At 39.0% G+C, this 72,089-nt stretch overlaps 2 protein-coding genes and 1 pseudogene across 3 annotated transcripts in view; 2 read left to right on the top strand and 1 right to left on the bottom strand.

The window, feature by feature from the left end:
- LOC149011670 (putative mitochondrial-processing peptidase subunit beta, mitochondrial) overlaps positions 1-412 on the top strand; it is a 15,020-nt pseudogene extending 14,608 nt beyond the window's left edge. The window contains exon 11 of the transcript XR_016174420.1: positions 1-412. This exon is cut by the window's left edge and continues 527 nt beyond it. The product of XR_016174420.1 is annotated as a putative mitochondrial-processing peptidase subunit beta, mitochondrial (transcript).
- An 18,762-nt stretch (positions 413-19,174) lies between these two features.
- LOC149011669 (tRNA synthetase beta subunit family protein) lies at positions 19,175-55,468 on the top strand. Its single transcript, XM_089163508.1, has 20 exons — positions 19,175-19,404; positions 19,545-19,600; positions 19,691-19,788; positions 19,956-20,085; positions 20,170-20,285; positions 23,229-23,295; positions 25,840-25,881; positions 30,871-30,912; positions 31,118-31,194; positions 31,439-31,565; positions 31,678-31,845; positions 43,794-43,919; positions 43,994-44,095; positions 46,628-46,762; positions 47,879-47,953; positions 52,116-52,223; positions 53,057-53,152; positions 53,241-53,324; positions 53,952-54,041; positions 54,132-55,468. Exons 1-19 carry the CDS (start codon positions 19,347-19,349, stop codon positions 54,018-54,020), a joined length of 1,776 nt encoding a protein of 591 aa, XP_089019634.1. The 5' UTR covers positions 19,175-19,346; the 3' UTR covers positions 54,021-54,041; positions 54,132-55,468.
- Positions 55,469-59,853: 4,385 nt separating this feature from the next.
- Positions 59,854-61,418, bottom strand: LOC149011668 (NDR1/HIN1-like protein 13). The gene has a single exon (XM_089164128.1). It carries the CDS (start codon positions 60,940-60,942, stop codon positions 60,172-60,174), a length of 771 nt encoding a protein of 256 aa, XP_089020254.1. The 5' UTR covers positions 60,943-61,418; the 3' UTR covers positions 59,854-60,171.
- Positions 61,419-72,089: the final 10,671 nt, after the last annotated feature.

Below are 72,089 nucleotides of genomic sequence, written 5' to 3'. Positions count from 1 at the left end.
TCTCTCTCTCACACACACACACACACAAGTCTCACAAAGTGAAGGTCCTTTATTTAAGTCATTTGAATTACACATTTCCCTTCAAATACGCTTGTCAAGTGTATTTGTCTCACAAGGTGAAACTCTTTTATTTAATTTTGTGAATCACCTTTGCAAACTCCTGCGTAAGATAGTGTTCTTTTCTTGTGTCTTTTGTATCGGAACAAGGTAATAGAGGAAGAAGAGGGAGGATATGCCTCTAGAAATCTTCCCGGTTCAGTTGAACACAATTGACGTCCACGTTACTGAGTTTTCCACTGTTATCTTCATTGGATGATGTCCCCATATAAGGAAGGATGAGACTTCCGATCAAGGTTTAAAGTATCAGTATCGAGTATTGTATCGGTCATGTGATTTAAGAAACGTATCGTTCTGTATCGAGTATTGTATCGTACTATCTAATGTATTTTAGTGCAACTCAATAGAGAGACATATGGGCCGCGGGCAAGGCCGCGGCAGGGCAGTCCTCTATCATGGGAACAGATTGAATTTTGTCAATTCCCATATGACCCCATTCCAAGAATTCTGAGATGAAGACGCAACGATGCAGCTTTCGTGATTTCTTGGTATAACGCATGCTCCAGTACTTCAACATATTGTTAAGAAGCTGAGGGTCCATGATCTACAAAAAGGAGTTGTTGACAAAAGACCGCATGCTAGCCTCATGGGTGCAGTTTACGTATCCTCTAGGGCTCGGATGAAGACACCATGAATCTTAATTTGAACAGTCAATAGAGATATTATTGTTTATATGATGAACAAAATAGGTGGGCAATACAAACTCCAAAAGAAGAGTTCGGGAAAACTGTTCCAGATGTGGGATTCCCTCTTTTTCTGAATCGGTGGATTGAAAAAGAGAGCTGGAAAATATTTGCCTTCAGTAAGTCTCGCCCATAGGGAGTGAGGTTTCAAAAGTAAGGATTTTTAATCGCGCAGCTGCCTGCTTTTTTAAGAAGATTACGGCTTTGTTGTAGGCTGCAGCTGTTCTGGATGCTGAACCTTCTGCCTAATGGGTAAATAAACAGGCTTTGTCCCAACATATCAGGGAGGGATTCGAGGATTTTTCTAAATTGGCATTCCAGAACCGGCATGTAATAGAGTCAAACTTTTTACATACTTTGATTGGTAAATCAAAACATGGTTGTACATATCAAATGTTGGAATAGAGGCGACGATAAATTTAGAAAAAAAAATCCTCCATTGTGCACAACTGGTGCACTTTTATTCCAAACAGAAAACTGTGATTAAAGGTTCAATTTTGAATTAAAATATTTTTTCTGAACTGGGAGATTCTATTAGAATAAAAAATTATACAAAATACAAGAGATGACTACAACTGATAATATCACCTTCCCTTTGCGTTTTCCGTCTCCAAAGCAAGAAAAGCATCAGGGCTGCTACAATCAAGTTCAAATTCCCCTATAGGGGCCATGAAATAGCGCCAGAATTTAACTCCCTCAGTCGATGACCAAAAGTGCACTGATCAAACTCTCCAAACAACTCCCTGATGTCAGCAATAAGATTAATGACATATCACGGTGGATCCCAACCTCCAGCTATCATAGACACAGCAGCAAGGGAATCAGAGAAGACCTGAATTCACTTATATCCCTTACTCTTTGCAATCATGACACCATGCTTCACAGCAAGAAGCTCTAAGCTAAGGATATTATCCTCATCCACTCTGCCAGCAAGGGCAAAAATTGGGTTGCCATGTTCGTTCCTCCCCAAAGCACTGTATCCACCACGTTGCGACATCACAGAGCCATCACAGTGAATAGAAATCCACCCATCCGGAGGTCTCTCCCACCCAAATCTACTGAAAACCTAAAGTTGGAACGGAAACTTGAGATGCCAACGATGAAAAAATTTTTGATTAACATTGTCATGGGGCACCGGTTTCTCCAAGTTGGAGAACCTCCCTCGAACATCTATAAGAACCTGTTGGGTGACATTTTCCACCATGCGATGGTTGCAGCCAGCAAGGTGGTTACACCTCTCAACCCAAATACGATAAAAACTAAGGAGAAGCTGAACTTCTTTACGGCTGCCATAACCGAGTCACCTTGAAAGTGAGATTGCGCCAAAACGACTTCCTTATCCCAAGTGCTCTCCACGTCAAGCATGTACCCATTTAGAGAGAGAATTTCCTCCATACTCTAATTGAAAATGAGCAATGAAAAAAAGAGAGATGATTATGTGATTCCTCACTGTCTCCACATAAAAGGCAGTTGCTATCAATCCCATCCACCCATTTAGTCAATCTCATCTTCGTTGGCAACCTCTTATGGATAGCAACCCAAAGGATAAAGGGAAACATGTTTTGCTGAAATGGATGCCAAACCAGCCGCCACCACTGAACCTCTTCATTGGGACTACAAACTAAACTCATAGCCGTCTTGACAGAGTAGCAACCTGAAGAAGCCAATTTCCAGATAGGGGTACCCAGTTGCAAGTGATGATAAAGCTTAGTGTCAATAACTTCGCTCCATCTAGCTTGAATTTCGGAATCACGAGTGGGATTGTACCATTCAACGCCCTCCCTTAGCAAAATATTCACCTTACTGTGATGTTGTCTTCCCAAAGCTTCAGCATGAAGGATGCCATGGTGCTTGAGGGGGCCCAAAGGTAACCAAGGGTCTTGCCATAGGCGAGTACAGGAACCATCCTTTAAGAGATAGAGGAAACCTCTAAAAGCAAGAGGCCGAAGGCTAAGGATAGATTTAAAAGTCTTTGAGCACCTATTTGGCATAGCCATTGACCAAGTAGAGTCCAATTGTAACTAGCGGCACTTGATATACTGAACCCAACAAAAATCTTGATTCGTGGCGAAGCTCCAAATATGCCGAATGAGAGAAGTTGAATTCCAATCCACAAGTCTACGAAGCCCCAAACCACCTTCATTTTTTGGCTTACAAATTTGCTGCCAAGAAACTTTATGAGCACCTCTGTCACCACCACCCCTCCAAAGGAATCTTGCCATTAAACTCTCCATTTGATATAAAATAGATCGAGGGATTTCAAAGACATTTAACCAATAGGCCATTGTACCCATTATAATAGAACCAATAAGAGTGAGTCTCCCTGCAAAGGAAACGACTTGGTTCTTCCATGCAGAGAATTGTCTCTCAAGCTTATTGACTAACTTCGAAAAATCTCGAGAGTTCAAGGCCTTCGATGAGAGCGGAACCCGCAAATATTTGATTGGAAATGTACCAATAGAGAAACCCAAGGACCTATTAAACTCTTCCACAACCTCAGGAATGGGATTATGAAAAAAAATCTGAGATTTTTCTTGATTAATAGACAAGCTTGAATGGGAAGGGAAGGCGTCAAACAAATCCTTCATAACAACAACATTTTTTGATGTTTGAGCCCTAAAAATGAACAAATCATTCGCAAAGCAAACAAAGGATATCTTCGGTCCTTCACAATGAGCATGATAATCAAAATTACCATGAGATGCAGCCTTGGCTAGAGAATCCGTGAAAGTTTGCAGGACAATGTTGAAAAGCATTGGCGACATGGGGCACCCTTGGCACAACCCTCTATTAGCATAAAACCGAGGAGATTGAGCACCATTAATGAATACCATAAAGCTGGGATTGGTAACGCGCCTTGAAACCCAATTTATCAAAGTTGCAGGGAACCGTAATTTGTACAAGGCCATGAACAAATAACTCCATTGCACCGAATCATAAGCCTTCCTCAAATCAATCTTGGTTGCAAAGTCCGAGGGGCCACTGGAGATATGGTAATCATGCAAGACTTCTTGGCAGAGGAGGATATTATCAAAAACTTGTTTACCCTCACTAAAAGCAACTTGATTGACCCCCACCACTTTTGGTAACACCAACTTGAGCTTATTAGCGATGATTTTGGCAATGAATCGGTAGATCATACTACTCATTGTAATAGGCCAAAAATCCCCAAAAGTGTTTTGTACTGACCCCTTTAAGATAAGGGTTAACCTAAAAAGTTTGAGCTCATCCGGCAACCTCAGAGTAGTGAAGAAATCAACAACGGCTTGACAAACTGAATGACCAATAATTTCCCAAGTTTTTTTGAAGAAAGGGGTAGAAAAACCATCTATACCTGATGCGTCCAAAATCTGCTCAGCCCTTGGATCTCCACGTGATGTCCTGCAAAACGAAAGCGTCAGATGTGGCCCGACCGCTGGGGTTGGGAGTCCACCTCCGAAGGCTAAGTCAATTGATGAACTTAATCACAAACGGCTCTGCTAGAAGCACAGAGCTAATGAATGAAGAAACGGGAAAGGTGATCTAGATAGCAGAACGCTGATAGTTTAGGTCTATCAGTATGTATCTGAACCTGAGTCTCAGATAGTATTCTTATTGATCGATTGATCCCCCCTCACCTTGTATGGTAGTGAGGTTTATATAGAGTGTACCTTCGAATCTCCTTCGTTGGATGCACTGGAGCCTTCTTCGGGTAGTCGTTGGATCTCATCAGTTAGATCCGTTGAGCGATAGACTTCTACTAGTTTGTGCTAGTAGAGGACTCCTGAGATAACCGTTAGGTTATGCGATAGTTATCCATTTGATAATGATTATCCGCAGCCGTCAGTTTGAGTCTGCCATCATCAGGGTGATTACCCTAATCCATAAGTAAGATTAGGGCACGCTTGCAGCTGAATAAGCTTTCTTCTTCAGCAAGCCATCTTCCGGATCCGGTTCGCTCGGGAGCGATTCGGTTTTCTCCGTCTCGACCGGGGTCGAGGGTCGGACCAGGTATGAACCCGGTCTGGTCATAAACTCTCTATATCACTAGCCCCCCAGACCAAGCGTTCGGTCGATCCCGAGGGCTTGGTTTTTAACTGGGTTCGTCGTCAGGTGATGATCTCTGCGTGCTTCATTAAATGTCATATCACATTTAATGCGGTGGTCACTTTTCCTCGAGCGTTGTGAGTGTAAGGCCACATATCTAGTTGCGCTTGATCTCGTCGTGGCTCACGTCATCCAAGCGACGGTTTCCGAACGCCTATTTCGGATTCGTGAGTTCAAACTTTCAAAACGTCTTTCAATCTTGATCGTTGATTTTGAATCAATCTCGATCGTTCAGATTCCCGAACACTCGTGCGGGAGTTTTAAAAGCGGTTCGTTGTCTTCGTAGGTTTCATTCTTCCCGTCTGGAATTTGAACCTTTGTTGTTCGCTTCGCGCCTTCCTGCTCTCCAGCTTCCGTCTCACTGAATCAGTAAGTTTACTAGTCTTTTCTTTTGTAGTTTACTGAAACGAGTAATGGCGGACGATAGGGCTTCTTTAGTACCCCATGTTGGTGATAGCAGTGATGCTTTTGCTTCTTCTGCTCCCGAACAGTCGGATAGTGATAACAAAACCCTAACCGTCCTCTGGCAGGAGTTCGCTGAAGTTTCTCAAAAAGGTTTTGAAAGAAAAACCGAAACTTCTCCTCTCCTTCTCGAGTCTGGATCTTCCAAGATTGTCGAGTCTTCTAGGCAGGCTCAAACCTCTGGGTCCAATGGTGGACCTGGCTCTGTTCCTTCCATTTACAATGGAGAAACCCCTCTTTCAGCTATCCAAGATTTTGATCTTCCTTCCTCATATCAAGTTAGGGCTCCCCATCCTGATGAGAGGGTTGATTCATCCCTTTCGGGTGAATTTTCTCTGTATATAGATGCACTGGAAAGCGGGGGTGAATTTTCTCTGTATATCGATGCACTGGAAAGCGGGGTTCGCTTTCCCTTTTTTAATCCTTTGTTCTCCGCAATTTTGAATCACTGGAACATTTGTCCCGGAATGCTTCTCCCCAATAGCTGGCGTCTCATCGTCGACTTCTTGGGTTTGTGTTTTGAGCTTGGCATTACGCCATCTCTTTCTCTTTTTGTACATTTTCATGTTCTTTCTATCTCCCATCCTCCCGGATGGGTCTTTCTTTCCAAACGCAATAAGGCTGAACTTGATTGGAGGGGCAGCATCCTTGTCAAAGGAACTTGCCCTTCTAACCACAAAAGATGGCGCGAACGATATTTTTTCTGTCGAGCGCCTCCATCTGATTTTAACTTCCCAACCACCTAGAGGAGGTTTACTTCTTCGTCCGAGAGTAACCGGGGCCTTCCTTTATCCAGAGAAGACGAGGCGGCCATCAGGAAGATCAAATCCATTCCGTGGTATCAAGAGATACATGGATATGAAGTGGAGTATAACTCCATCCTTCAAGATCTTGGGGCTTGGCTCATTGTGAGCTTCTAACCATCATCCTTTGGTTTGATCGAAGTGATATGTTTTGAATTCTCGATTCTTGTCCTTCTTCTTTGCGGTGCCTCCCGTAACGAACCCCGAAAGCCTCGCGGGTGAAGGCCGCTAGGGCCGTTGTGACAGCCGAACAACGATCGCCTGGGGGTCTTGACCGTAGATCAAGAGGCTTCTCTTCCCTCTCCCGACCCCTCTTATAAGGGTATCAGGAATATCAGGCCTGTAGCTGATGCTTCGGGTAAAGGGAAGAAACCAATGGTGGAGAGGGCTAATGTCTCTTCCCCCGCCCGAACCAAGAGGAGGCATGACACAATTGATGCTCCCTCAAATAAAAAATCCAAAGCTTCGACGGATGGTGAGGAGGTCTTCATCCCCCAGTGGACCCTGAAGATGACCGACAGTGGTCACTCGGGATCCTGAGAAAGCTGCAGAATGGAGCTCCCTCATTCTTGCTCCTTCTGATCGCCAGGAGTTCGAAGCCCTGGATGATACCTCCCTTGTTAGTCAATCTACAAGGTACCGATCTTCTTAATTACTTACTTTTTCATAATTTCTTATGACTTCTTCTGATATCTTCCGTCTTCCCGGAGAATGCCGTGTTGAGCTTTTATCAACACATGGAAGCATTGAGCCGGGTTGGTCGCACCAGCTCCTTGCCGCAAACTTGTAAAGAGAAATTGGCCAAGGCCAATTCCGAAATAGACCAGTGACCGCAGCTACCGTGGAGCTGCAGAAAAAGCATGAGGAAGAAGTGATCTCCCTCAAGGAAGCCCTTGAAGCTTCGAGAATTCGTGTCTCTGCCGCCGAGCGCAAGGCCGGGAAGCAAAAGGCAGCTGCCACGTTGTTTGGTGACACCTTGAAATCAAAAGTAGGGAGCTCGAAGAACATCCGAAGTTGGCGATCCCTAGCAAGCCTGAGCATATAAAGCCAGAGCTTCGGAAGGAGTGCATTCGGAAATACCTGAACAACGTACCTTTCTCCGAGTTGCTAGGTTTCTACAACATTCAAGCTTATCGCATGGGGCAGAACGACGTTTGGGAGCAGATCCTTGGAACGATCCCCGACTTCGACATCTGCTCCTTTTCGTGAGGTATGCCACCAAGAGGTCTTCGGGAAAGTTGGTATGGATCTCCTGACCGGGCTTAGGGAGAAGATGATCCTTTTCCAGCTGACCCTCAATATGAGGCATATCTGAATGATGAGCCGGCACTTCCAGAGGAGAAATCACAAGCCGAGTCTCAAGTTGTTGCTGTAGAGGATTCAGCCGATGCCACACTTGAGGAAGGCTCTTCTCATGGTCCTGAGAAAAGTCCTCCCGACCAGGGTCCCTCGGGCAACAATGAAGAAAAGGCTTAGGGAGTTGTTCTTTTGTACAGATGTACCCTCAATTTAATGAATAGACATTTCTTTTGTTATGTTGGCCTCAAAATTTCCCCGTCTCTTGCCGAAATCTTGCCTTGAATATCAAAGTATGATAAAACTTATCACTTAACTTTTCATTCCTCGCCGATTAATAATCTTGTAGAAATATTGTGAAGATGCGTTTCGGGAAGATGCATTAATCTTCCCCACAACTTCATTTATTGCAAAGTCCGCACGTTTCCCTTCTGCGAAGTTCAAACGTTTTCCTGCTTTTGTATACCATTCATTGTTTCCAATGAATCGGAAATACATCCATTATTTTAATGGCAGGTGCGACGATTGGAGGTATCTCTGCATCAGGTGCTCGCTTCCACATGTTTCCATATGGCATCCCTTCGACCGTTGATCTTGCTTTTTGCGGATTTCGAAGCGTCCTTTCGATCTGGGTCGTCTGTTATTCTTAGCCTTCAACCGTCGTCTTATACCTTAGGCTATTTAAAGCCTTCGTGGGTACTCTCCATCTATCCTGACTTCTGCAAGATAGATTTGCTAAAGTGCCAAAGCAACCTTTCGTCCTTCGGCCTGCTTCCGTATTCCTCGTACTCCAACAACAGCTCTATCCAGTTCTGAACAAGTGAGTTTTTTTTTTTTTTTTGATTACTCATCTCTTTCCCCACACTGGTTTCAGCTAGTGAATCCTCCAAGCGTAAGGCAACTGCTGGCGGTGAATCTTCAAGTCAGATTCCTGCAGCATCTATTGATGCCGTCCCTGCGCCTCCTTTGCCCGAAGTGATCGCTCGTCTTTCCCAGGAAGATCTTGATCACTCCGTTGCCGATGGTGCTGCCGGCGCTCCTGCTGGTGAGCCTGTTGGTGAACCTGTTGGTGCACCCCGAAGGAGACTCTTCGGGCATCGGAGGCAACTATGTTGGCGTCTGATGAAGGTGTGGTCCCAGCAAGTGCTGCTCCTATTTCTAACTCTAGTGCTTGTTTGGCATCCTCCTCCTCTCCTTCTGAGTTGGAGGATTTTGCCACTAGGAAGCGCCGTCGAGTGACAAGTGATGAAGCTCATCCTTTGCTTGGTGTAGTTCATCCTTCTCATCCTTCGCCTGAATTAGTGTCAAACGAGTTTGATAGAGCGTTGGAATGGTGTCTCGCTGCTCGAATGACTTCGAGAGGGCAGTTCTTTCCAAACTTCCGGATGAAGTCTTTACGAAGTCACCGGTGATGTAAGTCTTTCTTCATTATCCTCTCGATTTTGAAAAATTACTTTTTCTCGCTCCTCGTTAACTCGGAAGTTGTTTGCGGGAGTCTTGCTGGTAACTTCCACAACCAAGTGGAAGAAGTTACTAGACTCGAGGGTCGAGCAATGAAGTTTCTAGGCTTCGGGAAATATCTGAAGCTAAAGATGTTGAGATTGCTCGCCTTCGGAATCTAGCTTGGGAGGTGGCAGGAGAAAAAAATTCGATGATTGGTCGTCTTCGGTCGGACTTGGATGATGCCAGGGAGAAGATCCGGCGATTGGAGCGAACAGTTGGAAAGTCAGGAGCCAAAGGATCTGAAACGTTACCCGAAAGGCAAGCTGTCGTTCCTTTGCCCGAATCCCTTTCAACTGATGTTCGCAGAGCCTGCGTCTTCAAGTATTTACACAGTAAGCCCTTTGTTGATATGCTGAATGCTTATAACTTGCGGGCGCGCATCGGGATGGTGAGAACGAAGTATGGGAATCAATATTAAGGAAAGATCCTCATTTTGATACGACTCCCTACAGGTCTTGTTTGCCATCCGGAAGTATTTACCGACCTGGGTATTCCTCTTCCCAACTGGACCAAGGATAAGATTGATCCTCCACCTTCCGATCCAGATATTATGCAATATCTGAAAGATTCTCCTGTTTATTCTCCGCTGGAAGAAGTCAATTATGACGAGCTTGTACTCAATGCGAGTTTGGTCGAGGACCATTCTTCGTCTGGACAAGCTGGGCAAAGAGTATGAAATTGCGGAGGATTTTATGTATACCGAAATATTTTTGTAATCCTCATTTCTTCTCTTCTTTTCCTTGTATCCCCACCAATGGTTGACTCATATGTTTGTTCTAGCAAAGTCGCGTCGATCTTGTGTAACTTGTTAACAGTCACCTATAATGACTTTCTTATTTTGATCGAAGATTGTATCCAGCTCTTGTAATTGTCTTGATACTGGCCCCTTTGGATCTTTTGAAGAAATAAGAAATTACTTTATCTTGAACTTTGCTAGCCACTTGAATCGCCGTTGTATTAGGTCTTAGTTGTCTGAAACAATGCCTTTACTTAAGGATTTCCGGAGAAATACAATAAGTCTGAGAAGGAACTCACTCGGGTTTTAAACCGATGCCTTATACTTAAGGATTTCCAGAGAAATACAATAAGTCTGAGAAGGAACTCACTCGGGTTTTAAACCGATGCCTTATACTTAAGGATTTCCGGAGAAATACAATAAGTCTGAGAAGGAACTCACTCGGGTTTTAAACCGATGCCTTATACTTAAGGATAATTCAAAAATTCAATAAGTCTCGAAGGAACTCACTCGGGTTTCAAACCGACACCTTGCAAAAGGAACTCACTCGGATTTTCATCCGATGCCCCGACTTAAGAAAGTTCGAAAAATTTCGGTAAGGGTTGAAGTGTTGAAGGACCCATTAGAATTTTCATCCGATGCCTTATAGTTGGATCTTGTTCTTGAATGTGGTGTATGATGCCCCCCAATCAAAAGATAGTTTGTTGAAAGCCAAAAATTGCATTGATTGAGTTGAAAATGATTACATCGCGAACAAAATTGAAATCATCCTCAAGGATAAAACTTTTTGAGATGTCTTGCATTCCACGAACGATCCAACTCTTTCTGGGAATCGATGTTCTTCAGCCTGTAAGCTCCTGAACCAACCGGTTTCACAACCATATAAGGTCCTTCCCAGGAAGGGTCCAACTTTCTTTGGTGACGCGGGTCGAAAGCTAGGGTGTTTCTCAACACCAGATCTCCGGCTAAGTACCGACGATTCTTCACTCGAGTATTATAATGAGACGCTATCCTTCTTTGATAATGTTGAGTTCGTGCTATTGCCTTTGCCCGAACTTCGTCCAACAAATCAAGACTATCAAACAGTCCTTGTTCATTTGCTTTTTCCTTGAACTCACGATCCCGTAATGTCCCTGCCATTATCTCCACTGGTGCCAATGCTTCGGATCCATATGCCAACCTGAATGGAGTTTCTCCTGTAGGTGTTTGAACCGTAGTTCTATAAGCCCACAGTACATTGTGTAGTTCTTCGACCCAAGAAGCTTTGTCGGCTTCGAGTCTTCTCTTTATTCCTTCCGAAGAGCGTTCGGTTAGTAACCTCTACCTGGCCATTGCTTTGGGGGTATGCCACCGAGGACATACGATGCTCGATCATATATGTTCCACAGAATTGTTCAAATTGTGGGAAATCGAACCGAGTTCCATGGTCAAGTGATAATAATCTTTGGAATCCCAAAGCGATATATGATTGATTCAAGCACAAATTTCTCCACTTTTTCTCGGTAATTGTCGCCGGTGCAATCGGCTTCTACCCATTTTGTGAAGTAATCAATTGCTACTATCGGATACTCCCGTCCGCTTTGATGCCTTGGTGAATTTGCCCATGATATCAATTCCCCACATTGCAAAGGGAATGGGATTTAGAATTGAAGTCATAGTTTCCGCCGAGCGCTTCGATACTATAGCATGAATTTGACAGTTACTACATCGACGAACGTAGTCCATAGCAGCTTCTTGGATCTTAGGCCAATATAACCCAAGTCTTAGAATTTTGTGGGCCAGGGCTCGGCCACCCATGTGAGCTCCACAAATTCCTTCATGAACTTCAGCCAAAGCTGATTTTGCTCCTTCGGGGCCTATACATCTCATAAGGGGTCCAGCATAAGATCTTTTGTATAGTCTCCCATTCGAATGACAAATCTAGCTGATCGAATCTTGATCAACCTTGCCTCTACCGGATCCTCGGGTAATTTGTCATCCCTTAGATATTCGATTATTGGATCCATCCAACAACGTTCTGCTTCAACATAAGAAATTTCTTTCTCATGATAACTTGGAAAAGTTATCTCTTCAATGTAGACCGAAGGGTCTAGATTCTTTTCCTTGGCATTGGCTAGTCGGGATAGCTCATCTGCCACTGAATTTTCATTCCTCGAAATCTGAGATATCTTCAAATTCCGAAATTGGTTTTGAAATGCCCGCACTATCTCCCGATATTTTTGCAAGCGTGGTTCTTTAATGCCATACTCCCCCGGACTTGGTTGACTATAAGCCGAGAGTCACTATAAATAGTAACATCTGCAATAGCTAATGCTTTTGACAACCGAAGTCCCGCTATCGGGGCCTCATATTCCGCTTCGTTATTACTTGCATCAAATGCGAATCTCAAAGCATATCGAATAATAAATCCTGCTGGACTTTTTAATAGAATTCCAGCGCTGCTCCATCTTTATTACTCGAACCATCCACATATACCTCCCAAGTGGTTGGTATAATGGGATCCTCAATGGTGGGCTCTACTTGGTGCAGTAGTTTCTACTACAAAGTCGGCTAATGCCCGAGCCTTGATTGCGATTCGGGCTTAAAGCTCACTTGGAACTCACCGAGCTCAACCGACCAGGATACCATCCTTCCGGACAAATCAGGTTTGTTAAGAACTTTACTAAGAGGAAAAGTTGTAAATACCTCGATTGGATGAGCCCGAAAATATGGCCTTAGCTTCCTGGCGGCCATCATGAGAGCCGAGCACTGCTTCTCAATCTGCGAATATCTCGTCTCCGCATCTAGCAACACGTGGCTTACATAGTAAATCGGCCATTGTTTCTTATCTTTTTCCCGAACAAGTACTGCGCTGACCGCCGAAAGGATTGTCGCTAGATATAGCTGTAATATTTTCCCCTTCTCTGGTCTGGACAGGATCGGTGGTTGTCCAAGTGCTTCTTTTAATTCCTCAAAAGCTTTCTTGCACTCTTCAGTCCACTTTGCTTCGTTACTGCCCTTCAGGTCTTTAAGTGCCTTGAAAAAAGGCAAACATTTTTCTCCAGACTTGGAGATAAATCTATTTAAAGCAGCAACTCTCCCTGTCAAACATTGTACATCCCGAACGGTTTTGGGAGCCTCCATATCAATCAGAGCTTGTATTTTGGCAGGATTAGCCTCAATTCCCCTCTGTGATACCATGAAACCCAAAAATTTGCCCAAGGAGACTCCAAAGGCACATTTTTCGGGGTTTAACTTCATTTGATGCTTCCTCAATACTGAGAAAACCTCAGTCAAATCTGCAATGTGATTTGCTTTTGTAAAGCTTTTCACTAGCATATCGTCAACATACGCTTCAACATTTTTTCCTATCAGTTCTTTGAAAATCTTGTTGACGGCCCTCTGATATGTTGCTCCTGCATTTTTCAGGCCAAAAGGCATGACCTTGTAATAATAGCTTTCACGATCAGTCATGAAAGCCGTATACTTCTCATCCTCCTTATTCATTAGGATCTGATTATACCCTGAGTAGGCATCCATGAAACTTAAAGTTTCATATCCTGCAGTCGCATCTATCAAGAGGTCAATCCTAGGCAACGGGTAGCAATCTTTTGGGCAAGCTTTGTTTAGATCTGTGTAGTCTGTACACATCCTCCACTTCCCATTCGTCTTTTTCACCATCACCACGTTGGCCAACAAAGTTGGGCACTCGATTGGTTCTATGAAACCAGAATTCTTAAGTTTTTCAACTTCACTTCGAACAGCTTCATACTTTTCAATAGAGAAATTTCTTCTTTTCTGTATCACTAGTTTCGCCTTAGGGTCTATCCAGAGTTTGTGCTCTGCAATGGTCCGGTCGATCCCAGGCATGTCCTCAGCAGACCATGCGAATACATCTTTATTCTGTTGAAGAAATAACTTCAACTCATCTTTAAACTCTTCCAGCTGTTCAGACCCGATATAAGTAATCGTTTTCTCATCTTCGGTACACAGCTGGATTTGCTCCAGTTTCTCCACTGGTTCGGGCCTTTGCATCTCTGTTTCTTCCCGATCATCTCGAACTTCTATGGGGAGGGCAGTAACCTTCCTCGGACCCTCCTTGTCTTTTAAATATGCAATATAACACTGCCGAGAGATCTTCTGGTCACTTGACCAATTCCCATATCAATCGGGAATTTTATCTTCAGGTGTTTTGTCGAAACAATAGCACCTATCTTGGATAAAGATGGTCGCCCGAGAATCATATTATAGGCTGGTAGTTCTCGAACCACCAAGAAATTGATTCGGACAGTTGTTTCCTTAGGAAAACTTCCAATGGATAAATCCAACTGAACCGATCCTTCCGCTACTGCAGATGACCCTGCAAAGCCATATAGGTGGGTAGATGAAGGTTTCATCAAGTCCTGATCCACCTTCAATTTTTGATACATTTCGTAGGAAATTAGGTCAGCTGCAGACCCTGTATCAATCAAAACTCTATGCACTTCCCTCCGTGCAATCTCTACCTTGATGACTATAGCATCATCATGAGGTAAACAAACGTCTCTTTTGTCTTCTTCGCTAAAGGTGATAGAATCTTCACCATTCAGCTTCTTCCGCTCTTGCGCCTCTCCGGCCCCAACAAATTTGGATTTTGTTTTCAGACTCCGGAATGATTCGGGCTCTGGTCCCCCGAAGATGGTAAGGATGGGTGACCGAGGAGCAGCTTCAATCACCTCCTTGCCTTTTTTAGACTTCGGGGCCTCTCTCGATCGTTCTGAACTAACCGAACGATCCCTCTTTTGGAGCAGCCGCACGTGGCCCACGTGGCTCCTCCCTTCTCCTGCTAACAAAACTGGACAGATGTCCCTGAGATATCAATCTCTCAATATCTGACTTCAAATGACGGAAGTCATTAGTATAATGACCATAGTCCTTGTGGAATCGGTAATACTTTTCCCGATCCTGCTGCTCTCCGGGTTTCAAAAGAATTTTAGGCGGCCACTTTAAAATATTTTTTCTTTTGAGGATATTCAAAATATCAGCCCGAGGAGCATTCAATGGAGTGTACTCACTTCTACCGGGGGATCTTTGGCGCCAAGGCTGGGATTTTCCAACCCGATCACGAACATTCTTCTTTGGCTTTCGCTTCTCGTCGGGAGCCTTTTGTTCCTTATTGGAGACTTTATTATCTCCTTGGCGCGCATCTAGAATCTCCATGACTTCAGCCGCTTTTGGCATCTCTGTACCAACTCAAAGCATAAGTCGTGGGTATATCCCGTAGTAATAACTCCAGGAGTTTCCGATTAGTGAGTCCCGTGAATAGAGTGGTTTCGGCTACTTGTTCATCCAAGTTTTCTATCTCCATTGTCACTTTGTTGAATCTTTTCGGAAACTCTCTCGATCGATTCGTTCTTTCCTTGTTTGACGATAAACAAGGTTTCTTCCGTTTTCTTGACTCGTATCCCACTGCGGAATCGCCCTATGAATTGACGTGCCAATTCGTCGAAGTTTACGATCCTTCCGAGAGGGGAGGTTAGAAAACCACTTCGTGCTTTGCTCCGATTAAAGATGAACCAAAAACCCCGCATAAAATTTCATCGAATTACCCGAAAGCGCCATGGTCTCGTTGGTAATAGCCGATGTGAGCTATTGGATCTCCGGAGCCATCGAATGTTGAGAAGGTAGGCAAACGGAAGTTATGTGGAAACCGATATCCCGCAATTGGCTCAGCAAAAGGAGTCTTCCGAATGACTGAGTAAATATCCTCAGTTATTCTTCCCTTAGCCAACTGCCCTAACTTCTCATTGATGTTGGCCAATTCTTGACCAATCTGGGTCGGGTGATTTTCAGCAATATGATCACGACCCCGATTAACACGATCATCCCGTGCTACTCGATCATCACGAATAGCCCGTCCTTCACGAACATTCCTCTCGTCACGAACTGCTCGATCATCACGAACGGTTCTTCTGACAGTGGGTGAGTGAGTTCTTACCCCTGTATCCAACCTTGTATTTGAATCAGTTGTACTCTCTTGTAGTCTGTCGAACTGATCGTCTCGTCTTGGTTGATCATCGATCCTCCGAAGTCCTCGGTCTCCGTCACGGAAATTCTGATCAACATTCCGGTCTTCCACCATTCTCTGGTCACGTGGCAATGCACGTCTCCCTGAATCGCGTTGATTAGGTTCTTGTGGTAAAACCACTCGTCTGGTGAGCACGCGGAGTGCTTGGCTCACCTCCAAGAGTTGAATCTTTACCTGATTCAATTGGTCTTGGATTCTATCAGTAGGAGGATTACGTCCCCCCTGGCCATCATCCACTTCGATAGGATTTTGGCTTTCCTGGGGAATATCTGGATTATTCACCCCAGGTATCTGAACACCGGAATTGCGTTGTGCAGCGGCTGCTGCAGCTGCTGATCTAGTCACCATGGCTTTTCAAGTCGTTTCCCACAGACGGCGCCAAATGATGCGTCCAAAATCTGCTCAGCCCTTGGATCTCCACGTGATGTCCTGCAAAACGAAAGCGTCAGATGTGGCCCGACCGCTGGGGTCGGGAGTCCACCTCCGAAGGCTAAGTCAGTTGATGAACTTAATCACAAACGGCTCTGCTAGAAGCACGAGCTAATGAATGAAGAAACGGGAAAGGTGATCTAGATAGCAGAACGCTGATAGTTTAGGTCTATCAGTATGTATCTGAACCTGAGTCTCAGATAGTATTCTTATTGATCGATTGATCCCCCCCTCACCCTGTATGGTAGTGAGGTTTATATAGAGTGTACCTTCGAATCTCCTTCGTTGGATGCACTTGAGCCTTCTTCGGGTAGTCGTTGGATCTCATCAGTTAGATCCGTTGAGCGGTAGACTTCTACTAGTTTGTGCTAGTAGAGGACTCCTGAGATAACCGTTAAGTTATGCGATAGTTATCCATTTGATAATGATTATCTGCAGCCGTCAGTTTGAGTCTGCCATCATTAGGGTGATTACCCTAATCCATAAGTAAGATTAGGGCACGCTTGGCGCTGAATAAGCTTTCTTCTTCAGCAAGCCATCTTCCGGATCCGGTTCGCTCGGGAGCGATTCGGTTTTCTCCGTCTCGACCGGGGTCGAGGATCGGACCAGGTATGAACCCGGTCTGGTCATAAACTCTCTATATCAATACCTTAGAGAGGAATCATCATCTGCAGCAAAAACCACTTCTTTAATTTCTTCAAAAGTGACAGGTTTGATCAAACCATTACCCTTTGCATCAGATAAGACCCGTTCCTCACTCACTTCCAGGGATTGGCAAATAATTTGGGAGGAACCATTAAAAGCAATTTAAAAAAATTTGCAGCCTCAAGTCGAATATCAACATTAGTGGTGGCCCACTCGTTGTTCTCTTTTTGAATTAAATCTTTTTTCAATACTTCTTTAATTTTTAAGTTTTCTTAGCCACTTGTTTAGCATATAAGTACATTGTTGTGAACAACAGAGAGATGTGCACAATCGAGGATGTTTTTCCGGCAAATTTAGTGATGTAGGGAAAACCTTAGAAACTAGGGGACCTACAAAGTGGCTACTAGACTCTTAGAATAAACACCCTATAAAAGAAAAATGAATTGTAGTACTTGAATTTTGATTAATCATGCATATAAGACAGTTAAAGCAGAGAAAGAAATACCATAAGTCATAAATGATAAGCACAGCTAAACAAGAAGAAACGAGGGGATGTGGATCTTGGTACCATAACACTAAATTAAATGCAAGAGTATTAAGAAACTTAAGGAAAATAGAGTTGTCCTCATCAATATTAGATTTCTTAATAAAGAATCCGGGAATTAACAATGTAAGAGAATCTTAGGAAGTTTTGTTTTAAAGAAAAACAATTGCCAAATAATAAATGTAAAAGGAGAAATATTTTTGGAGAGATAAAGTTACCAGCTGGTTCTAGCTCCCAAAACAGGGGTTAGAAAACATCTAGGAACAGAAATAATAGAAATAAAATATTTTTGAACAATGATGAAATCCAAGAAAGGACATCGGTTTAGGATGGAGAAAATATCAAGGTTGTTGTACTAGAAGTGAGAAAGAGAAGGAGAAAAAGAAAAGAAGAAGAAAAAAAGGTACGCAAAGAAATAAGAAAATTCTGATGGACAGAATTAACAAGGAAAGAGGAAGAAATAAAAGAAAATGAGAAGAATAGAGAGAATCAATAGAGAGCAAAGAAAGAAGAAAGTACTTATCCTAGATAGGAAATAAAAGAAAAATAGAGAAGTTTGATCACGTAAGAGAGAAAGGAGGAAGAAAGGAGAGGACTTACTCGAGAGAGAGATAAATCTTCTGTTTTCATTCATTCATGCTGCCAAAAACGAGTCTCATACAAAATTTAATCCCTCCCAACACTACATTCTTAATTCCCAAATCCCAACTTAAGTAGCAAATATAACCCAAACCACTAATTCAAATTTGGGCAAAAATACATTCCAGGTGTCACATCCCACCTGCAGGTATTAGTCTTGCCAGAATACCCGTGGGTGCGATCAACAATCACAAGATCCACGGTTGAACCATCAGTAATAATGCATGCACATAATATCAAATCAAGAGCAAAACACAATCCAATACTTAAATAAAAGGATGTACAATTGTCCAAATCCAATAAAGGAAATGAGTATAATCCACAGAATAAATAAAAGGAAACATGCCCAAAAAGGGTATTTCAGCGAAAGCAAGAGAATATCAAAGTCTAATCATTATTTTGGTCTTTCTCTAGGCTGTCACTTTTATCTTCTAATTTCTCAATAAAAGGAGTCAGAAACCCTCCCTCATTGATCTATCTAAATGGCAAACCACCTAAATCCTCTTGTAGTCAATAGGTGCTACAAGCACACTCCATGCCCCCACAGTAGGCTTCGTGTTGTGCAACACCACTTCCCATTGACGTCTCCAAAGTCTCTTCATGGAGGTTTTCCTAGACGTACAGAACTTCTCCCCCTTCAGTATAATCATCTGAACAAAATAGAAATAATCCACAAAAGTATGAGTTATGACGAACTTAGTAAGGCAACAAATCTCATATATATAACAACATCATAAACATGATAAATAAAATAAAGGAAAGATGATATGCATACGTATGAATGCATCTAATAACTAACCATGCAAGTCTCTAATATGTCAGCCATGTTTTAACATATAACACTAGCCTTTTCTTGGGTAGGTCTCATCAATCAACTATGGATGAGGTTTAGGTTTATACTCTTTCACCACAACCATTAACATGAGTACTGGTGCATGTCAATAATTCTAACCCAATATAAGATCCTATAGTAACATATTATATATGGTTATAATATTTCAATAATTTGATGTGATGTTGGGATATATGTCATACATCTACAAGGAAATGGATGTAGAAATGACATGATGTTAGTTCATCTAGCGACCCTCCTCGTTTGAAGGTTCCCAAGCTAAGGTAGTGATACCAAAAACGTAAAAGGCCCTTGATGTAAAATAAAAAAAGTTAAAATTGCGATTGTAATTCTACTTTCGGTATAAGCAATTGGATCGTATCTCCATTCGCGAATAAAAATCCGAAAAAGAGTATTTTGTGTCGTTAGGTTTTGTACTCTCATTTCCTTCTTTCTTTCAGTTGATCTGTTGATTGATGTTGGCGTGAAGTTGCAGACACACCCGTATACGGAGAGAACTTCGACATGCCGACCGTTAGCGTTGGGAGGGATCGTCTTTTTGCAGCCTTAGGGAAGAGTTACAGTACGTGAAAGAGAAGAAATCTCATTGATTTCATGTTCCTGAACAGCAGCATTTCGATTTTGTTTCATGGAGTTCAAATTTTATATTTCGATTGTTAAGATATAAAGATAAATTTTTTTTATTCTTTTTCTGAATGTCAGCTCAAGAGGAGTTCGAAGAACTATGTTTCGACTTTGGAATCGAGCTTGATGACGTTGTAAGCGATTCGAGTTCCGTCCGTTTCTAATATTATTGAGATAAACAGAGTGTTCATAATTAAGTGAATGCATTTAACTACCCGTTGCAGACAACGGAGAAGGCTATTATGAGGAAGGAAAAGCATCTGGACGAAGGAGCAACTGAGGATGAAGAAGTCATCTACAAAATTGAAGTTCCTGCGAACAGGTATTTCCTAGCACTTTGATTTCTAAGTCTTGTTTGATTTACCCCATTTTTAGGTATATTATGGAGAAACTTAAAGTTTAATTCTAGATTGCAAGTCATATCCAGAAGCAAGAAAAGATTTTGTGGAAAGAAAACAACTTTCTCCTACTTATTTTGTGTCTGTGCAGATATGATTTGCTTTGCCTCGAAGGGCTTGTGCTATCCCTCCGAATTTTTATTGGGCTTGATCAGATACCAAATTACAAGCTGGCCAACGTCCCAAGTGGTTCCATGCTTAAAATGCATGTAAAACCCGAGGTACTGTTCTGTGGTTTAATGCTTTTAATGTTCTGTTTTAGTTCTACATACCTTTATTCTTACATTTAAATTAATTTCTTGCAGACTTCAATGATTCGTCCCTTCATTGTCTGTGCTGTTTTAAGAGGAATTACTTTTGACGAAGCAAGATATAATAGCTTTATTGATCTTCAAGATAAGCTCCATCAGAATATTTGCCGGTAAGTCTTATAACATATGGAATTGAACTGTCTTTTCCCCTTTGTTGGTTTTATTTATGTAACTGTACCTATAATGGGAAATGAACATTGTCTGAGAGGGTCTGCTCTGCCTGCACCCTGAATGAAAACACTTATGAGCAAATTGACGAGGAAGAGCATGGTGGTTGTCTTGTATGGGCCTGTGTCTGGGCACAGTGGTGTTCTCTGGACAGAGGACAGAGTACACATTGTTGAGGTATTTTAGTAATACCCAATACATGTTCCAATATAGGCCTTCGGGTTGGTTATAGTTTAATAGTGTAGTGGGCCTTGTGGGATGAGTCCATTAACTGTAACCCTAGCATCTTTATGCTAGATGGAGGCAGAATACTAGGGACTCCAAACTCAATACCTAGGGTGCAATGCTCTAAGCAACTTTGTGTTTAAACCTAAATCTTTAACAAACATTTGCAATATATATTATATTTATGTATTTATTGTCAGATTGTGGAATTGTTTTATGATTTGAAGTTGAAACACTTCTTCTTTATTTCTCTTAACCTCCAAACAAGGAATTCTGTTTTAAAGGAACTTCTAAATAAATAAAGTCACAAAATAGAAGGACTTCTATCTTAAGAAGGAATCCAATTTAAGATAAGACTTCAATTTGACTAGTCCTAACTAGACTGGGACTCTTTCATAACTGAACAGGGACTAACTCAAATATCAAAGTAAGAGTGGGACTGGGATCCTACTAAAATTCTGCATCTAATAAGACCTTGGACTAGACTAGAGCTAACAAAACTGACTGAAATGCCCTTTGATGCAAAATACTCTATGCAGCTGGGTTGGACCATAGGGTGCTGGGCAGCAATCCTAAGTCTCCTTTCGATCCTTGGTCCTCCCTTGGGATGGCCATGGAACTTCAGATCATGCTCTTGGGGGTTCAAATGGTTAAATAGGTCCAGGAACTTATAGGAAATCCTATTTAAGGTCGTCTAAACGTAGTGAAACCCTTCAATTTTGGAAAACCACAGCCTAGATGATAGTTTGACTTCAACCCTAGGTTGGTAGTGGAGCCTTTGAGCTCCAAACACTAATAATGTAAGACTTAGCTATCATTACCTGGTCCCAAGTAGGATCTTAGTGACAATTGAAGATTGGTACCGTCTTCAGACTGTTGTCACTTATTTCATTGATAGAAAACCAAGACCTAGTTTATAAACGCTGGGTTAAAAAGGCTTGTGAACTCCAACAGGTGATATGATAAAATAACCTTATCCACAAACTAATTCCATCTGTAGCTTACCACCCTCTATCATAGGGCCCAACAGGTTAAAAGCTTTTCTTGAAGAGCCATCTTGACCAGGTCAGGCCTCTTAATATCTCAAGGAGTCTTCCGTTATTTTCTTCGTCTCTGAATGATGTTTTGGTTGGCAAATGACCGTAGTTGGGTCTGCATGTTTAAGCAAAGCTTGTTCTAGGCTCAATAAACTTATTCTGCTACTCAGTTGTTAAAAAGCACCTAATATGGTGTTCTGGTTTGCGTCCTAGGTTAGTAGTAAACATCAAAGCCAAAAATTGTTTATTCTACACCTTTTTTGAGTGCTAGAGACATAATTATGCAAAACATATGTAAAGACAGATGTAACTTAAGAAACTGTTAAATATTTAAGGAATTAAGGTTTCTTCTGAAAACTACAATATACACTGGTCAGAATGTATGTCACTTAGATACCCAACCCCAAGTGAAATGAATATGATACATAACTCATAGTCATCTTACTTTCATAGTCCAATGATTCAATAATATTGGGCAACCAGGATATTGAGATTCTTGAAATATTTGAAATTTGGTTGAGTTATTCGAAGTTGTGCATTTTTTGTGTCTCATTGTCATCTTGTCTTGAGATTGCCAAGTTTGCTTAGTTTTCCTGAGTTTTATGGTGCCACAAGGGTTTAAACCAAGAAAACAGAAAGTAATCCGCGAGAACCCCAACCGGTAATCACCTGAAGGAGCTCAATCTCACATCGGGTCTAGATTTCAAAGAGAAGAATAAGCCTTGAAGTTAGGGACCAAAATAGAAGCTTAGTGAAGAAAAGCAAAACTTTGATCCATAATCTGGTTCTCGTATTCCTCCAATCTTGGACCAGCCTACCAAAAATTGTGGAGATATAGACACAAAGTTCCGGAGAGATAGCTTGTAGTACAGCTCAGCTGCAAGTAAAGGTGTAGAGCTTAACAACTCTGATCCATAATCTGGTTCTCCAGAAATACAGGTCAAGTGGGCATCGTGCTGGGGAAATTCAAGCACTGAATATCAATGGACTAAGATGCTGAGTTGCAGAGATATCCAGCCTCAAACCAGCACCAGGAAAATAAAGAAGGGATAGGAGGAGGGAGAAGTCGATGGGTCTCTCACCACCTTTTCTGATGGCATATCTTTCTGAGATATAATAATCAATTAGCGACGAGGTAGTGACATGAACTTTGTCACAGGCAAGGTTCAAGATTTCGGTTTTGATCCTGTTCAAAACTGCAATATTTGAATAAGATGCCACTGGAATATATATTGAATTAATTATATCACAGAATGTTCCAGTGTGAAAGAACCTAAACATTGAAAACCTGTCAATCACAAGCTACTTTGTTTCATCAGGCCTTGAAACACATTTGTGTAGTTGAATTTAATATTCGTCTGAAATTACAAACTTTGGTTGTAGGGGTGTAGCAAAGTGATGAGGTTGTCAGTATCTTGATAATCTGTTTCACCTTTTCTATCTTTTTCTCATATTCGACGTTTTAGGGTGGTTATATCCTTGTTTCTAGTTGTTGTATTCTTTTTCATATGTTCATGCTATATGTGTTTCCTAAATGTTTGATTATATTTGCTAATTTTGTAGCTTTTATACTGTTGTCATGTTCTCTTTACACTGTTTATATTGACTTCTCATTTGTTTTAGGCGGAGGACATTAGTTGCCATCGGCACTCATGATTTGGATACAATAGACGGTCCTTTCACATACGAGGTACACAATCACTTTGTAGCATACTGCCGTTTTTGTGGTTGATTCTATAACTGCTTGGATTCACAACCAGAGTAAGGAAGATGTGACGTAGTTGGTTTATGTTGAGGGAGAAAAGTTGGCCTTGTCTGTGTTCTTGATGTGGTCTAGCACTCCCCCCCGCAAAAAAAAAAAAAAAAAAAAAAAAAAGAGAAAAAAAAGGAAAAAAGAAGATAATACATTACAGAAATTGCCCTGTGATAGTGTTGTTGTTCCTATAGAGCTTACGGTTCCAGTGTTTTTCATTCTACTTGGAAAGGTATGGCAGTGTATCTAATGCAGTGCATAAAGGCCTGCTGAGGTGGGCTGCACTGGGGAAGGAAATTGGGGGAATAAGAAGGAGATGGGGAAGGGAGAATCAACTCACTGGAGCTTCTCTACTAAAAATCTTATTAATCAACCTCTCAAATTCAGAACTGAGGAAGTCCTCTTACAGTTACATAATATATAGGCAAAGGCCTTCTCTCAAAAATAGAAACTCCTATAAATTAGAAACTAGCTGAAATAGGAAGGTATAGTCCTGGAAAAGGAAATAACTTATAACATAATCAACCCAAGAATAATTATACTTAAAATAAATTAACATCAATATTATTGCTAATATTACAAATGCCATCCAGACCAGAAACCTGGTTTAGGCCTAGCCCTTGGTCTGGGTTTCCAAAGTGGATCATGTAGGTCCAGGCAAGCCAAGACTAGTGCATCAATTTTGCTCCATTTTTGTCAGTTTTATCATCTGTTTGGCCTTGAAATTATACCTTCTTCAATGTTGGAGCATGGTCATTTCCATTAGTGGATGGTCTATTACTGGTTTCTGAGTTTAGTTACATCAGAAATTAAAATCCATTAGAATGTTAAACCTTTTAGTTGGCTGCGTATGGGATTATTTTTCTTTTTGATTGGAAATTTGATAGTTGTGAGAATTCTTCTCCCCTATCATTCTTTTCTTTTTCATGGTGCTGTTCTGTTACTGTTCGGTCTCCCTCTTCTCCGTAGATTGCCTATCTACTTCTCTCTGCTGTTAAATCTGCTTTACTCCTGTGGGTAGCATCTAGGTTGCCTTCATTGCAGCAAGGGTTGATTCTTTTCTGTCAGGGTGCTGTTGCAGTGATAGGAGGGATCCATCCATTTAATCCATATTACACACCTCTTGATTTGGGGAACTAGGGTTTTAAGGTCATCAACTCATCATTCTTTATAGATATTCTCTTCCTTACTTTGAGATCAATATTATGGAATTATTACAAGTCACACTTTGAAATTGATTCAAAGCTTTGAACATCACTAACTGGGAGCGTTGTTGCCATGGTGCCTAGCCGCCTAGGTGACCCAAGATGTTGAAGGGCCGGCAAAGTGTTCAGGTGACAGGGTTCTCTTGTATTTTTTATTTATCTTTTACATACCTAGTATTACAATGATATAATGATATGCATATATCAAGAATTGACACTTCAAGCCAGAAAAAGGATAAAGACAAAAGCTATAGAAGGAGGAGACTGATTGTGTAAACTGTAAACTACAGAAACCCCTATAATTTCCATGAGTTAACAGAAGTGCAAAACAATAGAGATTTGGATCAAGCCATAATAATTTAGTTGATGTCCAAGACTTCAAATGCAGAGAGTGAACCTCGACACTATGGTGTGGTTACAGCATTTGTGATGTAGTGCTCATGGGTATATATCAGGAAATGTCTCCCCTGCAGTGAATATAAGGCTGTGTACATTATGACCCTGCCCAGGCTCCACAATGGCAGCAGCCTTGTGCCCTGGGTATTTTTGTATTGTTAGAACAGCAATGAGAACTTAGCCTTATCCTGACTAAAATGGGTTTGACACATGGATTCCTGCCCTCAGTCCATTCTGTTCAAGGTCATACTTGGTACTAGTTGGTACGTCTTTCCTCACTGGTTCTTCTTTGGTTATTTTATTCGGATGCTGGCTCTTTTAGTTCCATCAATCTGAGTAAAATCACTCCTTCATACTAGAGCATCTAAAGGCCTACATGGCCATGCTGCCTCAAACAACTTTCTTTGTATCTTATAATCAAGGACCAAACTTAACACTTTTTTATACTACAATTACAATTTATCAAAATTTACAGAAAACACACGTTTTTGTATATTGCATAACTGAATATTTTGAGAAACCTTAAACTATGATCTGAAGGTAAAGATGTCATTAGATCTGCTGCTACTTGTTCTTGCAAAGTGCAAAGGCATCTTCGCTGCTTCTGATAACTGATTGTCTCTCATGACCAGGAACTCTTAGTACATATCTTAGCATACACACACACACACACACACACACACACACACAGATGCATATAGAATGTGGTAATTCTGTTGGGTTTTGCCGGTAAAAACTTTGGCATAGAAATGATTTTTTTTCACATGAATTGCGACTTCGAATATGCTTGCCCTGTTAATTATGAAGAAAGCTATTCATGCTAGTTTAATGATTGGGTGGAAGCTTGTTGTTTAATCATGTTTTACTGTTTCACCTCCAGGCTTTGCCACCACAAGATATAAACTTTGTGCCGCTTAAACAGGTAAATCATTTACTTTTCGATTTATTTCTCCTAGTCTTTATCAAAGTCATGGGCAGGGCCCAGTCTTGGCCGAATGGTTGGTGGACCACAGTTATAGCCTGAGGTCAAAGCAAGGAAACAGCCTCTCCGCCAAATTAGCTGGGGGTGAGGCTGCTAGGAAAGTTGGACACGGTGGGGGGTTTTGCTTGAGTACTTATGTGGAAGCTTTCGGCACTGGGTTCACCCTCTTTTTAGTCTTTATCAAAATCTCATATTAATATTATCACCTTGTAAAATGAGCTACTGAATATTTTTTTTTCTAGTTGTCTAGCATTTCCTTCTGTTTTGATTTGTGGATGATGGGTGCATCATACTCTGGAAGCATGCTTCTCATTTCATCCACTTTGCCAGTTTTGCATTGCTGTTCAATGGGTCAATGTGTTGTGTATCAGATTACTCAGATCTGTCACTTTAGGAAATCTTGTGGCACTTGGGATTATCTTTCTCTTATGCCCCTCTTCTTCCTTGGTTATTGGACATAAATGAGTGCATTTGTTGTGGAAAGTAGCATTTTATCCCAACCTGCAACCCCCCCCCCCCAAAAAAAAAAAAAAAAAAAAAAACACAGAAAAAGAAGGGTTATGAAAAGTTGTGGCAATGGATTGTCATCTTCAATATGTCTTACTTAGCTGGGTTATTTGATTATTGGACATAAATAAACACCTGTGTTTTGAATAAATGTGTATTGGTTTTGTTTTTGTCATGTCCAAATGCGTCATACTTTTCCTGACTTGTAATATAAACCATGACCTCACAACTGATGTGTTTCTTGAAGTACTTGTGTTGGATGGGCACCAACATGATGTAAATCAATCTGTTGTTTAAAGTTGCTCGAGTAAAATTTTTGTTAGACCTTAGTTGATATTGTGAAAATGCAAGGTTTAGACCCCCAGGCGCGCTAGGCAATGTACCCTATGAGTATTGATCGTTCAAGGGGTTTGGTCCAGTATAAGTCCTGCTTTGATGGAGTCTCAGGCATGGTTATTAAAGCGGCAAAGCGACTGGGGCTCCGTCTTGGTGATTAGGCGACTATGCGGCGCTTAGGCAGCAATAAAATGGTTTAGTCAATATTTTTAATATAACTACTTTTAAACTACTTTTTAATACAAATACTTTTTATAATAAACTAAAGTACTAAACAAACATTCAACAATCACATTCATAAAAATAAAAATAAAAAAAATTCAAGAATCACAATTATGAAAAATTATCCAAAAAAAAAAATAAAAACATAACTTCATCTCATCAAGCATCATAAGATTCATAACAATAATTATATAGTATGTACTATATCAGTAATCAATGTGAAAAATGAAAATGAAAGAAAAGTAATATGTACCATGTCAGTAATCATTGAATATGGCTCATGCTTCACATTCTGTTGCCGACAGGCACTTTGGGCCTCTATTCCAAAATGGTTCACATATTTAAATTTATATACGGCATTGTAGAATAAATTATGATTAAAAAAAAGAAAAAATAATATGCACAAATTACAAAATGTAAAAAAGGCTGCTGCTTTAGCATCTAGGCGGCAATATGGCGCAAAAGGCAGCAAAGCGGTAGTGACTAAGCAAAAAAGCAGCGAGAAATCAGCCCGTTAGTTAAGCGGTCACAATTTAAGTGGTTCAAAAACCGCTTTTCCGCCTAGGCGGCAGCTTAGGCGCGCCTAGGCGGACGCTTTGATAACCATGGTCTCAGGAGGGTCAAATTGAGCGGTTCTACTGCTTTGATGGAGTCTCAGGAGGGACGAATTGGAGCGGTTCTAACTTGCAGCAAGTTTTTGTACAGACTGGGTGCCATAGACTCAAACTGCATTGCAGTTAAAGCTTTAACCATTGCACTGACTGTCCCTGTCTTATCAGTGGTTGATTATAATGAAAATTTTCCTCACTGTTTTCGAAGAGGTTATAATGCAATGATTTTGTCTGCTACTAGTTGGTTGGTGGTCAAATGATTTGGTTTGTTGGTCATGTCATGTCTGATTGGTGCCAAAATGAAAGATTTCAACCATTCATAAGTTAAAAAAAAAAAGGAAAAAGAAAAAATCCTACCAAAATCCACCAAAATCCTCAGACTTCATATTTTTGTCTGCATCAGTGGGCAAGTTGTGCTGATAATTGCCAACCCAGTTTGCCTTTGTACTATCCTGTATTTTCACTGGAAAATATTGAATTCCACCCTTTTCTGCAGGCTATTTATGCCATAAATTATTAGGTATCCCAAGTAAGACTTTCAATTCCACCCTTTTCTGCAAGATATTTTTGCCATAAAGTATTAGGTATCCCAAGTAAGACTTTCATACATGTCATATAAAAACTCTGATGCCGCTGTGTATGACTTGTTAGCTCTAGTTTGTTCCGGCTCATTAGTATTTCAGATAGCATTTTAGAACATGTGAGTGATAATCAAAGTTAAGTTTTGAGTAAATGCTTTCCATGCCTAATTGATGCAGTATCATACCAGTTCAATTGTTTTCGGTCCAACCTCAATAAGAACTGGCCCCAAAGGAGTTTTGGTTCAACAAGAGTTGCACTTATTAAGTATTTTGTTTCAGTTATAATTTTGGTCTTTTATTTGTTTTAGTATTTCTACATGAGAGTGTTTTAGATTTTGGTTTTGGATGTCTGTTTTAGATTTGATTTCAAATAGGATTTGTGTTTCATTTCCTTTAAATAGATTGTATTAGGATATGATTTTTAGATTGAATAGAGAGGAGAACCAGAATTTAGATAGGAAAAGAAAAAGCGAAGATGAGCAGTGAAGCAGAGAAGAGGCGTGACAAATTCAGAATCAAAAGAAAAAACTAAGGGAGCAGAATCAAAAGAAAAAATTAAGGGAAACAGCAGAAGCATAGATCAAGAGACAGAAGCTGAACATCAGAATTTAACAAAAAAGGAAAAAAATAGGAAGAAGAGCTAAAAGAATTGGAGAGAGAGCTAGAGGCAGAAAAAAAGAATGTGAAAGGGAAGAGAAGAAGCAGAGTTTGACATGTGGTGAAGCAGAACCAGGAAAAAAAACAGCAGAAGAAGAGAAGACTGTGAGATACTGAGCAGCCAAGAGATTGAGAAGGGGCAGAAGCAGAAAAAAACATAAGAGATATTCAAAAAAAATTAAAAGAGAAAAGAGATAGAAGAAGAGCCAAGCGGAGAAAGAAGACATAGCTGGGATAAGCAAGCTCCGATGTCTGATCCTTGCTGAAGTAGACCTCTCACTCTGCAGTCCTCCTCCATCAAAATGATAGGTCTTCTTTTCCCTAATCTGTTTACGTATTTCTTTTCCCAAACTACACCTCCCTTCTATGTTGTTCCCTTTTGTTCTTTGTTGTGTTTTATTTTCCTATTTTACCCCTCTTATCATACATTACCTCCTAGGCTTTTATTTTCGAGCTCCATATTACAAGTCTGCCCTTCATTGATTAAGTTCAGTTATGTACAACTTTTCCATTCCTAATAGACCTATACCTCTTTACAATTTTGCCATTACTTAAAGGCTTCCACTTATTTACAATTTCTACCACCCCTAATAGAGTTTCCATGGATTTACCATCTTGACATTAACCTTGCGCCTACACTTCATCTTCACCATGGTATCCAATGATGAAGTCCTCCAAAAATTTAACTTGTATAAGACTGACACAGATGCTAGAATGGATTCATACTACCACTATGAATTCCATTAAGACAATGATGGAATCTATGCAAGCATTTATTGATCAATTAAAAACTTTAGATAAAGTTTACCCTTTGATACTTGGGAGTTCTTCCAAGCCTTCCAGTAGCAGTGCCAGCACCACCTCGTCCTTATGGAGCTGGTCAATATGATGATTGTGGAGCTGATAGAGTAGCAAGGCTGATGTTCCAGAATTTTATGTGGACAAGAATCTGGACCAGTACCTTAACTGGATTCATAATTTGGAGACCTTTTTCAGATGGTATGGGTTAACTGAGGCCAGAAAAATATTATTTGTACAAGCTAACCTTAAGGCACAGCTCGAGTATGGTGGTCAAACAAAAACAATAAAATTGAACTCATGGTGTTATTGTAATAACTACTTGGGTTGAAATGCATGAGCTTTTGAACAGAAGGTTCTTACCTACTGACTACAAGAAACCAAGCATGGTAGACTTGAGATGACATTCCTCCCAGCGGAAAATCTTCCATCTATTGAGCTTAAGAAGACTGCTTGTACATACCTTCTATGAAGGGTTGACTCAGATGGCATTCTTGGATCTCATCCAAACTCGTTGGAGTCGGGTTCCTTTGAGAGCAGGAGAATTGATGCAGTATCAGCTCAGTTCAATGGGTTACAGTCCAACTTCAATAAGAACCGGTCCAACAGGATTTGGTCCAACAAGAGTTGGATGTAACTAAATACTTCATTTCAATTTTAATGTTGGTCTTTTATTTGTTTTAGTATTCCATACACGAGAGTGTCTGAGATTTTGGTTTGAATTCTCTTTTGTGTTTTATTTCCTTTAAATAAATATATTATATTAGGATACAACTTTCAGATAGAATAGATTGAAGAGTTTTGTTTCTTATTGAGAGATTTCCCTCCCCTGTCTCTACTTCCCCTTTCTTCCCCTTCCTGTTCTCCTAGTTCTCCTTCCATTACAGCCAACCATTGCAGACCTATCATAGGCCTGCATCACTAATAGCCCTATCTCTGCTGGCCAGCCAATGTTAACTAATTGATCATTGTTTTTGGATGTGGATCTGTATATTATGTATCAATACATGTTTCTTACGAAATGAAGGTTATCTTCCTTACATATCCTGGTTCATCTGCTAGCAACTTATGCCTATTGAATCACAATGTGTAGTTGGCTGCCTTATCTCTTTGTCCCGCTTTTTTAACTCATCAGCTGAATTTTTTAGCTCTTGTTTCTCACATAAAAGAATAATGCTTGATTTGCTGTGCTCTTCTTTTTTTTTTTTTTTTTGTAGGCACAAGCTTTTAGGGCTGATGAGCTAATGGAATTTTACAAAGTGAGTTCTCATGCTATGATTTTATTGTTTCTTAATTATGATGAGAACCGTGGAACATAAGGTTGCAATCTTCATTAGATTGATTTTGTTCATTCTTTGGGTTATTCGTAAAATGACAATTGTAGTTCCATCACTTATGCAGCATTCCCTTTGAGGATTTGTGTTGGTGTGAATCATTAATTTCCATTCTGTTAATTTTTTGCAGTCAGATCTGAAACTGAAGAAATTCTTGCACATAATTGAGAACTCACCAGTGTTCCCAGTCATATATGACCGTAGTAGGTAACATGATGTAGGAAGAGAAGGCAAAAAATTTCCTTCAATCCTCTTCTTTTCTTGTACTCTAAATGTTTGGTAGGCATCTTGTGCTTTGTTGTTTTGAGAAATATGAAGATTTTGCACTTATTATCTTTGTTCTTCTTTCCTGAAAATTCTTTTTGGTGATAACAAAAAGATTGGTTAGCCTACTTTTCATTGCATTTATAAAGTACTAATGGTGTAAGATGATGTTACACTCTTTTTGCAGAATTGTGGTTTCTCTTCCTCCAATTATTAATGGTGCACATTCAGCAATTACATTGAAGACTAAGAATGTCTTAATTGAATGTACGGGGACAGATTTAACAAAGGCCAAGATTGTCTTGAACACAATGGTAGGAAAAAAGTTTATGCTGCATGTATTTGCTAGTCAACTTCAGACATGACAGTTAATCATTTAAATAATACCTCGTTATTGATACAAATTTCCCTTGTTTCTTCTCCTAGGTGTGCATGTTTTCTATGTATTGTGCAAGAAAATTTGAGGTGGAACCAGTTGAAGTGGTATACTCTGATGGAAAGTCTTACATTTCTCCTGATCTATCTGTTTTTGATCTGGAGGTTCCTTTAAGTTACGTGACTGATTCAATAGGTGTTGATTTAGAGGCAGGCAAGGTATTATAGTTACTGACTTGTGTATGTTGTTTACGTATTAGTGTCCCCTCCCCCTCCCCCCGAAGTATGCTAAATTATTTAATTCAGATTCTGTTTGTCAGTCAATTTCCTTCCTTGATTTGAGTAACCCATTTTTCACCCATCCGATTATTTGGGCCTAAATATTTCTTTTCTGCAAACAAAAAGAAATGCTTTGTGGAGTTTGAACATATTATCTCCAAATTGTTTGCCCCTATACTGAGCCCCACATATTTTTTTTGTTATCCTTGGATTTTCTAATAAGCTTCACACTATAAAGTCTCTAGAGTATAGACTTTAGATGTAAATCTATATCAATTTCAATGCATCTCATTATGTTGTTTTGAATGAATGTAGTAGGACACCAGGTTGAAGGTGTAGGGGTAGGTTACTCATAGGTCATCAAAATAGCCCATGTGGGAGGGACATGTGGAATTAGGATTCTTGGGGGTATATTATGTTGTAGGAGGTAATGGGAAAGAGGGGAAAACAGTTTTCTTGGGCAAGTTTACTTGCGGGAAGGGGAAGACCGTTGGGTGGGCTCTGTGAATATTGAGTTCAGATCTGTAATGGAGTTTTGTTGGGGCCTGTTTGGTTATCTGAATCCTGAGATTTCAAATCCTTGGATTCATGAATCGGAGATTTATACCTGTTTGGTTGTAAAACATCCCTGGATTCATGAGATTCAGGGATTTCACTTTTTTGCCTAAAAACGTGAATTAAGCCATTCTTGGATATTGGGTGAAATCCATGGATTCCACTATAAGAATAAAATTGATGAGATTTGCGAATTAATGCGGAGTAACCCAACGGAATTCGATAGATTTGAGGCTAACCAAGCAGTTAATTTTTTGAACCATGAATTCGTAGGTTTGAAATCCCATTTCATTTCGAATCCCTGGATTCATGTAACCAAATAGGCACTTAGAGAATGTAATTAGCCACTTATATTTTCTTTTACCAATCGGCTCTTACTCTTCAAGTGCTTTGTGTGTGTGTTGAGCTAATTCAGGTAGTAGAATGGAGCTGGTTCTGGTGTTCAATCAATTGGAAATTCCAGGTTTCGCTAAGGGAGAAGAAGGGTTCTTACCAATGTGGTATCAGAGCTGATCTGATCCCAGGGCATGGTTAGAAGTAGAATGGAATTCAGAGTGGAAGAGCTTGAGACCATAGTGAATTAGTGAAGGAACTTCAGGTTCAGGTCAGTGCAATGGATTCTAAGATCGGATCCCTAGCCCGGCATTTGGAGGAGCAGCAACAGAGCAATAACAAATTCAGGGTGGAATCGAGGGCTTACCTAATGTGTGGAAAGGCTCTCGAGATCAATTCACCGGCCCTAGAAGTGGAAGAGGAGAGGGTGTCGATGATGTGAACCTGATTCTAGTATTAGGGTTTCTTGGAAAGATTCCCTAGAATTAAAGTTCCCCCAGAATCTTCCAGCAAATAAGGGTAAAATGTTATGGGAAGGTTTTGGAATAATTGGGGATATCTAAAAATTTATGGAAATCCTTAGGGACAAAGCTAGACTTGTTGACAAATTGCCCATGGGATGGTTTGAGATATCCAAGAATGATATGGGATGAGACGGACATGGGATGGAAGGTAAATTAGGATTTCGAAATAGAATTGGTTTTAAGAAGCGATCTAATGATGGATATGGGTTGAATATTGGAAAAGAGGAAAATTATGGGATGGATCTTTGAGAAACCTTTCTTGAATCTTGTCCTTCTTGTCTCTTTTCTTTCTTTCTTTTTTTTTTTTTAATCTTTTTGCTCTTCTTCTTTCCCTTTTTCGTCTTTCTTTCTTTTCCCTCTTTTCTTTTTTTTTTTGATTTTTTCTTCTTTTCTGTTCTGCCGTCAGAACAGAGAACCCAAGAAAGAGGGAGGGTTTTTTGCAGAACTGCAGGGGCTGGGGAGGTTGGGGAAGGGCCTAAGGGAATCAGAGGGTGGGGAGGGTGGTTAAGGGTCTGAATTAGCTGGGGGAGGGGGCTGTAGGCCCTGCGAGGGTCAGGGATGGGAATTTCTGCCTTGCGCAGAGGGGAGGGGCAGGGGAGGGGATCTAGGTGCTGTCGGGTAGGGGAAAGAGGAGATTGGGGGCTGCAATGGGGAATGGAGGTGGGCAAAAGGGGTTGGGTCCTGCTACTTGTTTTACTGCTGGAGATGAGAGAGAGCTATGATTTGTTGAAGAGAGGCTGCTGCAATTGAACCCAGAAGCTATAAACCCGCGGAGCCCCTCCTGAAGTGAACCCTGACTTGTTTTCCCACAAGCAATATTCAATCTTCATTCAATGTGAACAAAATTTACAAGCATAGGTTGGCTTAATTATAGCCTTACATAAAAAGAAAGAACTTAACTCAAATTGGGAGAATATCTTGACTCAACTAAGACTTAGAGACCAACTTGCTAGGCTTTCCTTTATAAGTTAGGATACCCTTTTACAATTAATTGACAACCACTGAACCACCTAAATAAAAGGAATTATTCTTGAAATAAAGGATGACTTACCTATAAGAGTCCTCTTTAGAAAAAGACTTCTTACCCAAGTAAACAACAGCCACTAATACAGACAGATTCCAATAAAAAACAAACTCCTAAAAGATAGGAACTCTTCTTGTAAAAGAGTCTTATCTTATCCACAACTAAGGAAACCAACTCAATCACAACTCAAATAAGGAATTTGAAATGGATTGGGTCTCTTCTAATGAAGGTAGAATTCTGGAACTAGATTCCAGCAGTGAAATAGGGCTTAAAATGTCCAAAATACCCCTGTAATAGGGTACAGCCAGCTTCCTTGGGGCCTTCTTTAGGGTTCAGCCAGGGGGTTCAAGCTGTGTTCACATCAGTTGAGGACTCCACCGCCTTTGACAGGTGAGAACATGCGGAAGGGGAGTTGCAACAAGCCGATTTGCATAGAGGAGGCTGTTCATTGCAGGGATTTCACTCCACCGCAACTGGAGATGCTTATATTTTCCAGCGAGGAGAGAGGACCCATGGGGTTGGATTGCAAAGGCTGAGCCGCTGAGAGATACTTCCACCTCTACGGGCTTGATAACAAAGAGATCCTCAGGGCTGCAACTCTGTGCTTCGATGATCATACTCTGGAATGGTTGCGATTTCAGGGGATGCTGACTCCAATGAGTTCATGGGAGGGCTTGAAGGAAGCACTGGTGCGAACATTTGGTTTGCCTCAGTTGAAGAGCCCCTAAGAAGCTTTGATTAACTTCAAATAGTGTAGCACCGTCGACGAGTTTCAAGATCAATTTGAAACCCTCGCTGCAGCAACCGGCTGTCAATACAAAGTTTGGCTTCGTGGTGCTTTCCTCTTGAGTCTTGTTTATGAGACATGGGCTGAGGTGTGCTTATTCAAACCTGAAGGTTTTGTCTAGGCTATGGAACTGGCCCAGTCCGTAGAAGCAAAGAATTGGGCCCTTGAAGGGGCACACTGGCCCATTGCAGAGCAGCCCAGTCCACCATTGTATTCTTCAGCCCAGCTTGTAATTGTTAGCACTGTGACTAGTAATGGGCAGAAACCCGGTCTAGCGACATTGAACTTGAGTAGCGCTGGACCAACTCTGCTGGGTCGACCGAGCGGTGTCGAACCTAGCCTATTCCTGTACCGATTTGTCCATTATCTTCCCCAGTGTCTTCTCAGTTGGCAACAACTCCTGCTGGACGGGATCAACACTTGTGATAATTGACATCAGAAGAAATAAAGTCGAAGATGTTCAAGGACTTGTTTTTCCTCTGTGATGTGCGCCCTATTCCAAGGCTCATCAGTGTCCCTACAAGCAACTTAAGGTTCTGACGTTACATGAGGATCAGGAGGATCCGGCGGCAGCGGCAAGCAGTTGAGGCAGCGTGGCGATGATGGCCTTCGATGGGGGCTCGAGTTCACCTTGAGGACAAGGTGAAACTTTAGGAGGGGAGTAGGGATAGGACGCTAGGTTGAAGGTGTAGGGGTGGGGTGGGGAAGTCATAGGTTATCAAAAATAACCCATGTGGGGGGTACACTAGTAGGTTTATTAGGATTCTTGGGGTACATTATGTTGTTGGAGGTAAGGGGAAAGGGGGAATGAATTCAGTTTTGTTGGCCAGGGTTACTTACAGGAAGGGGAAGACCCCTGGGGTGGCACTTTGAATATTGAGTTCCGATCTGCAATGGAGTTTTGTTAGAGAGTGTAATTAGCCATTCATATTTTCTTTTACAGATCGACTCTTTAACTTTCAGGTGCTCTGTGAATGAGTGTATTGAGCCAATTCAGGGAGTAAAATAGAGCTGGTTCTGCGTTCAATCAATTGGAAATTGCAGGTTTGATTGATGGAGAAGAAGGGTTCTTATCAACGTTATATTTTCTTTCTTTATTTGTAAAATTCAGCCATGGATAGGGATTATTGTAAATTGTGAATAACCAAATTCCATTTGGAACGAGTAGGAGAAATCAATGGAAGAATATCAGTTCAAATCCTGACCTTTGAATTGAGATAATCAGGAATTCTCTGTACTAGTTGGTCTGAATAAGTATCATATCTTCTTTTCATCCCCTTGACATTGTTTGAAGTCCTAGAGAAGGTAAGACTCTGATGAAGACACAAATATTGTTTTATTAAGAATGCAGTGAAAGAAGTACTAGGCAAATCTATAAGGGAACATTCATCTAGGGTAACTTAGTGGTGTTGCGACGATGAAGTTCAAGCAGCTGCCGTTCAGGCTAAGAAATTTAGTTCTAGAACTCATCAAAGTAAATGAAGCTAGTAAAGCGGTGGGATTTAGCAAAAGCAAGAGTAAGGAAAATGAGGATCTTTGTCACGACTTGGGCACAAAGGGTGACTTCCTAAAATTAAGGAATGAAAACCTGATTCAACCCTCGCAGATGCATTGAGAGTAAAGATGATATTGCATTAATAAGTGATAAGGAGATTTAAAAGAGGTAAGAAAAACTATTCCTAAGACTTATTAAATGAAAACAATACAAGTAAGAGTGTTTAGAAGATTGTGTTAGCCAGTAAGAAACCAGATATCTTAGATATATAGCTAAAGAAAGAAGGTGTCACTAGCGTCGAAAGGTTTAAAGTGTATGAGAATAAGTAAAGCAGAAGGTTCAGATGGTATTCCAGTAGAGGTGTGGAATATCTTAGTAACTAGTAGAATAAATTGGCAAATTAAAGATATTGTAAGATTAATTGATTATGAGCACCAGGAAAATGCTAGATGAATTGAGGAGAAGCATTCTGGTTGCAATTTTTTTATTTTTTTTGAAAAAAAAAGGGTGAAGGTGATGTTCAGAACTTTCAAACCAGTGAGAATCTGGCTTTGAATCAGGAATCAAATGGAGCTCCTGGTGATCTGAATCAGCCCTCAGAATCTCTGTTTGATCAGACCTCTTATTGGTGAGAAATTGGAGAACAAAGTTTCAGGAGAAAACCAAGGCTCGAACACATCTGCAGGCTGTGGGATCTCTCTTTTTGATTGATTGCAGCTGCAGCAGCTGTCCTTGGCTTTGTTGGTGGCTCTGTTCTGATCTCCAAGAGGGTCTCAACAACAGTTTGTACAGATCAACAGTAAAGTAGCAGCAGGAGAAAAAATTCAATTGCAAGGAAAAGGAGATAAGAGAACATAGAAGAGAAGGGTAGTGGGAATGGTAATGGCTATTTCAGCCTGGGTCTGTCACCCACAGAAACGATGAGGATCTCCTATAATTAATGTAAGCATGGCCAATGTTCTGTTTTTCGGTTATCTGTTTCAATTACAACTTGGGGACTGGGTTTTTTTTTTTTTTTTTTGGGGGGGGGGGGGGGGTTATTAATAGCTTAGGCAATCTTACAATGAAAATAAAAACAACTAAAACTGAAAGTAGAAGTTACTTACCCAACAACCGACAAGTATAAAAGGTAACTGAGGTTAGAAATAGCTTTATAAATCAGTCGACATGCGAGGAATACAAATTAGAAACTAAAAGATATAAAAACTTGATACAGGAACCAAGCCTTCCCACACTAAATGGAAGGCCAGGACTAGGAAAAGCCTCAATATTTGTTGCCTAGCAGCTTATCTCTATTCTTTTCAATTTTCATGCTTTCTAGCTTAGTTCGACTGGGCAATGGCAGTTTAGTAATTCTGCCCAATCAAAGGGGGTATTTTGGTAATTATATTGTTAGTCTTATAAGTCATTGAAAGCCCCATTATTCAGGGTCCTATGTAAAGGTCTGGATTGTAAAGGCCTATTTAAGTTGGCATGTTGCTATTTTCCAGCCTGAATCAGTTTCTAGTTTCCTAGTTAGAGGTTGGTTAGAACTTAGGAGTTTAATTCACATTACGGTTCCAGCATATTTTTATAAATAAGCCCCTCCACCCAATGGGAAGGCACCGATTCATATTATCAATAAAGTATTCTCAGTTCGTGTCCTCTTTTATGAGTGTTGCTGCTGCAATTGTGTCTGATAAGAACCCTCTAAGCCAATGCCAAATTTAGTATAAACAAAGAAATTCACAAGATAGAGCTGGTTTTAATGGTGCCAGTCACCCCAAACACCTCACGGTACCCTCAGCCAGAGGTTGCCCTGCCCCAAACTCACTTACATAACAATCCATACCCTCTCCACTCAGTTTCCCCCTATTTATTACCCCTCAACTAACCCTAATACTCTCTCTCCACATGGCATCATCCTAGGGCCCTAACACTACTGGCCCCTCGATACTCACCTTGTCCTCAAGGTGAAGGAAAGTTGAAGCTTGGTCTTCACATGCTTGCCCCATAACCATGTCAGTTCGGTATCTTCAGGAACAAACCTACCAAGAACCCAACTGAGTCTGAACCCATGTAACTCCAAGCATATCATATGAGGAAAAACCACGTAAGCTTCAGCATATGGAAAGAACACACTAGGAATAACCATTGGAAATTCAAGCAGCTGAAACCCAATATCCTGGGGATCCATATAGAACACAAAACTTTCAATAGGTGGGCAACATAGATCTCCATGTGGTCACTAGCAACCATTTCCCCTAAAATATTCAAAACCATGCCTTCATTTTCTTTAAACGTGCATAGGAAGCAAAATGTAGTAATGACCTTGGTACTAGAATTTATGGGCTGCTTCTCCAGTATTCCTAGTAAGAAAAGTTTCCTTACGTGCTCTGCTAATTACTTATACCTGTCATAAGCTCCCTGAATGAATACCAGCCTTTAGAAGTGGAAAGACATACATCGTTGCAAGCCTCGCAGCCATCACAATTTCTGGTCGGTAACTTATGAGTGTGGCTTTCTGGTGCACGAATGGAAGCATCTCCGTCAGAATACGCAATAAAATATCATCTCCTAGGGATAAATTTCTGCAAATAGTTTCATGGCATAGGCAGTGATCGAACGCGGGCCATCTAAGTCATGCAACATACCCTAAAGAAGAAAAATAGAATTTGATTCTTAGCCTTTTACAACCGCCATGAGTAGCAGAGCTTCAGAGGTAATTGCTTTAACATCATCGTCATTTGGGTCCTCCAAACCAAATTTATTGGCACGTAGAACACAACCACACAAACTGAGAAACATTCCTGGTATCAAACCGATGGAACAACGCTGGACAGTGACCTTCTTCGGCAGATTTGTCCCTCCAAGCATCACTGGTACAAGTCGCACCCTTGCAAATGTTGCCTATGTTGGGAGAGACGATCGATTGGAAGCCCAAGTTGCACTGGATTTCAATCGAAGGAGGAGTGTTCCACTTGTTGGTGTCAAGCGTTGTGTCTCCGCCTTGGGCTTGTTCACAACCAGATGCGAGGGCTTTCACAAGAGGGAGGTAGAAGACAATGGTCTCCCTTGTTGGTTCGGTTGACCTTTGGTTTGATGATTCCTTGGTTCAGATTGGTCTCCAAATTGGACTTTGGTCCATCTGAAATTTTTGGGCTCAAGTCAACAAAGAGAAAGCTTGGGCTTTGGGTTAAGGAAATGGGCCGGTCCCATGGTAAGTCTTTTAAATGGGTGTGGTCCAAATTCTTAAAACCAGAGGTTAAGAATTTTAAATGGGTTGGGCATTGGTTTAATGTAATGGATTGGGCTTTTGGGTCAAGAAAATAGTATGGGCCCAAGGAGGTTTCTTAGGGAAACTAATGGCCCAATCTTTGATTTTTGTTTGCCTGGGCCCTAAGTTTGAGATAGTGTGTACCTAAGTTGGTCCCAAATAATGAGACTTTTGGCCCTTAGGGTGTGAACCAAACCCATTAACTGTCTTGGAGTAAACCAATCGACCCCCTAACTTCCTCCTGCATCGTCTTCTCCATCTTTGGCAAGCAACAACCTTAGACGTTGGCTGGGATTTTCGGCCGACTGTTCCAAGCCCCTTTCCATTCTTCTTTTCTTCAAAACCTTTCAATATGACTGTTAGATCTCTTGTTTCAACTCCAATCCGATACATATCTTCACTCAAACTTCTCTTCTTTCTTCTCCTCATTTGGCGAGACTCATCCCCAAAAGACAATCAATCCCCACCGGCTGCAACCCCCACCACCTCTTCTTTCGATTTTAAAAGGTGGTTTTGCGAATCCATCTCCTTCAGATTGGCACAGTTCTAAGATGGTAACTCACCAAACTTGGTCTCACTTTTGCCCCTTTCCCATCACTAAATTGAATTTTCAGGTCTTCGTTGAAGCTTAACCAGTTGGATTTCGACCATTTCTTTTGATTAATCCAATCAAGCGCATCTCCATCCAAATGCTTGAGAGCTATTCCAAGTCAATATTCATGCTCAATTTGGTGCTGCTGACAAAATTGCTCGACTTCTGTTAACCATTCCTGCACTCTTCTTCACCGGAAAACCAAGACAGTGCCATTACTCCTCCCTGGGATCATCACTTCTTTGATGCAAATTTTATTATAACCCACTAATCCAATGCTAAATTTAATATTTAAAACTCAGAAATTTACAAGATAGAGCTGGTTTTAATGGTGCCAGTCACCCCCAACACCTCATAGTGCCCTCAGCTAGAGGCTGCCCCAAACTCACTTACATAACAATCCATACCCTCTTGACTCAACTTTCCCCTATTTATTGCCCCTCAACTAACCCTAATACTCTCTCTCCTCCACATGGCGTCAATCTAGGGCCCTATCAATGTCTCCACAATTTGGAATATCCAACATTGAAGAACCATTAAGATTCAAGGTTAAGACAAGCTGGATTCTTGATGTGGCTGAAAGAAAGCCTTCTACTACTCCATCACCACTTGAGTCAAGCTTCTACATGGCCCCCATTTGGGTACTGGCAGCCTACCCGATCCCCGTCTCATTCCCCTTCTATTATGGGTTCTCCATCATGAGGTTAGATCCTATCCATCCATAAATCGAAAAACATTATAGCTCAGCAACCCTCCATTGCAATCTATCCGGACTCCAGCGATCATGCCATCACCATATCCTTCACCTTCGATCCACATTGCAGCCCCAAATACCCTGCCAATCTACAGATCTGCTCTTTCTTGATTTTGACACCCTCTTTTCCCCCTAAAATTAAGATTCTTCATAACTTTGGATTCCACCATCCAAATTTGATGAAACTTGGTGAGAACTGGACTTGATCCAAGTTTCATCCTATTCTGTTATCATTAGGTCCCCTAGAGCTATCTCAAGAAACCTATCTCAAATTCCTTTCGTTAGCCCATTTTCTTGAATTTCTTGAGACCTAACCTAAAAAGGGAGAACCTGGTGCCAAAGGCTTCCACATGAGCAAAGTCCAAGCAGACAATTTTCCTACGTAGTGTTACCTCAAAAACTTTTTCTGGGAGGCTGTTATGTTACCTTGACCTTGGGGCTACAGCTGTAGTCCTATTACAACCTCTCTTCGCATCTAGGGTTTAGAGGTCACTATAGCAAACTCAGTTGGAAGTTGGAACCACCCCTATTTAAGCCTCATAACCCCATAACTGAAATTACCCAAACCCTTTATGTTGGGCTTGGAGATGAGCCTGACCTGGAGATATTGCCAGTTTGACACACATTGAATTAGTGCTACTAAAGGCTGCAAAAAATGGAAAGTAAATTAAACTCTTAAATCTGTCCTGCTGTCTAATCTTGGGTCCCACAAATCTTTTTAGAGTATCCTCACCAAGTTACATATGGGACTGAAACACTGTTCATGCAAACAGTATTTTGGCCTATGCTTCTTCCTGTTGTATCCTACATCCAAATCTATTATTTTCCTTAGGAGACTAATTGAATGATTTAAAGAATGTATACATTATTTCTATATGGTCTTCACTGACCTAGATTTTGGCTTTGTGGTGGAGTCCCTAGAGAGTTAATTTAGCAAGTATTATATATTGAACATGTTTCGAGTAAATATATTAACGTGGTTGAAGGTACGCAATCATGTATAAGTGTAGTGAATTCCTAATTGTGGTTGTCAAGGTGTCATTTGTGCGCTACTTAGGCATGTAGGCTTCCTTGGCTTGAAGGGCACCTTGGTCGCCTTGCTGGTGTCGACCTTGTTTGACCCTCTCTGCCACTCAGCAATTCTAGTTTGCATAACCTCCTTGACCACCATGTTCACCCAACAGCAATTGAATTGCATCAAGGATCAACTGTTGGTCCATATTTTGTTTGTGCTAATAATAGATGAACTAACTAGATTAGCTAATTAGAGGCATTCGAGATCAGATCTCTTAGCGTGTAACATAGTAGTAATAATAATAAGGCTCAAAAAGGGTGTAGAGTGCGAACTGAAATTTAGGTCCCTAACTCAATCGTTAAAGATAAATAGAGGATTCTGTCGCTCAAGGAAATAGAGTATGGATGAAGTTGAGGGGTGTTGTGTGAGTGACATATTCCTTCAAAAATTTAAACAAAAATCTTTTAACATAGTTGTATGCCTACATTGATATATGGAGCTGAATGTTGGGCGATAAAGAAAGAACATACAATGAACTGAGCAGTTGAAATGGATGAATAGTAAAACTTGAAAAAAGCAAAAAGGTGTACCTAGTTCACAAGACTCCCACTGTTGCAGGGTCTGGCGAGGTCATTTTGTACATTCCTTGCCCTGCTTCACTGGATTCTGCGGAACTGCAGCCACCAGTTAGCTATGGAGCAGTCTTACCATTGTGCCAAGGTCCATCATCAATGTGTGGTAAAACTAGAAATAACGAAAAAGGAATGGAAAAATTAAAGCTAGTTTAGGAGTGTAGCTTCAGTACATGATAAGTTGTGAGAAAATAGTCTGAGGTGGCATGGAAATGTGCAGAAAAAGCCTATGTATGCTTCTTTATGGAGAGTGGGTGATTTTTCAGATTGGAGGGAGCTAAAAGAGCCAGGGCATACGGTGGACCAAGAATGACTAGGAGAATGACGAGGGAAGACATGCATGCCTAGATGCAGTAACAGATATGGCTTTGAAAAGGGATGATATAGAAAAAAGATCTGTGTAGGCAAAACTTTGTTATGGCTGAGTAGAGTACAGTACTAGCTTAAACTTCATGTTTGTAGTGCTAGAAATATGTTTCCTCATCTTGTGGGAGTGGATTATCTTGGAATGGGTAGCCTTCTTCCAGCAGATATGGAGAGTAACTCTTGTAATGTCCGATTTAAGACTTTCAATTTGGACTTCGATTGTTCCACTCATATTTTTATTATCCATTACGCTTTGTTTGTAAGTAAGTAGTACCATGGTTTCAATGGCCAAAATTGGACAAAAGGAGGATTAAGTCCTTTTCGGTTTGATGGCTCGTTTGGTTTTTCTGTATTATTATATATCTCTTCAGTGCTCTGTATTTATTCATACTTTTTCGTATTTGTTTGTAGTCTATGTTTGTACTGCTAGGAAGGCAAGAACTGTATCTTATTTTAGTATTTTTGTGGAACACATTCTTTCTGGCGGCAATTGAAATGTAATGTGTCATAGCAAATATTCTAATTCATGTAGCGGCAACTCTTCCATTCTTTCAGGTTTGCAGTTTATTGAACAAGATGCAACTGCAAGCAGAAAAATCCATATCCAAGGAAGAATGCAGTATCCTTGTATCAGTACCTCCAACCAGAAGTGACGTTCTTCATGCTTGTGATGTCATGGAGGTATATTGTTTGCTGAGTTCTCCACGCCTTTAGTTGCTTCATTATTCGTAAACTTGGCATATTTTTCTTTGAAGGATGTCGCTATTGCTTATGGATACAATAAAATTCCAAAGAGGAAGCCTGCATCTTTGAAGTCTCTTGCTTTGAACCAAATAAGTGAACTTATCAGAATGGAGGTAATGAAAATAATATGTTGGATTGACATTCTCCTCAGGTTTCTTTCTGTCTTTTCTACAATTAAGTATAATATATTTTCACTTTTGTACATTTTTGTTATGTTTGTTTTCTATCCATGGATCTTTGTTTTCATCTCATGTTGCTTGTAGAATTGTTTGTTGTTCCTCATCTGGGGAGTCTGGTGGTGGGGTACACTTAGATTTGCTCTACAAACATCAAGAATAAGCAAAGGAATTGCGCCATGCTAAATTTTATTTTATTTATTTATTTATTTTTAAAGAAATATTTCAGTTTTGCAAATACTCGAAACGGAACCCAATGGAATACCTATGAATGTACATATTTTGATAGAAATTTCTAGGTTTTGATCATATATTTGGGTTGCCAAAATTTAGTAGAGATGTACTTTACCTATACTATAAAAACCAAAAATGTGAATATAATTCCGTCAGTGAAGCTTTGAATTCCCTCTTTTTTTGCGCTTTCTTGGCGAAATCACTACTGTACAATGTTGGAGAAAGTAATGGCTGATCTTTAGAGTTGGTGCAGGAAAGCATATAGTGTCAACTCACCCTGTTGCAGTACTTTTGACCTGTCAAATTTAAATTTAAATTAATGAGTATTTGCAATCTAGGACTTTTGCATGTTGGTAGTTTTATTTTACAGTGAATTTAGTTTCTTAATACTTTAGATAAAATTCTTGGCCCAGTTGATGGTATGACGATATTTTTCAAGGCAATAGGGGACTCAAGTGTGGTGAATGCACTTGGGTGACAATGCAACCCTGTAGATGTTCCCTAGTTGATCTAGACGTGTAGAAATTTTTAGGATAGCAATGATGAACTTATATGGTAATGTTTATATGCAACAAAAGAGGTTGGGCCCTTGGTTTGAGTTGGGAAACAGCCTCTAAGTGAGGTAAGGCTGCGTATGTTTTGTCGTTTCCTAGACCGCATGGCAGTAGCCTCACATACTCGTACTCTTTTTAGTTATTTTCATGTATAAATGCACTATAAAAGCCTTATTGATGCATTTTAATATAAGAATGCGAGTAATGGCCTAATATGAGAAAACCAAAGCAACAACAACAACAAAAATAAGCCTTATCCCAACTAAATGGGGTTGGGTACATGGATCCTTGCCTTCCAATCAACTCTATTTGAGGCTATACTAAATACAAGCCCTAAACCATGCATACCCTTTCTCACTACTCCTAAGGTCATCTTAGGTCTGCCTGTAGCTCTTCCGAGTTCCTTCGAACTGAACTAAATTACTTCTTTGTAGACGGTCATTTAAAGGCCTCTGTTGAACGTGGCCGTGCCACCTCAATCAACCTTCTCGTAGCTTATCATTTTTTGGAGCTACTCTTGGATCGGCTGTAATATGATATTTTCTTATCATATTCTTCCTAGTTTTGCCACTCATCCATCTTAGCATCCTCATTTCTGTTACATTATATTTGTCTATATGATGGTTCTTAAAAGACCAACACTCTACACCATACATTATTGCTGGTTGTACGACAGTAATATGGAATTTACCTTAAAGGAAAACGCTGATCACACAAAGTTGGATGCATCTCCCCAATTCATCCACCCTATTTAAATTCTTTGGAAAACGTCATCTCCTATATCACCTTCTTTATTTATGATTGAACCAAAGTACCTAACTAATTACTTTGTGGAATCTCCTTCTCATCAAGTTTCACCACCTCATCATCTGTTTGCTCACAACGAAGTCACATACTAAAGATTCTGTTTTTTCTCTACTTACTTTAAAGCCTTTTGATTCCAAAGTTGTTTTATCATGATTCTAACTTGGTATTTTCCCTGATTGTGTCTCATCAACCAAAACCATATCATCAACATAAAACATATACAAAGGAGACTCATCATGAATGTCGTTGGTTAAATCATCCATTGTAAGTGCCAATTAGTATGTGTTTAAAACTGATTCTTGGTGTAGCCTAATTGTAGTTAGGAATTCACCACCTTGGCCCCACATGGTTCTCACACTTGTCACTAAACCATCACATATATCTTTAACTGTATCCACATATCTGCTTGCAACCTTTATTTTCTCTAGTCCTTGCAAGTTAATGCTCTAGGAACTCTATCATAAACTTGTGTGGAAACCAAAACCAACATATGATAATCAAAGCATTTAGTATAATGTAAGCAGATTCCTTGAAAAAACAGAAATGTTTTTATTCGTAGAAGAAAAAGAAGAAGCAGAATATATATATATATCGATGTGAACTCATGAAGTGCCACTGTAGCTGCTATAGAAATGAGAAAGGGCCTGGGTACAGTGGTGCCTAAACAACTATAGGTATGACATGACATGTCTTAAATTCTCTGAGCATGTTCACAAAATTTCTGTTATATGTATATATATTTTTTCCCTAGAAGAATGTTTCTCTGGTTCCTTATATTTCTATAGTTTTATGTGTGAGTGCCTCTCCGCTTTCTTATATTTCTATTGTCACCTCTGATATTCTATTTTATGCAATCTCTTGTTCCTCCTTCTAGATTGCAATGAATGGTTTTGCGGAGGTCCTAACATGGATATTGTGCTCATACAAAGAAAATTTCTCCATGTTGAACCGTAAGGATGATCACTTGACAGCTTCAATTATTGCAAATCCTCGTTCTGCTGATTTTGAGGTTTGTTTACTTTGCTGATCTCTTTGAAATAGAAAGAAACTCTAATTCTAGATGTAGATAACTCTCATGGCTGTTTAAATCTTAAATTTCAAATGGTATGTTGAAATCTTTATTCCAATCTTGTGATGCACCCTTGGTTCATTGTAATTGCATTCCTCTTGTTTGTATTTCTTTTGTTAAAGTGCCAATTTCTTTGATTGGTGCTTTTAAGTACTAGAAAAGGTTTTGGGTGAGTAGATGTTTATCAGTTATTTCTGGTGGTTTTGCAAGTTTAAGAGTTGGTTTGGTGCACTGATTAAATACTGTGGAGACTTGTGGAACCGGCTCTTGGTTTCACAACTGGCTGAGATGAAGTGAACCTTAGGGGAAAGTACCAAGTTTCTACTGGTTCCAACCAACTTCAAGTTTCAACCATACAACAACAACAAAAAACAACAAGAAGCCCATCACCTGATGTTGGATTGACCAAGCAAACAAGCAACGGCCAACGACAACCAAGCAACTCCATAGCGTCAGAAATTTTGAAATCTGAAACTGTTGCTTGATTGATATCTTTCTTTCTGCTTAGTGTTTAACAACCGACAGTGTCTGGTGTAGTTACCAACAGATTAAGAAGCTTTAAGAAGAGAAGGGACCAGGATGGAATTTTAGAAATAAATAAGAATGTAATGTTCACATGAACAGTGATTTTGGCTTTTTTAAATGACTCAAGGCATCTAGATTCTGGAAGTGCCTTCTCATTAAAAAAAAGGTGATTAGTTGGGATTCTATTCATGGCCACCAAATTTTCCCCCCATTCAATCGTAGAATTCTGTGACTGCTTGACTGGTGCTCTCATTTTAACAATTTGCTGTTTGAACCCAAGCAAGACCAAGGGAAGATTTACATTGGGCATTGACATACCTGTGCAGATGTTCCTTTCTGTTGTTTGTTGCTTCCTCCTTTGGGGTTTCTGTTTATTTCTTTTTGAAGTGAGCATTTGTTTTAAAATACATGTGAATTGTAACCTTGGAATTAAAGACTTGGTTGGTGACTTCATGCATGCTTATTTGCTTGTATTAGGATTACTCCGTATATTTTAAATATGGTAGCTTTGCTAATTCATTCTTTTCGCAGATGATTCGAACAAGTCTCATGCCAGGCATATTAAAAACTGTTGCACACAATAAAGACCACCCAAAGCCCATAAAGGTATTTTATAAGTACAAAATTCCATTGTGTGTTGTGATGCATCTTGCTCCCTAGTGTGGGCACTTCTTGGACATCCTGGATGCTTGTGTGAACTTCTTTTAGAGTATTTGGATTTGTTCAAGTTTATCATACTTCGAGTTTTATAACCAGCCATTTTATGGCAAACATCATGGTGTTACTTATATGTTGGTTCGGATTATTTGATCTATTAAACTTTAATACCTGCTTGGGTGTGGTGAGATAAATGTATGGGTTTCATTTGAGGGAGTCCCTTTTCATACTTCTGGCACCATAAACTTTGTGAGAGGGTTCTTGGCTTCTGTTATATCATGTGAAGTTGTGTGTGATCAAATTCTGGTTAGCTGATTGCCTATGATGTAGGACGTGGGCAGAAGTGAACCAGCCTTAGACAGACCAACTGGACCAGGTCAAACTAGTTCCCAGTAGAAGGGCCCAAAAAGGCCAAAACACTGTTTGCATCAACTGTGTCACAGCCCTTATTTTGCTTTCTAGAGGTGATACTAGATCTTGTGGGGCCGAAGACCAGATCATGTGAGGGTTTTTAGAATGGTCAATTTTGTCTACATGTGGGGGGGGGGAGTTAGGAACTTATTTGTTTTGATTTTTGTTGAGTCTTGGTTGCTATTAAGTTCTTTCTATTTTTAGGGTTGAGAATCAGTTTTAATTCTCTGCAAAGCTAGTCTATGTTTTTTCTTTGTAACTTTGAGAGAAGTGCCACAGTTACTATAAATATGTAAGGCTGTATTCAACCCCCCAAAGAAAAACCACCCAAGAATGATCTAAATATTGTTTGATTTAGTATTCTTTTCGCATGTTATTCTTGTATCGAATCTGAGATATAAGAAAGGGTAGGGCCTTGATGTGAGGGATAATCACCTAGGATCTATGGATGTTTGCCGTCAATTTCTAAATCCTAGGGCTGAAGGAACCTTCCCAGATGGATAAATCCACCTATCCTTGGTTCTTTTTCTCTTGTTTGAACTCTATTGCTGCCAGTTCCCCCAAAGAAAACTCTATTGCTGCTGCTGTTGAAATCATCAAACTGAAGTTGCTTTAGTCCAATGGAGTCTTCTGGTGCTCCTCCTTTTGAACCTCATAAGTAGCCAAAATTTTAATTGAAACCATTTTCTTCTTCCCCTCCATCTAACAAGTACTTCTATTCCATCTCAATTGTCTTAGGGCCTGTTTGGTTATGTGAATCCAGAGATTTGAAATCTCTAGATTTACAAATGGGAGTTTTTTACCCGTTTGGTTGTGTGAATCCTTAGATTCAAGAAATCCAGAGATTCATCTTTTTATACTAAAAACGTGAATCTGTAGGTTTATGGGTATGAGGTGAAATCCAGAGATTCCACCCCTATTATCAAAGCGTTAAACATTTGAACCATAATTCAATAAATATTTTTTTAGGATAAATCTACAAATTTCATTCCAAAAATTCAAGCTAACCAAACAGTTAATTTTATAAACCATAATTCTAGAGATTTGAAGTCTATAGATTTGAAATCTCTAGATTTTTGAAATCTATAGACTCAAATAACCAAACAGGCCCTTAGGGCATGTTTGGTTTCTTGAATCTAGAGATTTCAAATCTCTGGATTCATAAATGGGAGATTTATAACCGTTTGGTTGTGTGAATCTCTAGATTCATGAAATCTAGAGATTCACCTTTTTACACTAAAAACGTGAATTTGTAGATTTATGGGTATGAGGTGAAATCTAGAGATTTCACTCATACTATAAAAGTGCTAAACATTTGAACCATGACTCCATAGATTTGAAATTTATAGATTTGAAATTTCTAGATTTTTGAAATCTGCAGACTCAAGTAACCAAACAGGCTCTTAGTCATTCCATCAAATTCATCCATTTCTTCACTTCACCTTTTGAGTAAAAAGTTTCAAGTTTCTTCCATCATCATAACTGGAGATCCAGCTATCAACATCAAATTCACAGCATCGCATCCTCTCCTTAATGTTTCCACTCGATCCAAGTCAGGAGTCAATTGGCTAGCAGGTTTAGTCTGTGGAGCCAAAGTTTCTATTTTTGTGTTAAGATTCTATTTTGCCGATCTCCATTGCAAATGATTGAAACTTGTAGCAGTTGCTTCATGCTATGCAGGCTTTCATTAAATCCAAGGCTGATCATGGCTTTTGGTGGTTGGTCTGTGTAAATGAAGTAGAAATACATTGAGAGAATGTAGAAGTAGAAGAAGAAGAAGAAGAAGAGTTGGAGAAGCTTTGAGACCTCATGTTAGACTCTGAGGAACTCACACAACAACTGTATTACTTATAGAAGACAATTGAAAGGAATAAGACAAAGAAGGAAATGAAATAGAGCAAAAGGAGTTCAAAATGCACCCCAACAAAGCTATTCTTCTTCCCCTTTTGCCCTTTGAGACTAACTAACACTTTGTTTCAGATGGTGAGCTACTCCTAGTCTTTAGCTTCACATCAGCTTCCTTTTGAGGAAACACGGAACTGATTTTATTCATTTTATCTGTTTTGTCATTTGTACATTCTTAAAAATCAGAGTAATGGTACTGGTTAAAGCAGAAATAGCATTTCTACTTGATGTTGGGAAGTACTTTGGAGTTATCCATTTTCTAAACTTAAAAAATTTACAAAGTGGGTTGGGTGAATTAGAGTTTGTAACGACACAAAAAAGTGCTCTGACTAAAATTTGCAAGTTCTTCGTTGGTTTCTGAGTCCTGAGTTTCTGTCTTAGTAGCCTGCTTTTTGTATTCTGTCCTACCCCATATCTTCAGATCTAATGATTGGATCAACACTGAATTTAGAGAATTGTTCTCCATGACGGTTAGACAACCTAATTAGAATTTCATGCACATTTGAGTTGTCTCTATACCTGTGATCCTCTTGCAAGCTGATCTTTCACTGGACTTAGCTGCTTTGAGATTGGCACTGCATTTGTCAGCAACCATACCAGGAATTTGTTGGGACATGTGCAATCAAGGTGTGGACTCTGTGATTGTACAATAGGTTTCATGTATTGTTTTACATGGGTATGATGCAGAATTGCAACTATTCTCTTCACTGGCAATGGACTTTTTTTGTATCAAAGCCCATGGTGCCCTTCCAAGGATCAAAATAAGGTCCATCCTAGGCCTGACTGAGCATTCTTAACTGCTGTAATCTGAAGGTTGTTTAAAATATATATATATATATATATATATATATATATATATATATATATATATATATATATATATATATATATATATATATATATATATATACATACATACCTCAGAGGAGCATTTTTCGCCCAGGTATGATTTCGAGAATTGCACAGCACTTTTCCGCCATGTACGATTTCGAGAATTGCAGAGCACTTTTCCCCCATGTATGATTCGAGAATTGCATATTTTATCTGTATCAAACCCCCACAAATTCAACCACCCCCGGTAGCATACTGGAGATCGGCCTCTAACCTTTTATCCCACTCTCTGATGCCTCTTCTTCCCAACTTTGAACCTTCTGGCATGTTGTTGCTAACAAATACTTCACCAGGTGGGAAATGGACACAGCATCCATAATGTTGAATTCTTATCCTCAATCAGAAGTCCTTCCCTGTGGTTGTTAATGAAAGGCATTGTGTTCTGGAAAATCCCAATCCTCACCTGCCATTAAGAGGAATTATCCTGAAACTTCAACGGCAGCCTTGCAATCAAAAAATAATTGGTACCAGTCATCCGCATCATTGCATGGGTAATGCACATTCTTCATTTTCCATCCTCTTCTATGTGCTGGCTGTGCCTTGTCATGCTTTGTGTGTTCAAGTGTTGTAAATGTGGGTAGCATTACAGTAATTGGAATTGTATATCATCATCATCATCGTCTGTAGCCTTCACTGTTGGATCTGTCATGGATAAGTTTCATATCCTTTCTTTTGGGTGGGCAGAGGGCAATCCTGTGTTTAATGTTACCATGTAATCATTTCCCCTCTGTATTATTGGATGATTAAGTAAAGGTCATTGCTTCTTTTGATCATAGTATTTATATTGGTCTAATTTTTTTAATTGACAGCTTTTACATTCTTTTTTCCAGCATTAGTTTTCAGTTGAACTTTTAATCTTTATGACATATGTTCTTTGCTTTGGATGATTGATTATTGGTTTTAGATATTTGAGGTGGGCGATGTGGTTATATTGGATGAGGTGACAGATGTGGGTGCAAGAAATCGTCGCCAACTTGGAGCACTTTATTGTGGTGCTAACTCTGGGTTTGAGGTACAAGTTTTAAGAACCTTAGAGTTGTTTACTGCATTATTAATTTATTATCAGATGTAGAAATGTTGTTTTGAACAATTAGGCTATTGTGTACCTGGGTTAAATGTCGGTTTTGTTTGTGATCTTCGAACCATTTCCATCAGGCTATTGCATACCTCAGTTAAATGTGAAATTTGTTTATCTTCTTCCCATTTACATTAGATTATTGTGTTAAAAAGTGCCTAAAAAAAATTCAATAGAATCTTAGATTCTTAAAGTAAACACTGCCATGCGACACCTAGATGCTCTGTATGTGACAACCCAGGCCTTCATGCTCTGTGTCTCAAGGTGCAGTGGCCTAAAAACCCATTCAGGATGCTACACATATTTAGATCTTGACATCATCTTGAACTATGTTTGCTGGCCATTGTGTCACACACTTGGGGTGGCAGTACACATGGTGATCTGCCAACCCAGCTCGGATGCAGCCTGTTAAATCAATGTTCAGGCTGGTTAGTTTTGGTTTGGGTTTGACATACAACAAAAACAATAGCAACAGCTGATTGCTGATATAGTTCTGCTTTGTTATGAGACTGATTAGAAGTCGATAACCAGGATCTGATCTGAACGGGTAGTTCCATCTAGGTGAAAAAAAAGTTGAACTTGGTCAAATTAGGCTGGGGCTTGATGTGGGATTAAAACACCCTCCCAATGGAGGGTGCACTAAGTGCATCACCATGATATGTCATAAATCCATGTCATGAAATGGAAATTTTTGTTTTTTGTTATTCAATTGATATGTGATTCAAAGATTTTACTGATTTTAATTTCTGTCTTTCTGTTTATTTCTTCAGTTAATTCATTCCCTGGTGGACAGAATCATGGAAATTGTTGGGACTCCTTTTGTTCCTATTGGAGACGATACGGGTTACTATATTAGGGAGTCAGATGTAAGCATTATTTTGTTCACATTTTTTGCATTCGTTTCTTATGAAGTCTTCAGCCATGTGGCATCTAATGTCTTCTTTTCCGCTGAAGGAACCTGAATTTCTTCAACGTAGACAAGCTAGCATAATTTTCAGAGGAAAGCACATTGGAATCTTTGGCATTGTGCACCCAGAGGTATTTTTGGTTTCCAGATAGAAACCCTAAATTTATATGTTCATTGATTTCTGTGGCATGTTTATAGAGATTGAAGATGTTCATATATTTGCTAGTTTGAGAAAAGGGGTAATTGTCATTTCCTGGCCTGCTGCTACTCATAGATATGGTTTTGATAATTTCTTTCTATGGATTTCATGCTGCATGAGAAGATTTGATCATTGTTTCTTGATTCATATAGAGAAGATAAGTTCAGGGTTACATGTTTCCTAACGTTGCTACGTTGCCTACTTAATTTTGGGAAGTAAGTTGATACATGCACATTCTTTCTGACCTCAAACGGATCCAACAGTAATCTTGTACCATCTTCCCACATGTGAACTCCAGTTATTCTACTTCTAGATATGAATGTACTCTTTTTTGTACTCGTCTACTCACCCTTTTTCACATAGTATCAACATTATGTCTTAAAGCTGTAGGTTGCCGTCTGACTACAATGATATTTTTGGCTATTTTAGTTACTGTTAAGATACACCCTTAGATAATGATAAATGTGATGGTATTCTTAAATAGATTATATGTTACATTGATGTTATTCCAGTACCTTACTATTTCTTTCTTTCTTTCTTCTCTCTCTCTTTTTTAAAGGTTTTATCCAACTTCGACATCCCAGACCCGTGTTCCTTCATGGAAATTAACATTGAATCCTTTTTATAGGATTGCCTTCACGGCCCACAGGTAAAGTTGTCTTTTTATGTTTTTATTATTAGTATTTGTCTCAATCCTTTGAATTACGTGCATTTTATAAAATCATTAAACGTTATGCAGGTCGATTGCCATTATCGTCACTGATTTTTGGATAGGAAGTTCTGGGTGGTCCAATGCTTGAAGAGGTACGCATTTGGAATTTGGGATACAATTGAATACATTACGTGATTTGTTCATGGATGCACATTCTGCCCTCCTTTCGTGTTAGTCTGCTTTGAACAATGTGGTAGGCAGCAAGCAGGCCTAGTGCATCTCCCTAAAATTGGACTTGCCATATATGAGTCTTTTTAACATACCTGCACATAATGATGTTGAGATCTCCATTTTGGAGGATTATTACCCGAAAGAATTGTCCTGGAAAGCTGTATGGGTAACCATTTATAACATTAGTTGGTTACCTATATCAACCATATATATTGGTTTTTTTCGTGTGACTTGTAATTTTTCATTTAAGGGGTAGGCTTGTGTCTGTTGGACCTGCAAATTTCATGGTTTCATGATCACAGACAGTTCTAGACTAGTAGTTCTGGAAGATCAAGCTTAACATTGAGGTGTGTGCTGCCATAATCTTTTTCTTTGACAAACTTCAGGATGTTTACGTGACAGATGTGGCATCCCATAAATTTGTAAGAAAAGCATGGCATGTCATGAAAATTAGAGTTCCCAATCGGTTTGTGTTTCACATGAAACCAGTTTCTCTCTTCACCTAATTGCTTCTCTCAATTGTTGCTTCTACAGAAAAGGAGAGATGAAATTAACATCCATCATTTGTTTGCTCTATCATACTCTGTGACAGGCCAACTTCCCCCTTTTCATCAATGATATTTCCATGATTAATACTTGTATTAAGAAGTCTTAAAAATGAGGTCGCAAGTCATAACAAACGCAATCATATCAACCCAGATCATTATGTAGTCATTTAAAGCCGAAGTTGATTCCAAACAAAATAGCGTGCCCTCTTGGATTAGGGTTTGTTGCAAATGTGATGGAAAGTTACTTTTACAATGTTCTTGTTAACCCAGAAAAAAAGCTAAACAATGTTCTGTTCTTGTTGATGGGTATCCATGATAAACACAACTTCGTTGGATTCTTTTCATTTCCCCCACAATAGATTGTTTATTCATTGGTGGACCAGTGGACTCCAAATTATAATTTGAAGTTAGCAGTTGCAGCCAGATGAAGACAAGCACAGGTTGGATGACATTAACAACTGAACCAGAAATCCATTGGAAAGTTTGTTAGCAGGTCAACAGGTTTTAGAACAGCTAATCTAAACCAACTTATGATGCAATTCTCTCTAACCGACACGGTTTCAAAGGCCATGTCCAGCTTAGTTGTGACTGAATAGGGTTTCACAACAGCTATCAACCTTGATTCATGCCAACTCGAATATTTAAAGAGCACGTTTTAAAGGGAAAAGGATTAGGAGAAAAAAATGTTGATCAGTTAGGGTTTTCTTAGAAAGCGGAGTACATTAAAAGTTCTCCGGAATTTTGTTTGTTGTCATGTAGGTATCTCTCATGCTTCATCAGAGCAGCTTAGAGTGCATCATATGTTCAATGTAGGCGATGCTAGGAATGAAATGGCAAGTTATGAATGTAAAAATAGTGATTTTTAAAAATTTATTTTAAACTCTAGGGCTTTTGGTTTTCTAAATTTTACATTTTAAAACCCACAACTCTATTCAACTGAAGGAGACCCTTAGGGCATGAGAAAGCAACCTTCGCAAACCCTGTGAACAAGGAAAAGATCTCCGGCCCCCTTGAAGTTGCAGCGGCAAGAAAAAAAAGAGCCGATTTCTTATAATCTAGACCATAGTCCTTTGCCATCCTTCCTTGATGTAAGAAACACATTTTTTCATAGCTCTCTCATAAAGGATGTCCATATGACCTAACTCCTTGGTTGTATCCATGTAGAGGAACCAAATCTCAGATGCTAGCTTCAAATATCCATCTATGGTTAGAAATAGGCTCTACAAGCTTGGTTTCAAAAGACATATTCAATTACTTAATTGCACTAGGGTTTAATTTTGGTAAGAATTATACTAAGGTTTGAGGGCTATAAAATTGATATGAGTTTATTCATCTTATGTCAAGGGATACACAAAAAGTTTATGTTTGATCATGGCATTATCATCACACATCAGATCCTTCACAACTAGCAACAACAATAATTGCACTAGGATTTAATTTTGGTAAGAATTATACTAGGTTTTTTTTTTTTTTTTTTTTTTTTTTGTAATAATTATACTAGGGTTTGAAGGCTATAAAATTGATATGAGATTATTTCTCTTATGTCAGGAAATATACAAAGTTTATGTTCTGATCATGACATTATCATCACAAGATCAGAGATCCTTCACAACTAGCAACAACAATAACTGCATTGAAAAAGGAGTTTGGGTGATCCTCCATTATTTTCTAGGCACTGAAATTTAAAACATCCACAAGGAATCATTTTGTCCCAATAAAATATTATATATCTACTCCATCAGGACCGAAATGGATGTCTCCATACCAGTTCATACATCAATGCCCACTAACACTTTGGGATTTCCATCAAACACAAGTTGAAAATTCACCAACATCCATCTTCCATTTGAAGGGGCTCTTATAAATCCTACCAGCTATAATAAAGAGACATGTTCTAAAACAAATTTAAGAGGTACTGAAAAAAATGAACCACTTAAAAAAGGAGATATGAATGGAGGTGAGATGTCCAATTCACCACCTGAATTAATAGAGGTAAAGGTGAGAGGCATTCACCTAATAAACTATCTCTATCATCCATCTAGATCGATTATTTTCCGATGGGTACACATGATGTTTCCCCTACACTTGGGGTTTTAAAATGTTGGAATTTAAAAATGAACTTCCCTGTGGGAGGGCGGGTCTTTAACCGCTTGACTAAGCCATCATTGGCAGAAACACAGGATTTTTAAAACCCTGATTGTCATCTTAGCCCAAATATGTTCTTGACCCAAATCTGCCAAGACCGACCGGGTGAAGTCGATCAAACAATTAACCTTGATCTTAACTACAAAATAATAAAAGTACATAATTTTAAATTAGAACATTAGGACCAAAATGAGTGCTATTTCTAATTTGACTTGCATTTACAAAATCAAATTCAAATCAAATAAAAAAACCAAACCAGGCCAACAAATGATTTTTTTTTAGTAGAACCGACGTATGAGAGAAGCCAGAGACTGCAATGCAATTTTGTAGTCCAACTAAGAGCGACCCCAAAATAATAATTATTAATATTAAGTTTGACTCTCTTTAATAGTATATATAATATTTCTCATCCTTAATATATATAAAATTATCATTTCAAAAGATAAAACAAAATTAATACCAGAATCAATATTATTCATATAAAACTATACCATCCCCAAGAATAAGATTTTCAAAGGCTTTTTTATTTCAGTACCAAAAGAGTATCATCATACCATTTAGTGCCATTTTACATACCATTTTAGTGTTAAAGTCGTATCATTCTATTTATAAATATAGAACCAAAAATGGTGTATCCTATAAGAATTACTAATCTTTTATAGAGAAATTATCAATGCCATCCCCTGAGTTACCCCCAATATTAACGCCACCCCTTGATTTATCCAACTTATCAATCAAACCTTTTATTACTAACACCGTTAATCTTAATTAGTTTATATTTGTCTATTTTCAATATTCCCCTCACATTTTATGGGGGCAAAAATGGCAAAAGAGAGGAAAGCAAAGAAATATTCTGTGTGAGAATAGAAATCATGAAGATGCATGAATGGAAGAACAAGAGTGATTGCAAACGATGGAGAAAGAAGAAGACGAGTCAAGCATAGGGTTTGTTGTACAAGTGTATTCTTGTCTTTTTGAAAAGTTTTACTTGCTTACAACAACTCTTAACTTTGATTCCTACCAAGATGTCATTGACATGCTTTTCCCCCCGTAGGGTTCTGATTGATAAATTAGGTAACTAAAGCGATGGCCTTAATTTTAGGAGGTAACTCAAAGAGATGACACTAATGACTTTCCTTTTTGATATCGTACAAGTAATGTTTTGATAGAAATATATTGTAATTATATCATTCCATGTTATTTTTACCCTACCACATCCTTCCCCGGGGAAAAAAAAAAAAAAAAAAAAAAAAAAAAAAAAAAAAAATAAAAAAAGGGGGGGGGGGGGGGGGGGGGGGGGGGGGGGAAAAAAAAAAAAAAAAAAAAAAAAAAAAAAAAAAAAAAAAAACGAAGGAGACAACAAAACAAACAAATAAAAAAGAATTACCAAAAAACAAATCAAACTAAACACAAAATGTGTATGCAAGTCCATGACAAAATTCAAAAAAAGCAATAATACAATCTTAATGTGTGTAGCATAGCCCATACAAAGAAGGACCGGAAACGTTGGACCTCGGGCATACTCGATAAGGAGTCCTTTCGGATCATCTCGATGGGGGGTACCTTGAAACTGTTGATCACCTCAAGGCTGTGCTACAAGAACTCCAAATGGAACAACAAAGGATAGAACTACTAGAGATCCAAGTCAATAATATCTGAAGCAATGGCCAACAGATCCTAGACCTTCTACCCTCACCCAAAAGGAGAGCATGGCCAAGACAATCTGCATCACAAGTTCTTAGTCTATTTGCAAGTTTTTATTTTATTATTTTTATTGGTAATTAGTCTATTTGCAAGTTGCAACACTGAGGCTGCGTTTGTTTGCTGGAATAAAGGTGGGGTGGGAAAAAAGGGGTGGAAAAATTCTTGAAAAATGTGTAAATTTCTTACTTTTTCTTTAAATCCTAAAATGGTAGAGTGTTTGGTTGCTTGGGGTGGGAAAGTAAGAGACAAAGTTACTTGAATCAAGGAATCTTGTATGCTGATGTGGCAGTTCAACTTTCCCACCCCATGTTATTTTAAAACTCCATATATTTGCTGGGATTTTATGGGAAAGTTGGGAAAAGTAAAAAGTGGGACCCACCCCATCACTTTTCCACAAAACCCTTTCCTTTCCTTTTCTTCTCCCTCACCCCACTACATGTGGGACCCACATATTTTTTTTTCACACCTCTTTTTTCCCACCCCACCTTTGCAAACAAACGCAGCCTGAGGGATTCGACTATAGAGCTGTTTCAGGACCAAACACAATCAAATACCAAGGACTGGGAAGGAATTGACTGGTACCTCTTTATCATCAAAATCAAAATCAAAATCAAAAGAAAAGAAAAAAGAGAACCTTGTACAGCTACGTTAACAAAAGTTATGACAACAAGTTTCTCTCACCAACATTTGCCGGACTGTACAGAAAGATCTCAATTTTGATTGTTCAGTAAGTGTTGTGCATTAATTACAAAACAATGCTTGCTGGACTTCAGCAACCTACATTTGCCGCCACACTTTTTTTTTTAATGTAATGTATTATTTAATTTCTTCTCGCTTTTTATCCAGTTGTCACCTCCACCGACAGTTTCTTCCAATCCATTAAGCATGAAGTTACCATCACCATCAACATAATTTCCCACTTTCCAAATCACCTGAAAGTTGTGGAAAATCAAATACAAGATTTGAAATTGGGAGTTGGGAATTGGAAAAGCTGCAGCTGCAGAGCTCCTTCAGTAGTACTTTCATAAGCGTAACTGAAAGAGCAACAGGGAGGAGAGGACCTGTAACCAGGAATATGATCTGTAACCAGGGAAGAGAGGACCTGTAACCAGGAATATGATCTTTCTCTTCTGTTGTATTGATGGCACTCAAAGAAAGAACTAGTAGAAGAACTGAACTGATGAAAAAAGCTTCCATAAAAGCGTAAATCAATTACTAAAATCCAAATATTGTACAACTTGTAAAGCAAATTCAACAACAGTACTATTGTAATTCTTTCTTCTTTCAATATCTAATAATTTCCTACCAGATCGTTCTACATTTACAATCCATCATTTGATCTTCAACCCAGAAAAAACAGAGAAAGTAAAAAAAAAAAAAGGGGGAAGAACAGAACAACTTTGGTTCAAGCTCAAGCTTCAGATACAGTAATACAGGAAAAAAGCCAAAAAATATAAAGGAGAAAATCAAAACACAAGTGTAAAAGGAAAGTACATGTTTCAGAAAGTCCATTTCCAGATTTTCATCCTGAGCTTAACCTTGCAAGTCGAATCAGAAGATGAAGTCAGAGTCCCAGGAGTTTTTCCTTTTGGAACATTTGTTTTGAGCCCATCACATGTAACCCTAATCATAAACTTCGTCGTCTTCAGATTTCCCATCTTCACCTTCACCTTCGTATCCAACTGAATTGCCATGGGTATCCCTCCCTTCTTCAGATCCGATTTCAACGAAGCTGCCGACGATGAGTCCAGATCTCCACCGGCGCTCGTCACCATTGACTTCAGAACAGTCGTGTTCTTGGTTTCGTGGGTATAGGCCGGAAAAGTACCATTACCGATGTCGACGCTGCCGGAGCTCATGGTGATAAGGGTTGGATCATACAAGAAAACAAGCTTCTTGTTTGGGTTCCGAGTGGAGATTGTGAGATCGATCTTGGAATTGAGATGGGAGGAAGAACCGTCCTTGGAGGTGGTGACGTTGAATTGCGAGATCCGAACTGTCGTCACAGAGAAAGTGGGTCGGTGAGGGCGGTAGAGAACCCATAGAACGGCGCCGGCGATGGCTACGAGCAGAAGCAAAGCTATGATGAAGAGGGTAGTCCAGAGACAGCAGATGCAACAGCAGCTCCGCCGACTGCGGCGAGGCTTGGGTTGGGGACGATACATGGGTCGGTTGTAGAGCTGAGACTTGGTTGGGTATGATGGGTTGACATTTCCGTTCAGTGTTTGAGGATTTGATGTGGGTTTTGATGGAAACACCCTATCTGTCATCTCTCCAAATTTTCAGAGCTTCAGGGCTTCTCGCTTCTTCTTCTTCTTCTTCTTCTTCTTCTTCTTCTTCTTCTCTGGCTCTGGCTAGAGATTGAAAAAGCGAAAACAGAGCAAGAGAGAAAGATGGATTCAGAAGCGATGCAATAGAGTTCTTATGCTGGATGAGAACCCAGATGTGGAATCAAATCAAGAAGCTGAGAGGATAAATGGAAGAGCTGGGTTACAGAAGGAGAGACAATAACCTTCTACCCAGAACCCAGAACCCAGATGTAAGATGTTTCCTTCTCACCTACTAATTTGAAACCCCCCCATCAGTCTCTGCTCTTAAATAAATCCCAATTGATGAAAAGAAGAAAGATTAGAACTGAAGATTAATAGAAGAATGGGAAAGGTGAACTTACATGGCAAAACGCTTCTGGTCTTCTTCTGACACTCCAACTTAATCATGTTTGTTGTTTTAGAAACTGATTAACGCGTAATCTTGAATCTGTTTCTGGGGAGGGTTGGGGGGGCCCAATCCATGTTATCAAATGGTTAAGATTGTCTGGTTGTCAATGGTGTAGTTTTGTTCTTGGAAGTTGCAGGGATTTAATTTAATTTATTTTAATTGCCGGCATTGGTATTGATTAGAATCAAATCCAACAAACTGCACAAACTTAGTTGTAGCCTTGTAGGTTTACATTTTCAATAAAATGGAGTTAAACCCTTGTCTGGTTTGTTTAAACTATAAGTGGCTGGCAAGTCAACATAGCAAATCAAAGAGAAACCCATTTACTTTTTGACTTTTAACCATGAATCTGTTTTGCAACTATTTAACACTTACGAATTCAACTGAATGCCTATGTTTGATTTTTTTGCCTCAACCAACCAAATCTCTTTTTTTCTTCTTCTTTTTTCAATTGGATTATTCAGAATGATTACATAGTAGGAATCACTTAATAATATAATTTCTACATTTTTGTATTCCTTTCCTCATTCTTTTTAATGCGCTAAAAAAAAAAAAAATCTTTACTTGGGCATGTTTGGTTACTTGAGTAAGGAGATTTCAAAACTTTTTAGAGATTTTAAATTTATGGAATCATAGCTTATAAAATTAACTGTTTGGTTAGCCTAAATCTTTAAAATGAAACCTGTAGATTCATTCTGAAAGAATATCTTTGGAGTCATGGTTCAACTCTTTAACGCTTTTATAGTAGGCATGAAATCTCTAGATTTCACCTTATACCCATCAATTTTATGAATTCAGGGATTCACACAATCAAACGCTCATCAATCTCCCATTTGTGAATCCATAGATTTGAAATCTCTAGATTCATGTAACCAAACAGACCTTAAATGCATTTAAAAAAAGTTTTGAGCATTTACTCATCCCCACTCTTGGTCACCTGATTTTCAAGAATATCGTTAGCTAGTAAGAGCATCATGTTGGTAGTGGATGATATCAAGAGATTGCACAGATATCTGTTTTTTGTTATTATTATTATTATTATTTTTTACATTTAAGAGGATATTAATATTATTGCAGATTTTTTAGCTCAAAAGCCTAATCTTTTCCACCAACATTGTTTGGCATCCTTCCATTCCTTGGCTTCGACTACATCGATTGTGGCTTAAGAAGAAAGTAAATTCTCTATAAAAAGAAAAAAAGCTAAGAAACCATTCATTCAAAATCATTGTCAAAGTTCTTAAATCAAACATCTCTTGATTTTCTTTCGAATGTCCAAAATTATGAGAAGTCATTGAAATTTGGTTGATGTGTAAGGATGAGTTGTTCATTACAGTACCATATCTCTTGAATGAACATGACAAGAGAGAAATTATGCATAATCGAGTATATGTTGTATGTAGATAATCTCAACCTCCAAAAAGTGTCAAATCCTATCCATCCAAAGCTAAAAGCCTAAACACATTCCTTAAAAAAATTCCAAAGATCCTCACGCTTCTTCCTTTAAGATTATTCGATGAAGAAGATAAAGACTGGACTAAAACCATTGGAGTAGAATGAAAGCATCGCTATCTATTAGTAGGGATGATTTCACGGGTCATTCCTCATTATTATCTCCATTTAATGATTTTTGGCTCATCTAGAAGGTGTCGTTTCATCCTACGATTTCCATAAAAAATTTTTTAGGCCAAGTTAGGGGTGAAATTTTTGAAAGGTGAATAAAAATTAGGTAAAAAGTAAGTATACATAAGGAAGAGATAGAAAATTCTCATTAAAAAAGGATTTTTTTCCGACTATATCTTCATGGGGTAAATTCAAACATATAATAAAGCTTTTCATTAACTCTAAAGGAATTCAAACTCTTGATTTTATATTATGATGCATTGATCAAATATTAAAATTTTTTTTCAAAATTCAAAATTTAAAGAATCCTTTACCTTAAAATGAAACATATGTTACAATTATAGCTCAATTATTTAGTTCTCATTTTTTAAGGTAATAGTTGGTGGAGGTTGGAGTTGTCAAAGTCAATTAGAAAATTTAGCTGCTTGTCTGGATTCTATAATTGCCGGCATTGGTATTGATTAGAATCAATCCAATAAATTTCACAAACATAGTTGTAATAGGTTTAGATCGGATATAAAATGGAGTTAAACCTTTTCTGTTTTGTTTAAACAAAAAGTGCCTGGCAAGTCAACCTACCAAGTTACAACCTAGAGAAACCCTATTTAGGTTTTTGACTTAAACCATGAACCTGCAAAATTGCTTCAGTATTCTGCAATACCATGTAGTTTACAGTCCAGATCAAAACTTGTAGTCGCTCGTTTTGCTTAAGTGATTTTATTTTCGTAAAGTTTAACTGCAAAACAAGTAATTGAAATTTTGTCTTGATCATGGGTTTCGATTTGAATAGTAGGATGCACGGTACTATGCATTTATTGCTTACCACTCATGATTGCGCAACACCCAAGTAGAACTCATAAATCCATTCTGCATCTACTAAATACTTTTATGATTAACCGAATGCCTAATCTCTGTTTGATTTTTTGTTTCAACCAAATGAACCTGTCTTAAATCACTTGATAATATTATTTCTACATCTTTGTATTCCAAAAAATTGTACAATACTATTCAACCAAAGCTAAAGGCCTGAAAACACCCCTCAAAATAAAAAAAAAAAAAAAAAAAGAAAAAAAAAATCAAAAGATCCTTGTTCTTCTTTTTTCTAGAATATATGATGATATTGATAAAGACAACGCTAGAGGAACCACGTTCAAGTAGAAAGAAAGCGTTCATACCAAAAAAAAAAAAAAATAGAAAGAAAGCGTTGTAATTCATTGGTAGGGATAATTTCATGGTTCATATCTCATTATCATCTCCATGTAACGTGTTATTCAATGGTTTTTAGCTCCTTTATGGAAAAAGATTTATTGAAGTTGTCCTTCCATCATACAATTTCATAGGTATCAGCTTAATAATTACATTCATTTTTTGGTTGATGGTTGACCATCCACAAAAGAAAAGTAATTTGTTTTTATTTTTTATTTTTTTAAATTTTATTTTATGAGAAATTAGAGGTAACATTTTTGAAAGGAGAATGAGAATTAAGTAAAAGATAAATATACATAAAGGAGAGAGAGAAAAATCCCTTTATAAAAAAGAATTTCTTGAATTAGTCTAAGTTAAAGTTGTGTCACTGCAATAAGTATACTAATCCTGTGGTTGATAGTCAATCTCCAATTCTATTATATTATAGTTTCTTTTAGTAAAATTGTTAAAGTTGACCATCTCTTACTTCTATAGTCATATTCCATTCAAACGAAAAAATGTGATATCTTGTATAGAATACTAATGGTTGGTTGGTATTTTTTTTAAAAAAAAAATTTAAAGCTTTAGGTCGGCTTATGTAAACCTCAACTACATCCTCATAAGGTAATTTTATACATAATTTAAATATACAATAGGGTTTTATCGTTAACTCTAATAAATTCAAACTCTAAACCTCATATTATGATATATTGATAAATACTAAAGAAACTTTTATAAATTAAAAATTAAAAGAATCCTTTACCCTTAAAATGAAACACATGCTGAAAGTATACTTCAATTGTTTAGTTCTTATGTTTGAAGGTAAGTTGATGGAGGTAGGAGTTTTTTTTTTTTTTTTGATAGTAAAAGAAGTTTTTATAAAAACTTAAGCAACACAGTTATTACATACATGCATACTAGAGTTTGTATGAGCTAAATTAGCTATGCATGCAAATGTTTTCTGGAGGGTAGGGGACTTAAACATGGTAATATGGGTCTTAATACAATCTTTTAGAACAAGCAACAAAGGTATAAGATTTAGGAGCCAATTTAAAGTCTTCATCTCAGGGTAGAGGTAGGCTAAGTTTTCTTCATTGCACCAAATCTCCTTTAGTTCAACTTTGTGTTGATCCGCAACCTTGAGTCCTTCTAGTATCCCCTGTATTGTGGCCTGTACCTTTGTCCCTTTGTTGATAATTCCTTTATTTAGATGTTGTATTTTCCCATTCCATATGATCCCTACACTCCACGCCGTCATGTCTAGTTCTGGATTGCATACGCCTGCACATAGTAACATGGGTAAATGACAAGTATTATTGTAATTGCAAATGCAGATAGTAGTACTTTCATGAGTCATTTCTAAAATCTGTTGGGTATGAGTTGGATCCGCCCTTTGAAGTGGTTCGAGTTGGAGGTCCCTGATCCATTTAGAAGTTGCTTGAAGTATATTTTCACAATTTGGCCCTTTCTTCGAGAAAGTAGCATTATTCATTTCCTTCCATAGAAAGTAGCACGTGATGATGAAGACCGACATTGTCCATTTTGTTGTTGCTTAATCCATTCCCCATGCTCGAGTCATAGTTTCACATAGATCGAGAATTGACTCAGATTGTCTTTGTGATATTTTTTCTGTTTCGAGTCCCACATCCTGCAGCCCATACCGGCCATTCCAAGAAATGAATAAGTGCCAATAAGTTTCATTGGTCTAGTTGCACAGCCTATAGAGTGGTGAAGTGTTCATCCAAGGTGTTAATGTTGTGGCTATAGGTAACCCTTTATTTAATAATCTCCAGAAGAAGATCTTAAACTTCGGGTGTATTGGTAATTTCCATAGAAGTTTCCACCATGTCGTGCTCCCCAGAATATTTGTGGTTGGACTCATATTCTGTAGTGCTTCTCCAGCCAATTTTGTTGTTAGGACCCCCCGTTAGATGCCACAAATGAGGTCCAGGTATCTTGTCTTGTGGTTAGCATTAAGTGAGGAGAGAGAGAGAGAGAGAGAGAGAGAGAGAGAGAGAGAGAGAGAGAGAGAGAGAGAGAGAGAGAGAGAGATGGATAGAATACTCCCTGTTTCTGAAGGCCTATGAGTTGAGTACATTCTCTACTGTTGAGTTGATTGGCCAGGGACCTAACTGCGGATCCCCTACAAGATGATTTGTGGTGGTTGTAATCCATGGGTCAAACCAGAATGAAGTGTTTTTCCCATTGTTCACCCGTCTCATCACCAGCTGTTGTAGGGTTGGCAGAATGGCACATATACTGTTCCACGTCCACGATCCTTTCTTCTTTTTTGTTTTTGGATCAAAGGGAGATGTTTTTGAGAAGTATTTTGCCTTTAGAACCCTGGCCCACAAAGATTCTTCTTCTACTAACATTCTCCACCCTTGTTTGAGCAGTAATGCTTCGTTCATGTTGGCACTTTTTTTGAACCCAAGACCTCCTTGGGCTTTTGGTTTACAACATCAATTCCATGAGATAAGAGTCAGATGCTTTTTCTTTGCCGGGTTTCCGAGCCAGAAATGTTGGCAGATAGAGTCAATTTGGGAGCATAGAGTTTGTGGGAATTTGAGGCATTGCATGTGGTAGATGGATTGCGGTTGAATGACTGATTTGATTAGGACTTCCCTTCCTGCAAAAGAAAGATTAGACGCTTTCCACATGGATAATTTTCTCATCATTCTATCCAAGATAAATTGGAGATTCTTTACTTTTGATCTCCCATGGAATAAGTTTGTACCAAGGTACATAGCATCTTTTCTCATTTCACTTATTCCGATAATCCCTAGAAGTGTGGCTTTTTTCTCTCTTGGCACATTTCTACTGAAATAGGCTGCGCTTTTTTGCAAATTGATCTCTTGTCCTGTGAGATCAGAGAAGAGTTCTATTGCCGCTTTAATTGCAAGCACATCTTCCTTTTCAGCTTGACAAAAGAGAAACGTATCATCTACAAAAAATAGATGAGAAATTTCTAGAGCCGTTCTAGCCACTTTTATTCCTTGGAACATGTTGAGTTGCCTATATTCAACAAGAAGTCTTGAAAACACTTCCATGATGATTAGGAACATGTATGGGCTAAGGGGACAACCTTGACGTAACCCCCTCGAAGCTGAAAACCAGTGGTAGGGAGATCTGTTAAGTTTGATTGAGAAAGAAGCAGAGCTAATTAGGGATTGAATCATCCTTATCCAGTGGGAGTCAAATCCCCAAGAAGACATAAGCTTTGTTAGAATTCCCCACTCCACTTTATCATAGGCCTTGGACATATCTAGTTTGAGAGCCAAAAAACATATCTTTGATTTTGTTTTTCCCATGAAGTGAAAGATTTCTTGTGCCACCATGATATTATCCGTGATTTGACGGTTGGGAACAAAAGCAGCCTGGCATGGGGATATAACATAAGGTAGGATTGGCCTTAACCTTCATGCAAGGAGTTTTGCAAGGATTTTGTAGGATACATTGCACAGGCTGATTGGTTTGTAATCCGACACAATCGAGGGTTGTTCTATCTTGGGTATGAAGCAGAGGTGGGTGTGATTCTTTCCTAGGGGTAGGACTGGGTTAATAAAAAAATCAGTGACAAAGTTGATTACATCAGTTTTTATTAAATTCCAATGCTTGTGGTAGAAAAAAGCATTGAACCCATCCATACCGGTGCTTTGTGAGGGGCTAAGGAGAACACTATTTGTTTGATTTCCTCAGGGTGTGGGATGGAGGAAATTCCTTGAAGTTGATGGTGATCAGAGATAGATGGAAAAAAGACTTTCAACAAAATCAGGATCAAGGGGGTTTGAAGAGATAAAGAGATTCTGCATGAAATTTGCAAATCCTTTTGCAATTTCATTTGGCTGGACACCGTTACCCCATTGATATCTAACGACATGATTTTGTTCCTATGAATGTTGATTTTAGATGAGAGGAGATAATACCTAGTGTTTCTGTCTCCATCTGAAATGTATATACTTCTGGATTTCTGAAACCAAAATTGCTCTTCAGCAGCCAGGGCCCACATTAGAGATTTTTTTTTTTCTTGAATTTTCTCCTCATCCAGGCTTCTTTGAGAAGAGAGAGAGCCTCTATTTCAGCTGACAGGTTATGAAAGATATTATCAATGTTCCCAAACACCTTCTTATTCCAAAGTTGTAGAGATCTTGAAAGGCCCACCAACTTTGTTTCTAGGTTGGCTTGTCCTACCCCTAACCAAGCTTGGTTAACGGTTTCCGAGAATTTCGGATGGAAGTAAGCATTTTGAAAATGGAAAAGTTTCCGCCCTTTGAAGGTTTTTTTTTTTTATATACAAAGCATGATTGGATTATGATCTGATCCCACTCCTGGAAGCTTTCGAATTTGAGCATGGGGGAATAAGGCATTCCAAATGGGGCACGCAAAACATAGGTCCAGTTTTTCTTTGGTTAGGGTTGGTGGTTTTTGTTTGTTAGACCAGGTAAAGTAATCCCCATGTCCTGACAGTTCTTTGAGAGAGAATGATGATATAAGGTTTTTGAGGGAGGGTAAAGCTGGAGATGGCTTGAAAGGGTTACCAATTTTGTATGGTTGATTGATGACCTCATTGAAATTGCCAATCAAGGTAATTGGTTTATCCAAAATCCCGATTTGGAATTGAAGTTTGTGCCAAAAATCAATTCGTTCGGCATACGAGGGTGGAGCATAAATACAGATAACATACCAGGACAATGAGGTAGGAGTTGTTAGGAGTCAATCAGAAAATTTGGCTGCTTGATTGGATTCTGTATGAGCCCAGCACAACACACCAACCTACAACTCTCTAGTCTCTTCTTCTAAATTTCCTCTCTCTCTCTCTCTCTCTCTCTCTCTCTCTCTCTCTCCCTCTCTCTCTCTTATGAATGATCTTTGGCCTCCATTCTAGTGTTTGTATCTAGTATTTGTTAGAGCCAAGAATGACTTTGCCAGTCTAAAATGTTTTAGATGCCTTAAGAATCTCTCAAAGATTCATATAATTATATTTTTGAGCAAATTGCATTGGTACCCCAAAATGGAGGCTTTAAAGTATTAATACCCCACTTTATGTTTAAAAAACACAGATACCCCAATTCATTAAACACATTAGTCAATTATGTTAGTGAAACAGTTAACCCACAATTTTTTACCTTTAATTCTAAAAATGCTCTTACCAAAATCTAAGGAGAAAAAAATAAAAATTCTAAAAACAATGTCTTCATCAAATAAGCTTTGTAGGCGGAAGAATGTCTTTTTTTTTTTCTTTTTGGTAAATGAGAATAAGATTTCTTGGAAAGGTATAATAGTCTTTGCGATAATATGAATAACCATTATAACATAATATGACATATGTGTTTTTGAAACATAAAATGGGGTGTCAGTCAAGGTATAACCTTTCCCCGAATTTCGGTAGTTTCGGTGAAAGGTGAATCGAAATCCATACCGAAATCCGAATTTACAATATATCGCCGGAATATCACCCGACGATTCGGGAAAATACTGGCGAATATTGTCGGAAATGCCAAAAATCCATCGATCCATGCTCTTTTACCTCCATTATTAATTGCCTTCTGCAATCACAGATAGAATAGGAAAACAAAACCCAATAAAATCTAAACAAAGAGGGAAAATGAAATGCTTTAGTCAATATTTTCCAAGAAGAAGAGATAGATGTAGGAGCAAGGAGGAGAGCAGCTTGCAGATCTGCCATGGAAGCAACAAGAGAAATAAAAAACAAAGTTGAACAAATAAAATGTTGAAATTACAGAGACCACGATCAAACTCCTTCATCACAAATAAAATATTGAAAAAGTTAAACGATTTTTGCCTCCACAATAGAATTGCAGGGAAGGAAAAGAAGCCTGAAAACCTCCACGGCTCCACTTCCATCTGCAACGAAGGTTCACGAAACCACCAAAGGAATTGTGATTAAATTTATTGGTTTTATTCCCCAATGTGGTTTTGTAATTTAATTTATTAAATTTCATTTTGCAACGTGGTTTTGTGATTAAATTTTGATTTTCATTCTCCCACGCATTCCCATCCCATGATGTGTTGTCATGTCATTGCCTTTTTATATTTTTACTTCACTTGATTAGTGATAACCGATTTTGTCCTTCATGGCTGCACAAATTGTGCTCCGAATTATCGCAAATCTTGTGAAGTTCTTTGGTTTTGTCAGGTTTGCCAACCAGCAAACCGATGAACTTGGCCGAAACTTTGCACCTTGGTTTCGGTGCTTTAAAGCCCCAATTTTGAGGTGCCTGTACAATTTGCTCTAAATCTGTTGGTTAATCTCGAACTTCAAGTCTAGCTAGTAGTCAGGTCGATCCAGCTCATACACATGATGATTCTACAGGATTTCTAAGCCACGTCATCAGTGAAAGCATGTATGATTGTCACTGAGTTGTCTAACTTGCATGTCATTCACTTTGGTTCCTAATAGCAAGGTTTAAAGTATCCCACGATACTATACGATACTTGCCGATACGTATCCATATTTGAACCCAACTGATACGATACATCTTGATACGTCTCTCCATTGAATTACATTAAAATACATTAACAGGAGCGATACAATACTCGATACAGGACGATATGTCTCTTAAAATCACCTGACCGATATGATACTTGATACCGATACTTTATACCTTGCCTACTAGTATATATTATCATCTAACACAATTAATACCGATATGATGATACGCTGTTAGGGGCTAATCCATAATTTAACCCTCTCTTAAGTTGATTGGACCATGGTTTAAAAGCTTGGCTCAAATCTTGTTGAATCGGCGCCAATTGTTCTGTTTAGGCTTAGCTATTTAAGCTTTTTGGTTCGGGTCATTTGAACGTATTATTGGGTTTATTCTCTGCTCTTCTTCTTCTTCTTCTTCTTCTCCGCGATTCCTATATAGGGTTCTTCAAGAACCCCGCTGCTACCCTTTCATGATTGCGATGGCTTTCAGTGTATAATGGATGGTTAATTGGTATCATTGTGATCTCCTAGATGAGGGCTTTCTTTGGTTGTAATCGTTGTGCACATCTTGTAAGGTTTCATACTCTCTTTCATAATGAATCGTACTTCTCTCTTGAGTCCAAAAACGTAGATTAATTGACCAAACTCCGTGATCAAATCGTTGTATCTCTCTCTAATCTCTTGCATAATGTTATAACATAGGTTTTATAATCAATGTGTCCTAAAATCAAATTATAAGCCGATTCGATCCCCGATTCAAGATGCAGGTTGTGTATCCATATTTATATGAAATTAGCAAAAAATATTGCAATGTATTTTTTTGGAGAAAGGGAGCTTTGATTAAATAAAGAGGAAAAAAAAAAAAGAAAGAAAATTACATTATGAAGAATTTCTTACCATTAACATCATCCCAAACAAAAGTAGAAAGAGCTAACGGAAGAGTATCTGCAGATAGATGGATTTCTTGGGAGGTATTAAGGAAACCTGCCAAGAAGTCCGCACAAATGTTAATCTCCCAAACATGATGATAGTCATGCTTGTCCATGCTTCACATGTTCATAGCATGTGGATTCATGTGCGATATAGACTTCTTTTGGGAAAAAGATATTCTAAATATGTTTGCTGCCAACATCACCGAGAGAATATTTATCATATGGCAATAGACGTGATATTCAAGCTTTAATTATGACTTAAGAAACCATTATCAATATGCATTTTTTAAGGTATTATAAGCTTAGCAATCACATCATCATCAATAAATGAACCCATGGGCCCTTATGGGGAATTGATTGAAAACTATATAAGATAAAGACTAAACCTTTGCATATCTTATACTAATTATCCAATGTTGCTTTGTGCAGGGATACATAACAAACAATTAGGCAATGCAAGATGGGGCATTGACATATAAAGATGGACATATCTAGTATCTTAGTTACGGAA

Source organism: Hakea prostrata, chromosome 7, assembly GCF_041222555.1.
Source record: "Hakea prostrata isolate BN-2017 chromosome 7, UWA_Hpros_2, whole genome shotgun sequence".
Classification (NCBI taxonomy): Eukaryota; Viridiplantae; Streptophyta; class Magnoliopsida; order Proteales; family Proteaceae; genus Hakea; species Hakea prostrata.
Note: the sequence above shows the minus strand (reverse complement) of the source record. Positions and strands in the feature narration are given on the sequence as shown.

Excerpts from the sequence above, each read along its gene's own strand:
- LOC149011668 (XM_089164128.1), bottom strand. The coding sequence starts at position 60,942 with ATGACAGATAGGGTGTTTCCATCAAAACCCACATCAAATCCTCAAACA.
- LOC149011669 (XM_089163508.1), top strand. The coding sequence starts at position 19,347 with ATGCCGACCGTTAGCGTTGGGAGGGATCGTCTTTTTGCAGCCTTAGGG. Across the intron at positions 43,920-43,993 it reads ATGCTTGTGATGTCATGGAG|GATGTCGCTATTGCTTATGG; the intron begins GTATATTGTTTG and ends TTTTCTTTGAAG. Across the intron at positions 53,153-53,240 it reads ACTATATTAGGGAGTCAGAT|GAACCTGAATTTCTTCAACG; the intron begins GTAAGCATTATT and ends TTTCCGCTGAAG.